This window comes from Prunus persica, chromosome G5 (genome assembly GCF_000346465.2).
Source record: "Prunus persica cultivar Lovell chromosome G5, Prunus_persica_NCBIv2, whole genome shotgun sequence".
In the NCBI taxonomy this organism is placed as follows: domain Eukaryota; kingdom Viridiplantae; phylum Streptophyta; class Magnoliopsida; order Rosales; family Rosaceae; genus Prunus; species Prunus persica.
The window spans coordinates 7,858,800-7,929,448 of NC_034013.1; the positions used below are offsets into that span (position 1 = coordinate 7,858,800).

A 70,649-nucleotide genomic window follows, 5' to 3' on the forward strand; every position below is an offset into this window, starting at 1 on the left:
AAGCGAAGTTTATGTGTCTATTGATTTATTAAGACTATATGGATCTAACAATTCGTTAGGCCAGCCTTGTCATTGGTGTGGGGTGAAATGATTTGGCTTTATTTCACATTTATAAATAAGTTTTGAACTCTGCTTGATTGCCTGAATGGAAGGTTTGGACATACATCTTTAATTCTTGATAATTTTTCATTTTCATTAGTCTAACGTTCTAATATTGGTCTCGTAGAACTTTTGAGATTGAAGAGATTGCGAATTGTAACAATGTAGTTGGTAGGAATTAAGCTATTTTTTTAGGTGAAAAACTATTGTTCCATGTTCTGAATTTTCCTCTTAGAAAAGAATTAGTCTAATTACATAGAATACTCTTTAAAGATCCCAATTACATCACTGTATGAAAATTCCTCCTTGAGAGTGCCCTCTACACTTGTGTAACGAAAATATTGAACTAATACTAAATTATTAGTTACAACATTAGGCATTATTCTTTGCTCCATCAAGCTGCTTATTTGATTTGTCATGCAATGCTATTTGATTTCTTTGGTTGCTGACTTTGCTTTGTATATGACATGTTAGGTTGGCTCCTATCATTCATCTTCGTTATTGGTGGCTTCTAGACCTCCAACCCCTGGTGTTCTTAGTCGAGGGATTGGTCTAGAAGGTCTTTCTAGTGTCTTGGCCGGTCTATGGAGTACTAGAACAGGCTCCATAAGTTTAACTGAAAATGTGCACACACTAGCTGCCACTAAGATGGGAAGCTGTAGAGCTGTTGAATTGGGCGCATGCGTTTTGATTGTCTTATCCCTTGTCGGTAAGTGTTTGTTAAGCTTGTGTTTTCAATTGCAACAATGAGTCAGTAACAACATAAATATGGTATCTTCTATCATTTTTAGTACATGCTTTGATCATTTTGTTATAGCATGCTATTCTAGTATTGATACAAGTATTTGTACGATTACTATTTCGACATTAGTTTCTTTTATGGTTGGGCATACTAGCATTTTAGTTTGAATATCTAAAATGGCAAGTTTATCCATTTGGTTCTGGTTATTTGAAGATTGCAATTGCTCAGATTATTTCTTTGTGGCTTGGGTAATATATCCTCCGCAATCTTCGTTATTCAATTTTTGGGATTACCATTTGCTTATTCTCCAGTTATTTGGCCTTCACTGGTTCTTGTGAAATTTAATTGTTTACATATGTTGTTTCTCTACTGCTAAAAAATATGCATAAGGTTTGCCTATTCATTTTAAGAAGAGTTGGAGGCATATGATGGTTGGGGATTGTGATTTCCATGAAATACTACTCTCCGAGCATTTTTTGATGAACTATTTCTCTTGTTTTTTTGTTTTATTTTTCTTCCTGAAGTATACAATAATGCACATGGGGTGGGAAAAGAATGAGGACCCTCAGTGGTTAGTTTTGCTCTTCCCTTGGCCTTCAACCTCACCAACTGCAGTGCAATTTTTTTTATAGGAAATTGCAGTGCAGTTTCTTGTTCCATATTTTGATTTGAAAATAGTTTTTCCAAGTTTATGGGAATGCTACAATTGCTCATCGACTTAAATATGTTTTAAACTTAGTTTTAGTACTTTGATCATGACTTTGCCTTTTGGTTTCTTTTCACATTTGAGCATATTTTTTTTTTTCATAAACTGCACTGCAGTTTCTGTTGTAGTTTTTGATCAGAAACTGCAGTGCAGTTTCCTGTTCCATATTTCGATTTTGCAAGTCTATGAGAATGTTACAACTACTCATCGACTTAAATGTGTTTTGAACTTAGTTTTATTGATCATGGCTTTAACTTTTGGTTTCTCTGCAAATTTGAGCATATGTTTTGTCATAAAATGCACAGCAGTTTTCGTTTGTTGCAATTTTTGATAAGAAACTGCATTGCAGTTTCCTGTTCCATATTTCGATTTTAAATAATTTTTTCAAGTCTATGTGAATGTTACAATTACTTATCTACTTGTATGTGTTTTGAACTTAGTTTTAGTACTTTGATCATGGCTTTGCCTTTTGGTTGCTTTTCACATTTGAGCTTTTTATTTATTTATATAAACTGAACTGCAATTTCCGTTAGTTGTAGTTTTTGATAAGAAACTGCATTGCAATTTCCTGTTCCATATTTCGATTTTAGAATAATTTTTTCAAGTCTATGGGAATGCTACAACTGTTCATCGACTTAAATATGTTTTAAACTTAATTTTAGTACTTTGATCATGACTTTGCCTTTTGTTTTCTTTGCAAAGTTGAGCAGACGTTTTGTCATAAACTGCACTGCAGTTTCCGTTTGTTGCAGTTTTTTTTATCAGAAATTGCAGTGCAGTTTCCTGTTCCAATTCTGTTTGTTGCATCCTGTTCTAAGATTATATAACAATCAACAATTTTTGTTTTTTTAGTTGTTTTTGTTTTTTATAACATAATTGATATCAACATTGTATTTTGTTGCAGTTTCTGTTTTTATTTGCAGTTTTTGTGTGAATAAGTGTTGAAATGATTTTTTTTTATTTTTAATTTTTTAAAACTGTTGATTGTTATATAAATATTGTATAACTGAATAAATATTGCAAAATCAAGTTTGGTGTAGTGGTTTGTGAGTCATCCTTCCTCCTTTAAGGATTAAGATTCGAGCCCTTCAATGACATAAAATCTTTTTTTTCAAAGGTGAATAAAGGGCAATGGAGTTAGTCCTCTACATGCGGTGGTGGCCGGCGACGATGACAGGCGGTGATGGCAGGCGGACGATGCCCTGCAGTAATGGCTAAATATGGACATGTGGCATAGTATGCTTGCCTTAGAAGGAGTGGCATTGTGTGTAATTTTGATATTTTTTAGTGATATTTTTGTAAAATTAGGTACTAAATTTGGCCTTTGGTATTATGCTAATTAGATGAAATTGTATTCCTATCTTCCAAATTAATAAACTACATTATGTTTTAAAACTAAAACTCCCTAATTATTATTCATTTTTGGTATACAACATTTGCAAGTGTTCATGTGAATTATAGTGACCCTTATAGTGTTGGGCTTCTTCAACACAAATACGTACAGATTGGTTTTAAGTCCAGCTCTTCCCTGGCCCAAAATCCACACATTCACCTATTGAATTTAGTCCTTCAAAGTCAAGGCCCAGATGGAACTGGAGCAGCTTGCCATGGTTGACTAGATGTTTGGTTGATGGAATGGAGTCATTCCTATGACCTCGTTCGGTGGCATGGCCTTAAACTAGATTGAAATAAAGTTGGATTGTTGTTGAATTTAATTAGTTTAGTCCAAATATTTTATAAGTTCATCAAAGTATAGTTCAATTTAATAGAAATGATCGAGGAACCAAACGAATTCAACCAAACCAAATAATAGAATTATTCCTATTCCTTCCTTCATTCTGATTACCATTTAACTCCATCCCAAATATCAAACATCACCTAAGTTCAACATCACCTAACCCAAGCCCCAATTAGAGCTGCATGATTAGGCCCTAAGTATTATTATTACGAAAATGTTATAATGAGGTGTTATAGGTGAGGGGGTTGTGGAAGGTGTTTAGGACATGTGAAAATTTAAGTTTTAAGATATTATTCAATCATTCATTCGAGTCAAAAGAGCAAAATGTCAAGGGCCTTGTCGAATTTGCCATTTTGACAGGCAGGGGAAATCAATTGCTTGTAGGCCCCGTTTTATTTATGGGAAAGTAGGCTTGGAGATGAGAAATCAATTGTTTTTCCATGTTTGGTAAGTCCAGGCACATGGGAAATGGTTGCCTAGTATATGGGAAAGTAGGAGGAAAAGTGAAGCCTTCCTCTTAGCTTGGGTTTTGTTTTCCCTCCTCATGGCAAAGTAAGGTCATCATTAAATGTACATTTTTTTATGACCAATTTTATCCTTAGTAATAATTTTTAATTACAATTTTATCCAACTATTGGTATTTTTTTATATATTCATATTTCTTAAAATCATCTTAGCATCGTTCTATTTCTCATAACTCTTATTTACACAGGGAAGGCAACACTTCAATCTTACATAAGTTTTTACGTTCTCATCCTCAGAGCAACTTCAAATAAGGTGGGTATTATATTTCTATTCATCACCCAATATGTATAGACAACTTTGGAATGTTAATGATGCTGTACTTTTTTTTTTTTTGGATCTTATAATTCAAGGTTTATACCTTAAAGTGATTTCTCAAGTGACTGATCTTAAGTAATTACAAGATTATGTGTAAGATGTGAATTGTGTGATGTGCTTACAAGCTGTGTGATGATCATGTATTTGTCATATTGATTTGCTAAAGCTCATTCTAGTTTTTTTTTTTTTTTTTTTTTTTTTGGGCCTTTTCAGTTATTGCACCCTTACCACCTTCTTTTCATCTATCTCTACTTCCAGTATACTTTTTGCTTGATAGAACAGACATGAACTAATCCAACACCAATGCCAGAAACTGAAATTTTGCATATTCCTACTATCAATAGGACGTTGGTGTAATGTTTAATAATTCAATTGGAAAGTTTAATAAAATGAACAGATTTTTCATATTTTTAACAAGGGTACAATTGGGAAAACCAAACAAACTTCGTTTTCCATTCCTACTCAAAACAAATGTAATAAAGGAAATAAAGTGATATTTCCCGGTTACTTTCCCAGCATTACCAAACATGAGAAATGAATCATCGTTTCTCATCCTTTGAGAAATGACATAAGAAATGACTTGAGAAATGATTTCCCATCAAATTCGTTCCGTGAACCAAACGGGCCGTAATGTTTGAATTGACTAAGCATTTGGCTCTCCTCCTCCATCCAGACCAGACCAGAGTGACATTGATGTACTGATTTGCTTCTTATACTAATGAACTTATTTGACTTTCAAGACCCCAAAAAAGAATAAAAGTCTTTCCTTAATAGCCATCAGCAAGCATCTCTTAACACTTGTTTTTTGAGAAAATTGGTGCCAGGGGCCCATCCTTAACACAAATTTTATATCCACCCAGATGTTTTATCTCTAAATTTTAATGCTCTTTGACTCCAAAATAGAACATATCGTTCTTAAGTTCTTTGCTTTCTTTTAGTCTTGGTTTTAAATCAAAGTGCTAATCATTAAGTTTTGCGCATTTGGTGCACATGATATGTTGCTAAAGATTAAACAGTACTCACATGACCTAAGTGCTAATTACATGGGTTAGGATTAGAATAGATGCATGGCTCGATTCCTTCTAACGTAATCCAAAAAACCAAAGATGCAACAAGCACATCAGTTGATAACATAACATTCATAACACTCAACACATCTGGTCTTTAAAAAAGACATAAACTACGAACAGAGAATTTCTGTATATGAATAATCTTGCTTTTCCAGTAGTGATCTAAATAGATCCATATGATACATATTGTGAAAATGAGAATCTTTTGTGTCCTTATTCTTTCCTTCTTTATAACCACACCGCACCTAGTTGTGGGCATCAATCCGGCCAAACCGATGAAACCGACCGACCCATACCCCATCTTCCTCGTGCTCATGAATCCCTTTTGTCCCTTTCAAGACATTTCAGCCACAGCCATTGATAAGTTTCCTTTTTCATCTATTGGGCCTAAATAAGTTGCCATGAGTGAGTCTATTCTCTTCCCATTTAAACTCGGACGAAGCAGAGTGTGGATGGCCCTACTGACCTAACAATTAAGGCATCTAAAATAAATGGCTTGACAAAATAGCAACCAGGAATTTAATGTTGTTTATGGACTTCACCATCACTAGGAACAGAAGAAACTGAAGCCATCTGCTGCCACGTGTCCAAAATTCAAAATACCAAAAGGATTCCTTCTTTTGTTTTCTTTTTTTGGGGGTAATGTCCTGAATGAGCTTTAGATTCGAAACAAGTCTGCTTCTAATCACAAGTTTACTCATGAATATACCAAAAAAAAAAAAGTCAGAACTCAGCACCAATTGGCCCTGCAATCTTCAAATGGCCTCAAGATTGGATCAAAACCAGATAGGATTATTAAGGTGACAAAAAAAATGCAGACTCTAAATTGCAGCATCAGTTTAGTTTAGTTTCTGATATCAACAAAAAATGACTTCAGTGAACCATTGCTATTTAATTTCGATCCCCAAATTAGAAAAAGAAGAAAACAGGTTATCCAAGATTGTGGGAGTTTCAAGAACTTTTGTCGTCCTTGTAGAACAAATCATGTTGTTCCAGTACAGAGTTCTAGCCAACAACTCAAACATTACGCAGCACAATGCTTAAGATTGCATAATATTGCTACCTGTTTACCTTTTCCATTTCCCTTGATCATATTACCTTCTAAATGAAGGCAAGCTTAGCTGCCACAGAAATATAAACATTTTCTTCAGCTATTGAAACAATCCACAAACACCCAGGAGGCTTCGGCCATAAAGAAAATCAGCAAAGGAAAACATTTGATTCTGAAGGTTTGATGAATTGTTATGATCTGAAACCTCTCACACTCAGACAAGTTTTTGTACCAATTTCTTGATACTTCAAGAAGCAGCTAGGCTGACTTCCATCCTGATTGTAAAGCAGAAAATACATGTCAAATGCTGAACGTATACTAATATAAGAAATATTAATACCAAGCCCTCACTAATCAGATCATTATGATCAGTAGAATGGTATATAAAATGTCCGGGAGCAACACACCTGCTTAATCAATGATGGAAAATGAAAGATTACCATTATGAGTGCCTTTACCATACTCTTTGTGACAAAAGGACCTTTAACAATGATTTGAAAACAGCATGACAAAACATACAAAGAACATAAAAGAACTTGGACTTTAACCACCAACCCGACTTTGATTATAAAGAAACAGAATCTAAAATGTCTTTAGAACTGAAAAGAACAAGGCATAAACGAAAGGCTACAGAAAACTTCTGTTTCATAACAGTATCCAGTTGAGGATAGAATTATTTTGTTGAACAAAAGAGCCAAAAGCCTATTTAAACACCAATTTCATGTGCAACCGATCAGGTTCCCTTCACATAAAACCAAATACAAAGGGAATTTGGAGGACAAAAGATGGGGAAAGAAAATAGAACAAAGGGTATCGAAAGACTTTCAGCCCTTTGCCGGTCTCCTTTAACTTGTTAGCATTGTGATACAATTAAAGGTCCGCAGGTCTTAGGTTGGATGACTGGCACCCATTGGATCAGCTTATTGTCATTACCAGGCACCAAAAAAAAAAAACAAAGAAAAAGAAAAAGAAAGACTTTCAACCCTTTGACTATTCTGACCTAGTAACAGCCAGCCAGCCAGCAAGACAGAAAACGGTATGGCCAAGAATTTAAAGACTTTTCATTTTGCTCATGGTGTCAATTTTAATAGGAGACTAAACAGAGTGACAGAAATTTTGAACACCAGAAATTACCATTAGACTAACTGATATCTTCAGAAAAAGAATAGATCAGAGAGACTGATACCTATAGGAAGCAACCACACCTGATGAGCATTAACTAATTAATCTGACGTGGAGATACTAAAAGAGACCCTAATCATGAAGCACAACAATTTAAATTCATACCATTGAAGAGGAACCACAAGAATCTAACTTCCTAATACAAGCGCAAAACCTATATGCATGCATAATAGGTACATCTATAAATTCCCACATGCCTAAATATTAGATATCAAATCATTACATGACTAAACCGTAAATGCAAACCTATATGTGTAACCTATTTGCTAATCTGTATGCAAAACTAGAAATAACTTCAAGCATCAGGGTGAAACATGAAAAGAAAGTTAAAAGATGAAACATGCAGATGCAAGGTAACACTTCACATTCAACCTCATAAGGTTTGTCGGCTCAACAGAACTGAGGAGGTCTTCCAGAACAAGGAAGCATGCAGTCAATAAACCCTGTACCGAAATAGGGTTTGCAATCTGCCCCCGCCCCCCGCCCCCACACCACCCACCCACACCCAAACAACACCCCCACCCCCCAATAATGATGTAGGGAAGTCTGTCAAACGTTGTAAATAATCAGAATTATTTATAGAAAATGAAAGAAAACAAAATGAATCTCCCAAAGGCCTAACAGGCTAATACCATTAACAAGGTCTGAAATTGACTCTATATCATGTACATATATATATATATACATATATATAAACTCCATCTTTACATATTGGAACTACATCAATGTAAAGCAACTAGATCGACCCTGCATCCTGCCCCCAATGAGCAATACAAAATGACCGAGAAAAAAAAAACTACAACTAAAAAAAGGGAAATTAGATAAATTTTCTCCTTTTTTTCCTCTTATATATTTTTGTTTTGCCTTCTATAGGGTAATTCCAATTCTTCTTTTGTAAAAATTCAGGGCATAATACCTCAGAATTGAGAGTTCCAAGCCGCAGGGGCAGCTGCCTTTTCCATTGACGAACTTTCAACAAAGTCACAATCTTCTGGGCACAATACAAATCTACCTCTGCAACAAAGACCCAATTACAATTAGCAAGAGAAATCTAAAAAAAAGTAACCGAATAAAAAACTTAGAATTTGTAGAAACAGAGAGAAAGAGAGACCTTAGAAGGAGAATCAGCAACCTTGTAAGCATCCGCAGTAACACCCACCAACCACAACCCAGGAAAAGTAATCTGCAAATTCATTCAAGCCACATATAAATGATAAAAAATAATAATTAAAAAAAAAACTTGCTAAACTCAACAACAAAACAAGCACAGCAGAAGCAGCAAACGAAGAAACGAAGAAACAAAGAAAGGGAAGGAGCAAGGTGGACGTACATCGAGCTGTTTCTGAACATTCTTCGGCCGCTTCTTGGGCCTTCTGGCAGGCCTCGACCCAGTCATCACAAATATGTCCTCTTCAATCTCCTCCTTTGACAAAGCGATCCAGAACTTCCTGTTCTCTTTCTTCTCCACATTCTGCCCCTCCGCCGCCAAACCCCTCAACCTCATCGACTTCGGCTGCTGCAGCTCGCTCTGGTTCGGGTTCGGACTCTCCAGTTCGTGCGGTTCACCGTTGGCACCTCCCTTGGAAAACGACGTCGTCGCCGGAGCTCTCCTGGGCCTCAGATTCCAGGGCTTGTGAACTACCTCGGCTTTGTCAGCTTCCTCGCCCTCCTCCTGATCGCTCTCTCTCTCCTCGCTCCTGCGACGCTTGTCGCCAGCGCACGGGATCAAGGAGTAGCGGTGGCGGGAGGCGCGGGAGGATCCGACCCGGCTGTTGTTGTAGTGGGTGCGTTCGGATTCGGAGTCGGGCTCGGAGGCGGGTTCGGCGGAGACGGGTCGGCGGTAGCGGTGGTTGTTGTTGGTGGTCGAGTTGTTCTTCGCCCCCCATTTCAAGAATGCGAGAGGGAAGTTGTGCAGCGGTGGCTTCACTGGCGCCGTCGCCATTACTGATCAACTCACAGAGCTCAAAGCCTTCAAAGTTCAAACCCAAAGCCTATGCATACACATCAAACCATATATGTATATAAATATATATAATATATGTATATCAATTTTGTATGCTTGTGCTTCAAGCTTTTAGAGAGAGAAAGTGAACAAGAAGCGAGAGAGAGAGGGGTTGTGTGTGATGTGAGGGGAGGAAGTGGCAGGGAGACGGAGGCCTTTTTATGGTTTTATATGTATACAGTAGGAAAAGAGGAGAAGCAGGACTTGTTTTTCCCTACCTCTACGTCTACGGCGTTACGGTTGTGAATTTACTGTTTTAACCTTGGCCTTTTTTTCTTTGTTTCCGTTTGTGGGACCATTTAAAATCTGCTGTTCCGTATTGTACTATTTTGACCTCTTGGGTACAATACCGGATGAGCATGATGGGTCTCTATAGTGGGCTCCACTGAATGCTGTAATCGGACGGTGGACGCGCGTAGTTGAAGAAGATGATGTACAGTATTTCTGGTGTCGCTGGGTTTTCGGTGAGGTATTTTCCTCATGTCTTTTGGTTTTGGGAAAAAAGAAAAAGAAAAAAAAGAGAGGCAATGATGGTTAGATTTTAAATGGGCAAATACGTAGAAGTTCATATCCAAAATAATTTTTTTTTTTAAAAAAAAAAAACCTATTGACACTTATGTTTTGATCAAGAAGATACTATTATCCAAAGCATAGAATATGCAAAATATGTAGGTTTAGAGAGGTGTGAAACGAATGGTACGAGCATGAAAATTAATGAGTCGGATTTGACACAGCACGAAAATTTGGGTCGTGCCGTGATGAGAAAATTAGGTCTAATGGACTGAGTCAACCCACAACCCAACATAGGCCATGCTTGGCTCGAGTCCGCTTCAAGCCTGGCACGAATCTGGCATGGCCCATATAACTTGTCCAACCCACTTATGTCTCTTTTTAACGACTTGGAAAGCACACGAGCTCACTGATATCAAACCTGCTCATCTTCTTGTTGATAAAAACAACAACGCAGAGGAAGGCATCTCTTTTCCATTTCCTCTAGAATCTCGTTTTGTAGATTAGTGGTTTCTCAATAAATTTGAGAAAGGTTAGATTATGGAAGCGGAGTTATGGGGCTTATTCTTTGGATTGCAGCTCGTTGTGAGTACCATAATTTCAAATATTTTGATTGAATTGGACTCTGCATTGGTTGTGAACTTTATTAAGAATCCTGAGACAGCTGGTGCTCATCCTCATGTTGGTCTGTTCTATGGCTATTGGGATTTAATGAAGAAGATAAGTACTAGTGTTATTCATCATGTGTATAGATGAAGAAATTATGTGGCTGAGAGGCTTGCGAATGGCAGCTATAATATGAACTTAGGCCTATAGTGGTTTGACTCCGCCCCTCCGTGAGTAGTAGAGGCCTTGGCAGATGATTTGTTAGGGATCTCCAGACTTTGTTTTGTTCGTTTGGGGTAGTTTCTCTTTGGCGTTCTTCCCCTGTGTTTCATAAATAAAACAAAGGAAAAAGAAGAAAAATAGGGAGCAGCCCCATATTTCTTTTACAAGCCAAGCCAGTCAAGCAAAACCACACCGTACAAAAGATGAATTCTTCAAGGAAGCAACGCACCCAACTTTCTTATGCTTTCTCAGCCCCCGTCTCTCCTTCAATATATCATGCATCAATACAAGCATTTGTGAATTAATTCACACAGAATATATACATACTATATATATATATATATTTATTTATAAAATAAATTCACGTCAAGTAAAAGCATGCTGTGCCAAAGGAAAATAAATTATTTTATCTACAACCCAAACATATTAGTCAAAGCAAAATATATGTTCTAATGAATAATGCCAACCAAACTCAGTGGTGTTATTGTTAATTCAAGCAAATTGACGGTAGAATTGTAAATTTAAGCAAAATCGATGGCAAAATTTTAAATCCAGGCGAAATCAATGGCGTAATCGTAAATCCAAGCAAAAGTGGTGGCAAAATTGGAAATGTAAGCAAAAGTGATGGCTGAAACGTAAATTCAATCAGAATAAGTCACATAATCATAAACTCAAAGAGCATGGGGTGATTCTTGGCGATACGAGGCTATTTTTGCAAAAATGCCAAAAATAATCTAGATTGTGAAATTTGGAAAATTAAAATCATCAACAATGATGTAGAAGCAAAGAAGTTATGTTATCATGCCAAACATTATTGCAACATATGGGATATCCCAAACAAGCATAAAACGTTACGACGATTACTTGAGGGCTTTATGAGTAAATAAAATACGACAAGGGAGCAGAAAGTTATGCATAATTACCAAACCCATACAAGCAACATACTAACTAATACCAAGCACACAAGTCAATGCAACTCGTACAAAATCACTACCATGCCAAATCAAGCCTCTCTAGTCACTCAAGCAAATCAATTAGGCAAGCTTAGCTATTTTGGGCTAAATAACAAATTTAACCAAGCATTATCTTTTCTGTCATGCCACAAAATAAGCCAACAATTGGTAACTCCAGTGAGTAACCTTCGATATTACAGTGTCTAGGAAAGTCTTTTAAGGCGACACCTTCAGTGTCTAAGAAGGATTGAGTTTTAAACGGGACCATTGCGACCCCTCCAACCTTCCCAGAAAGACTTGGCTGTAATTTCAGAGACCTTAATTGATCATCCTTGAATTGCTTATTGTTACATTTAAATATATATGACCAAGCTCACTGATCAAGCAAATCAAAACAATGCCAAGGCGAAAAGGAACGTACAAGCCAATTACAACATGTAGAGTAGATTTACTAGCCCAATTCACATGCTAAGAAAATTGCAACATGTCGAGAAAGCAATCCAAACAATCATAAACTATCAAAATTATTAAAGTTGAAGCCATTTGGACATATTCGTAAACCCATGCCAAACCATGTCATGCAATATCAAGTTCCCGCAATTACTAGTTTCTTGCAAACAAACAATCATAACATGCAAAATCCAACAGTGTAAGCAACAAAGCAAGTAACTCAAGAAAAACATGCACCAAGCAATTAAGTTTTGTTTCAACCGTAATCAAGCAAGCATGGACACTTGATGCATATTGAAAGTTGCTGAAAGATCATTATAAAGATGTCAACACTGGAAAGAGCTAGTCATGCCACTGCCACATCTTTTGGGCTAAAAATTGATTATTCGAACAATTTCAATGCTTTTTCATGGCCCCAATAATCAAGGGAGCCAATGTTAAGGCTAAAAATGTCACGATAAGTCCAATGATATTTATATCCCAATATAACATACAATAGTTGCCACATGCTAATCCAAACTATATTTTGGGAATTAATTCATTAAATAAATATAGAAATAATGTACATATCATGCAAAGAAAATAATACATTTATGTATGCTAAACCACCCGACAAACTTAAACGGGCCCAAGCCACCTACATGTCTGGGGCTTGCTAAGCAGGTTGTGATGTGGATGGGTACAAGGATCTATGAGGCCCATTAAAGGTTCAAAAGAATGGAGGTTTTGGGCTACTTGGGAGCACCAAAACCCAAGCCCATTTTTATTAAGCCCGTTGAATGGGTAAGTAGAGAGAACACGTCTTCCTCCAGTACTTATTACCTAGCTAATCTTCCAACCTTTCAGCACTTAAAACTAACTATCAATGCCAGTATTAAAGTCACTAATCCAACTCTTAATCATCCATTATTAAAAGCCACATATCAATGATGTCACTTCTCCAACGCCTATAAAAGGAGGCGTTAACTAGGAATACCACAAAACTAGGCAGAGGCAAGCTCACCCATTAGCTGCTAGAAACACTCAAAACCAAGCCTTAACCTTTCCATGCTCCTTTTCTGTCAGAATACTACTTTAAGCTTTAAACATCATCCAAATCACAACTGCATCAACAAGAGCAAGCCCATATTCTAGCTGTTATGAAGTACTAAACTCAAGCATTAACCATTCCATATATACCTTTCCAAAATCACCATTCAATCATTCCACAATACACTGCAATAATTATCCATTTCTCAAGCAAACCATTCAAAACAACTGCTGGAAGAAGAATAAAGTATTCCCTAGGACTTGCTTCTCATTCGGGATACTTTGAGCCTAGTTCTTTCTTACTCAGAAACGGGAATTGAAGGTTGTATTCACCTCTTTTCAACTATTCAGTCAAGTTAAGCATTCTAAAAAAAAAAGGCCTCCACAAGAGTGATTCATATGCATCATTGGTTAGAAATCTATAGTCATGCACCGACACACGACTAACCACATCATTTATTTATTAATTACAAGATATTGTGAATCATTACATGTTAATCACATTGACTTCACATAAAAAAAATTTATATACTACATATTGGTAATATACTACATATATGTAATATACCACACATATATACACATACAAAGGTGATCTAATAAAGTCAATCTTCTATAATTATTTAGTTAATTATTCTTGAAATTTTAATTTTCATCTCTCTTATAAATAAAGCTAGTAAAGTAAATAATAGTATACTAATAACTATTTGGCCTTGTAGCATTTAGTTCTCGCTTTGTTAGATTAAAATCTTATGAATGAGAGTTTACTTTGTTAGCCATGAGAATGCCAAATTATAATGGGAAATGTAGAGAGACTACATTTATAGACCACTTTACCATCTCCCTACTAAAGGTGAGACACATTGTATTGGTGGGCTCTACCTCTATTAAAGAGGTGGTTCTTATAGAAGATGGTTATAAATATGGTCTTCCTAGAATGACTCATTTATAATTTGATAACGTAAGTATCAAACTTTGTTACAGTGAGTTCCTACCAAAAAAAAAAAAAACAGTTGACAATAAGTTTTAAGGGATATCAATTTGTCTTTTTGTTTTTGTTTTTTGAGTTGATTGATATTCTATTCTAAGGGGAGGGGGAAATCTATTCTAAAGGGACACCCACAAGGGGATTTGAACTGGTGCCATGGGGTTTGCAAACAAAGACCTCAACCACTGAGGTAAACACCCATGTACTCAATTTGTCAGTTTGCTACCTTCAAATTCAAGTAAAATTGACTACTCGTCGAAATAATACTTATATTATTACCATTATTGTTCACGTGACAATTTGATATATCGAGTGCATATGTTATTTCATGTTTGGTAGGTGGGACTGGATTGGATTATTTCAAATAAAATGGACAAGAGTCATGTTGTTGTCTAATGAGCTCATACTGGGCCTATTAAAGTGGACAACAAACAACAATCGGTGGAACTCATAAGGATTTGCTTGGAGGCAACTCCAATGCAATCCAACCCGGATCACCAAACGATAATGAACAGGAAAAAGTTAATACTATTCTCTAGGGCTGTGGGCCGTAACAAGGTTGGGTCCAACTTATAATGTTGAGGTTGGGCCTACTTTCCCAACCAACTTGCTCTTCACAGCCTTCGACGGTTGTGTTCCAACCCTAAAATCCCAATGTTGAACTCTTTCCCGAAAACCGTCTATCTCTTTATTGTCTATCTCTATGAAGCTTTTGTGAAAGCTCCAATGGCTCATTTCACTAAACCCTAAAGCTCACCCACTCTCCCTCACTTCAATTCATAATTTCTAGTGTTTCGTGTGGAAAAACCTCTCAATGCCCCCATCAACGGCGCTCTCGGCCTTTCACCGTTCCCATTGTCTCTTGGTATTGCAACAACACCATGGTCACCACGGGTAATCAAAAGACTTCATCTTCACCGGCTGCTCTTGGCCATATACTGTCTCGATCCGTGCTCCCACGCTTCATCGCTACCCAATCTTCAGTCACTGCGATCGCTGAATTCTCTTCCATGCCCTTCTCCTCACGACGCTCTTGTTTCATTGGTGCCTCACTTGTTCATTACCGTCCTCCGCTCACGCACTTTGTTTCTTTGGCAAATTCCACTCGGTATTTTAATATTGTTTGTCATCATCCGCTGCTTATTGGAGAAGATTTCGATCTTTCCAGTTTTGGGTCCATCTTCGTTGATTTTCTCACTCGTCATCGTCTCCTACACTATATATGCTTATTTGTAACTTCTTGAATCTCACTTCCCAGCATGGAAAAGTGAGTTGGAAGGCTGCCTATCTTCTCTTCCAGCTTATGATTGATCACTCCGTTAGTGTAGAGTTCTACATCCATGACAGCATCACCATCATTGGTGCCATCAATGCTTCCATTAGTGTAGAGTTCTCACCGCTCTTGCTGCTCATATTGGTGTTCTTGTGCTTCTTACAGATGACTTCCTACGGATGACATTGGCTCTTCCGATTCTATCAAAGTAAACAATCATATCACTCTCCATCGCAGCGATGCTCATTGTACCTCTGGTGGTCTCTCTATTGAACAACAAGCACTTTTGGACTCATTCTCTGCTTCCCATTAAGTGATGCATGTGCTTCTTCGCCGCATCTAAATCGTCTTGATACTTATAGTGATCTACTGCTAACTCTTGCTGGTCATATCCAATCGTCTGATCCTCTTTCTCGTCCCTTTCAGGCTCGCAGTCTCTAAGGTCCCTCTATTTGTTTTTGGCTTATTCTTATGTTCTAATTTTGTTGACTTCTCTGTGTTCCTTTGGCTTTCCTAAACAAAAAAAAGGGAGAACACTTATGTTACATATGTTAGTTAGGGGAAGTAACTTGTCTTTTGGTAGTTAGAAGCATGTTATTTAGGGGGAGAATTTTTTATATTTTATTTTATGATATCATAACTTGTAATGTATTGCTAACCACTTATCATATGAAGAATTGTTGTTTAATTGTGCCAAGTTCTGTTTGTTGATTTTCAATTCTATTTGCTTCATTGGTGGCTTATTTGTTGGTGTGAGGAAGTTATAAGAACTGGATGTTTGTTGGGCTGTTGAGCATAGTGAATTAGGTTGTTTAGTTTTTCCTTGTAAATGTGTTTGCAATGTAATCTAATGTTTTGTCTAGGAAATGCTAAATGGGGATATTGTTAGTATGAAAATTGTATTGGCATTTCCTAGACTCTAGCATAGGTTGGGAATTAGTGTGTGAATATCTTTTACTGGAAGTTTTGGCGCAGCACATTCAAACCCGAATTTTCGAAGTATGACTTGATTGATATGAGGAAATTGATTTCAGGTAAATCATGACGTGATTATGCATTCATGATAGGATTCTTAGTTGGAGTCATTTTCACTCAAGTGCTTATGTGTTCGTCTTATTTTTAATAGTTAGATTTTATCTTTTGAGATTACTTTCATAGTTGGACCTTATTTTGATTCTCATTAAAACTTTACTTTACCTCTTATGACTTGGAGGGCACGTTGCTATATTAAAGTCATCTCCTACCTAATTGGTCTCATTGATTTATCTTGGTTGATATTATTTCCTTCTATAATAGTTAATTTTAGTGAGAGACATTCTTTCTCAGATTGTGCAAAAGATGATGTTTTTGATTATGATCCTAAAAGAATCAAATTTGATATTGACGAAAAGTCACGTGCTTTCTTGCACTTAGACTTTTCAAAGTGAGAACCTTTTTCGCATAAAAGGTTGGGTGCCTCTTTTTGGTACTCACGGCTTTCAAGATTGGTATGTGAGCATCTAAAATTCCTAAGAAAGCTACTGTGCATAACTTTGAGACAAGTCATCAAGTGTTCCATATTTACTTGGTGATTGATCAAATACATTCATATTGCATATTTGGTGACTCATATGGTTGTGGGTACCAAGACCGCATGACGGTTTTTCTCCGGCTAGCTTGAAGCAATTGTGACCAGTATTGCATTCAACATAAGGAGTGTCGAAAGATCATCCCATGACAAAAGTTGAGTTACGAAGAAGTTGGTAAATATTATCTAGAATGTGTGTAAGGTAAGTGTGTGAGCACTTTTTGTTGTTGAGCCTATTCTTAACAACTAAAATGAGTTATTAAAAACAGCAACTTTAATTCTCGCAAGTGCACGAACCGTTTATAGTATAGCTTATGTAAATACGAGGTCGATCCCACGGAGAATGGTAACTTGGTTCCAAGTTAAATTACTTAGAATGCTAGAAAAACATAGAACAAAGAAAGTGACTAACTAGCTAAAGGCAAGGTCGAATTCAACAATGCCTCTTGCTAATTACTCAAGGTCTAGGACAGAATCCTAGCACCACACACGCACTCGAAATGGGGGGTTTTGTTGTTGAAATGAAAACAAGAAAGTGAAATGAAAGTGCTCGAAAGTAAACACTGGCAGCAATCAACAAATTGTGAAACAATGATTGAGAGGTGTTAGAGCCTTGGAATCTGCCACTAGTCTTCCTATCCAAGTTATGAATGCATAGAAATTGACTCAAGCTTCATCAACAATAGATTATCGCATACAAGCCTATGGTATCTAGGTGCAGGATGCATCATTCTCCTAAGGCATGTGATTGTGCATGGTATCTACACAGCACGTGATCTCTAATATGCAACCTAAGCATGGTATCTACTTAGAATAAAGCATACAAGAGTCATTAAGCTCCTTGAGAATATGATAATCACACAAGTCCTAGAACATGGTATCTGTCCTAGTCAACCTATGGTTGTTAACCCCTTGAATGATTCTTAGGCCATTCATGTGTTGCTTGTGAAAGGAGAGTAGAATTGGTGAATCTAAACCCCTTCCCAACCTGTGCTAGATGCATAAAATCCTAGTTAGCTACTCCAAGAAAACATACATCAAGCACATAATAAACTGGAGATTAACAACTTGATAATAAAAGCAGGGAAATCAATTAACTATAAAATCATCCATAACGTTGAATATTCATGACTAGGGCTTCATCCTAAGCCCTAACTAAATGGATTAGTTAGACATAACTATGAACACAGAAAATAAGAAATACATAGATAGGATAAAGAGAGGAGAAGAACTAGATGATGGCAGCAAGGAAGTTCCCAGGACAGCTCCAAGCTCCCTTGACAGCTCCAAGCTCCCTTCTGTCTTTGTGGTGAATCTGAATGTGTGTATGAGAGTAATGGATGAAGTGAATGTGTGTGTCTGCTCTCTCTCCTTGAATGAGTGTGCAACTCTCTATTTATAGAGTGCAATTTCGTGCTCCCCTTTGGCTGGTGAAACACACCTCTCTTAGCTGCTCCCAATTGCCTAAGCTGCCCAATAAATGCCAACTTTTCCAGCTGCCCAATAAATGCTTTGGTGGACTTTTCTTGGTTTCTTTATGGAAAGCTTGACTTTTGTTCATCCTTTTGGGTTCCCATACTGATTTGTCTCCCATGTGTAGCCTACCATAATTCCTGGAAAATGGTCCTTGATTTGTGCAGACAAGATCCCCATAATTAAGCATGCCATGTTTTGCTCCTTTTTGACTTCCATAGCTGAAATGCCTCCCTAATTTGCTCAACATGTCAGGTCCAAAGTCAAACAATGATGAAGTGAGGCACATGGCTCAAGGGAGGTGTGGAGCACAAGGCTCACCAGCTGGCAGCTACATATTAAAATCCTCCTAGAGCATGGTTCAGTGTTTGACAGGCCAAGGACTCTATCTGTCATTAATTGGGCTGAAATTTGGATATGTTATACTAGACACCCATTGGAACAACTTCTGTGAAGCATGTCTCCTCATCCAAGTAGTGTAGGTTGCTGAAATGAGGCCTGCAAGATGACCCACGAATTTGGACTGACAAGGAGTGTGGCCCAAATTGGTTCTGTCATTAAGCTCATATTCCTCTTGTGCCAATCAACCCTTAACATGCATGAATTGTATCAAATGTGATCCCCTTGTTGTCCTAACCTACAAAACACACAAACATAGGTAAGAGACTCAAAATAAAGAGAAACTAAACAAAATTACTAAGCAAAGAAGACATGCAAATGTGTGAAATTATGACCTTATCAAATACCCCCAAACTTAGATTTTGCTAGTCCTCGAGCAAAACAAAATAAAATTACAACTTAGGAAACAGGAAATAAGCAACTAGCCTTCCAAACAATATCCTCAAAGAATCATCAGTGTATATGGTTCCAAAGAAACACAACAATCACAATCTAAGTTCCACACATGATTCACGAGAAAGCAAAGCTAGCATTGACACCCTTAAGTGTAGTGTGTGAATGCCAAATCCGAACAACACCTGCAACTCAAATAAGTACATGCGCACACACTTAGAGCAAAATCAAGAATTCCGAACCCCATAAGCTCATTATCCAATCTGCTCTCCACAGTAATACCATGCAACACCAAGGATCAAAAGGACTTTACAAGGGTAGTAATGAGGTTTAGGGTAGTGGTTGAATGAAAGAAGGGATATGAGATATACAATATTTTGAGCACACTTAAAGCACAGGTAAGAGCATAAGAGAGTACTTAACTTTGTAACAAGCAAGGAACACATACATGAGCAGATTTTCAACATAATTTCAGCACCTTGAAATGTGTTTATTTGGCCTAATTTTGTGGCTCTTTACCCTAGATCACCATGATGTTCTCCTTATAACACCCTAGGGCCGTGACTACATTGGTCACACTTCATTACCTCTTTTGATTAGTTACCAATACCCCCAAACTTATTTCTTTTCAACACTTGGGTTATGGCACCAATTATTCACTTTTGCTCTATAAACCTTGCATTCTTTATGACTCTCTTTTGAAGATAGCTTTAATTGCTCATACAATAAGTAAGGATAAGAAAACAGAGGCTCATTATGGTAGGATTCGTTTACACAAAGAAAGGCTTAACGTAGGCTCAAATGGGATGACTAGGGATGAATACATGTAGAGGGATGGTTAGAAAGGCTCAAACGGTTCAAACATGGCCTAAATCACTTCCTAAGCATTGTATGGCAACAAAATGTCTCAAGAAATATTCAAATAAGTTCTAGAGTATGAAACCAAGATCATGAGATAAGTAGAATTGCATAACGTCTCTAAGTAGCAAGACGTTGGACTAACTTGGCAAAGTGCTCTTAAGTGCAAGGATGGCATGCAAGACAGAGTTAACTCAGAACCACACAAAGTCCTTAAACAATGACTATCAATTTCTGAGAAACCATATTAGTATTAGATCCAAGTCTTTATCATAGGTGTTTGGAAGGATAACGAAACAACACACAAAATCCTGCGTTTTTAGACAGTAGACACACTCAAAAATTTTAAAATTTGACAATTTGAAACAACATAACTAAATCCTTCCCCCCAAACTTAAATGAAACATTGTCCTCAATGTTTAGAGTGTAAGAAAAAGCAATGCCTCATAAATGAAAGGAAAGAAGACAAGGGAAAGACATAACCAAAGGTTAGATTTCAGAAAAACTCCCCTTTGAAGCGATTAGGACGCAAGCAGGCTTCCTCGCACGTTCTATCTTCTCCTCGTCACCTTAGGTTGCCTCCCAAGAAGCGCTAAGTTTCACGTCTTCAGCCGGATGTCCAAACTTTCTATAGTGAATGGGGGGGTTTGGGCTCAATCGACACCTCATGCAATGCAAGACAGTTCACCAAGCTTGTTCTCCTTTTCCATTGCTTCCTTGCTACTTTTCTTTTCCTTTTCTGTTTATGAATGGAATCACAATGAATTGTAGGAATGATTGGAATATTCACATCTCCAAGTTTGGGCAGCCCCTTCTTGTGTGTGGGAATTGGAGCATTGAACATGTGGGCTGCCCTCTGCTCCTCCTTGTCTCCTCTTTTCAGCAAGCATGATTCTACTGAATAAGGAAGGCCATCAAATCTCTCTTTCCCTGGATTACCAAGTACTTCAATTTGAAAACAATCTTGTACAACATTTGGCTTCAGGGCATCAAACACTTTGAAGGCAACAGTTTCTCCATTAACGATCATGGTGAGAGTGCCTTGCTCTACATCAATCTTGGTCTTAGCAGTAGCCATGAAGGGTCGGCCAAAGATAAGGGGCAATTCATTGTCAGGAATTGGTGCTTCTTCCATCTCCAAGACTAAGAAATCAGCTGGCAAGATTAAACCTTCTACGTTCACCAAAACGTCTTCTAGAATGCCCTTGGGATACCGAATAGTTCTATCTGCCAATTGAATGCTCACAGTTGTGGCTTGCAACTCACCAAGGTTAAGTTTCTCATAAACATGATATGGCATAAGGTTAATGGATGCACCGAGATCAAGCAAAGCTTTTGGAATCTTGAAATCACCAACAATGCAAGGTATAGAAAACGAACCTGGATCCTTTAGCTTTGGAGGTAGCTTTCTTTGTAAAACTGCACTTACCTCTTCACTCAATGCAACTTGTTCATGCTCTTTGAATCTCCTCTTGTTAGTGCATAGATCCTTCAAAAATTTTGCATACTTTGGAATCTGAGTAATGGCATTGAGCAATGGGATGTTGATTTGCACCTTCTTGAATGTTTCCATTATCTCATCCAAGCCTTGATCTTTCTTTGACTTTGATAACCTGCTGGGAAAGGGTGCAATAGGCCTAAAAGCATTAGTTGAAATTGGAACTTGATTAGCATTAGATGATACCTTAGGGCCTGTGCTCTTTCCAGAAGGATTGAGGGACTGTTTGTTGGAAACTGTGGGCTGCCCATGTGGTGGCTGAATGATCTCCACGTTTTCTCCATCTTCTTGCTCTTCATTGGCATCTCCAACCTTATTATCAACTTGTTTACCACTTCTCAAGATGTGCACTACTTTAACTTGCTCATGATGCCTTGGATTCACCTCTGTTTGGCTCGAAAAAGTTCCGGATGCTCTATGGCTCAAGGAGGATGCAATCTGCCCAACTTGCACTTCTAGTTTATTCACTGCATTTTGAAGATTCTGATTGGTTTGCATCTGTTGCCCCATGAACTTCTTGAACATGTCTTGCAATTCTCCCATTTGATCACCCCTTTGCTCTTGCACTTGTTGGGGAGCTTGCTGGAATTGCCTTTGTTGTGTTTGGAATCCTGGGAGAGGTCCTTGAGATTGTTGCACATTCGAATTATTGCTCCACCTGAAATTAGGATGATTTCTCCACCCCGGATTGTACATGTTTGAGTAAGGATCATTATTAGGATTCCTTGCTTGAAGGGCATTTGCTTGTTCTAGCATCTGTTCTGCAAAAGATTGGTCTTGAACTTCCACTTTGTTTCCTCGAGGGCCAGTCACTGCCTGTTGGAGCAAAGAACACATAACATCAAGTTTTGTAGCAATCTCATTATTAGTACTTACCTCAGAGACCACAGCTTTCATAGGAGCTCCTCTTCCTTTATTGTGGCTCCATTGTTGAGAGTTAGCACTCAAGGATTCAAAGAGAGTAAAAGCCTCATCTGCTGTTTTGTTCATCAGTCCTTCTCCACTTGTTGCATCTACCATCATCCTTTCGGAATCAAGCAAACCTTCATAGAAGGATTGCATTTGCATCCAACTCTCTATGTTGTGGTGTGGGCAAGAACTTATCATCTCCTTGTACCTCTCCCAACATTCATGAAACGCTTCTCCTTCCTTTTGTGTGAAACCAAGAATTTCCTTTCTAATCTTGTTAGTCTTTTGAGCCGGAAAAAATTTCTGCAAAAACTTATTAGAAAGCTCTTCCCAAGTATGAATTGAAGCATTAGGCAAAGAGTATAACCAAGACTTAGCTTTATCTTTTAAACTGAATGGAAATAGCCTCATCTTAATCTGCTCATCATCAAGGTTTTGAATTTTGATCGTAGCACATATTTCAAAGAATTGCTTAATATGCATGTAAGGATCCTCAGTGGTATTACCATAATAAGTTGGAAGAAGATGAATCATACCACTTTTAAGCTCAAACCTGTCAACTGTGAGTTGAGGATAGACGATGCATGAAGGTTGATCGGTGACTTTGGGAATGGAAAACTCACGTAGGGGTTTTCTTGGTTGGACAACAAGCACACCACCTCCTTCATCATTGTTGTTGTTCGGAATCTCTGCCATGTTGCTTGAACCTTCAGATTCGTAACTTTTAGATTTAACGCTTGAAGAACTATAATTCCTCCTCAAACCAGCACGCACAGCAGCGGTTCTTGGTGAAAGTGGCTCAGGTGAACTTTGCTCCTGGTCAGATTCGGACATGCGCACACCAAGGAAGTCAATTAAGTGCTTTCAATGGAGATAACAACAAAATACAAAAACTGAATACTAAAAGAAAAACTGACGAAAAGAAACAAATGAAACAAACAAAAACAAAACAATCAAAGTAATCTAACTATAGCACCATCATTACCGGTTTCCCCGGCAACGGCGCCAAAAACTTGTTGAGCCTATTCTTAACAACTAAAATGAGTTATTAAAAACAGCAACTTTAATTCTCGCAAGTGCACGAACCGTTTATAGTATAGCTTATGTAAATACGAGGTCGATCCCACGGAGAATGGTAACTTGGTTCCAAGTTAAATTACTTAGAATGCTAGAAAAACATAGAACAAAGAAAGTGACTAACTAGCTAAAGGCAAGGTCGAATTCAACAATGCCTCTTGCTAATTACTCAAGGTCTAGGACAGAATCCTAGCACCACACACGCACTCGAAATGGGGGGTTTTGTTGTTGAAATGAAAACAAGAAAGTGAAATGAAAGTGCTCGAAAGTAAACACTGGCAGCAATCAACAAATTGTGAAACAATGATTGAGAGGTGTTAGAGCCTTGGAATCTGCCACTAGTCTTCCTATCCAAGTTATGAATGCATAGAAATTGACTCAAGCTTCATCAACAATAGATTATCGCATACAAGCCTATGGTATCTAGGTGCAGGATGCATCATTCTCCTAAGGCATGTGATTGTGCATGGTATCTACACAGCACGTGATCTCTAATATGCAACCTAAGCATGGTATCTACTTAGAATAAAGCATACAAGAGTCATTAAGCTCCTTGAGAATATGATAATCACACAAGTCCTAGAACATGGTATCTGTCCTAGTCAACCTATGGTTGTTAACCCCTTGAATGATTCTTAGGCCATTCATGTGTTGCTTGTGAAAGGAGAGTAGAATTGGTGAATCTAAACCCCTTCCCAACCTGTGCTAGATGCATAAAATCCTAGTTAGCTACTCCAAGAAAACATACATCAAGCACATAATAAACTGGAGATTAACAACTTGATAATAAAAGCAGGGAAATCAATTAACTATAAAATCATCCATAACGTTGAATATTCATGACTAGGGCTTCATCCTAAGCCCTAACTAAATGGATTAGTTAGACATAACTATGAACACAGAAAATAAGAAATACATAGATAGGATAAAGAGAGGAGAAGAACTAGATGATGGCAGCAAGGAAGTTCCCAGGACAGCTCCAAGCTCCCTTGACAGCTCCAAGCTCCCTTCTGTCTTTGTGGTGAATCTGAATGTGTGTATGAGAGTAATGGATGAAGTGAATGTGTGTGTCTGCTCTCTCTCCTTGAATGAGTGTGCAACTCTCTATTTATAGAGTGCAATTTCGTGCTCCCCTTTGGCTGGTGAAACACACCTCTCTTAGCTGCTCCCAATTGCCTAAGCTGCCCAATAAATGCCAACTTTTCCAGCTGCCCAATAAATGCTTTGGTGGACTTTTCTTGGTTTCTTTATGGAAAGCTTGACTTTTGTTCATCCTTTTGGGTTCCCATACTGATTTGTCTCCCATGTGTAGCCTACCATAATTCCTGGAAAATGGTCCTTGATTTGTGCAGACAAGATCCCCATAATTAAGCATGCCATGTTTTGCTCCTTTTTGACTTCCATAGCTGAAATGCCTCCCTAATTTGCTCAACATGTCAGGTCCAAAGTCAAACAATGATGAAGTGAGGCACATGGCTCAAGGGAGGTGTGGAGCACAAGGCTCACCAGCTGGCAGCTACATATTAAAATCCTCCTAGAGCATGGTTCAGTGTTTGACAGGCCAAGGACTCTATCTGTCATTAATTGGGCTGAAATTTGGATATGTTATACTAGACACCCATTGGAACAACTTCTGTGAAGCATGTCTCCTCATCCAAGTAGTGTAGGTTGCTGAAATGAGGCCTGCAAGATGACCCACGAATTTGGACTGACAAGGAGTGTGGCCCAAATTGGTTCTGTCATTAAGCTCATATTCCTCTTGTGCCAATCAACCCTTAACATGCATGAATTGTATCAAATGTGATCCCCTTGTTGTCCTAACCTACAAAACACACAAACATAGGTAAGAGACTCAAAATAAAGAGAAACTAAACAAAATTACTAAGCAAAGAAGGCATGCAAATGTGTGAAATTATGACCTTATCATTTGTAATCATCGTTCTATAGTGGATTTATTTTGGACTAAGAAGTCTTGTGGATTTTCCCCAGAAGTGGGGTTTTACCACGTAAAATAATTATCTGCATGTTCCTTTATTAAATACTCTGCACGTTTTAGGATTGATAAGCCATATTAATCATGCTACTGAAGTTTATTTTATTATTGATTATAATTTTAAATTGGCCTATCACACTATCTAGGCATTCTTAGTCATCCTATAGGTAATTTCAGATGTTGTCTATTCTAGTTAGCCAAGTGAAGTGGAGTGTGATGATGAGATGAATGAGCTGTTTTTCAAGACGTAACTGGCTAACATTGCTGGTATTATGAAAATCCAGAAGATGCAATGTTCTAAGACACATATCAAGATTGACCCAACTATGAAGAGAATGACTAAACCCAAGAAGAACAAGAGCAACAAGAAGTTAAAGGTTTCATTAGATTAAGTATGTTATCAGAAGCATGTTGTTAGTAAAAGTTTTGGACCTTAAATTATAAACTAATTTTGGAATGCACATATGAATAGGCTTGAATTTCTAACCCTCATATTTGGGCTAGAAAGGTTGTATATGCAAGGCCCATTATGAAATTTTATCCCAATTCAATGATGCTGGACATCTCACATCCACCTTGAATGCAGTTTAAACCTTGTTGATACCCGATAAGGTATCACTCTAGCGGGCTCCTTCGTTGCTGAGAAGGAACCCATCACAAGTGGGGTAAAAATTGCCTTCCTTAGGGAGTGAATAAACTTTGTTCACTTAGAAGACATCAAGATAGCGTTGGCTAAAAATAGGCCTATGTTATTACTATTGACTATAAGGAGGTAGCAAAGAAGTTGGTTGATAAGGGACCTTGGTTTATGCATGATGATGTCTTCTTTGTACAACCATAGCCTGATGCTTGTTCCTTAGAGGACATCAATCCTTACTTGGCTTCATTTTGGATCCAAGCTAATGGGATCCCACTTGGTCAAATGAATGTCAAAAACGAAACTATCATAGCAAAAAAATTGGGAGTGCTATTTCTGTGGAGGACCCAAATCAAATTGGTATGCGTGGTTTTCTTCATATGCTGGTCCAGCTTGATATGTCCCGTCCTCTTCAACGTGAGTTATGACTACCAAGCCATAAGAGTGCTCGGTCTTGGGTCACATTTCTATACAAAGGCCTCTGTCACTTTTGTCAGCAGTGTAATCACCCTTTGTGTCCAGTGGTTGAAAGCATGTGCAATCACCCTTTGTGTCCAGTGGTTGAAAAAGATGGACCCGAATTTAGGGCATGGATGGTAATCGATGTTGTTTGTGGTCCCACTCCTATTTCTTCTGCGCATCCTGCGAAGCAGTCTCGACCAATGGAGCCCAAGACATCCCAATGACACCGGAGAATGGACATGATGGTGATCAGATAGTTGAACAACACTCTCTTCAGGGCTGACCCATTATGTCACACCTCGACGATGCTGGAGATGGATGCCAACACACACTTGAGCACTTCTATCGTATCTACCGGCGGGATGAGACTGAAAAGAGGCGGTCATGTAAGTCTATCAGAGCCGTATAGTATTTTCGCTTCACATGTACATGTATCCTATATCTCACGCACCAATGCACCAATCTTCTTGTAGTGCCCATCCATGTCACTGTCTAGGGATAATTTTACTTATCTATTGAGCCATGCGCTGGTGGCAAGGTGTGAGAAATTCCCCCCTGACAATATGGGAGATGAAACAAATATTTAAATGGTGGATTACACTAAGTCTGACAATGATCCAATTCTTTCTTTTTCTACCCATACTCCCTACGCAAATGCTACTTGTGTTGTCGCTTCCAATAGGTGTGGTGGGCAGCGATAAAGCACTAGTCAACAATTGTACGAAATGGATAAAATCATTTTGCCTTCTCTGCCATCCATGCATGATGGACACACTTTGGCAAAGAAAAGGGGATTGTGGTGCCTACCCGTTCAGCTAAAAGATTTCTTCCTAACAATGTTATGAGAAGTTCTATCCGATTTTCTAGCAGGGGAAAAATTGGATATAGAGGTCCCCCAAAGGCCACCAAAAATCGTAAGAACCGGGTATCTGAACATAGAGGAGCTAAGCGATTTTGGAATGAAAATCAGTTATGTGAAGTGGACGTGAGTCCATTTAAGGAATTGGAGGTGGTGGAATTACGATTGAAGAAGTCTAGAAATTAACTATTTTCTCTTGTGAATGGTGGTGATGGCTGGCCAACAGCCACACAAGAACCATGATACAAATGTTATGGTACTATCAAGAGGTGAGGTTTCCCTTGAGAGTTTCGTACATCAAAAATCCCATTTTGGTGCAGTTTTTTGAATTACCTTTGCTCCACCTTTCATTGGTTGTTAGGTACCACAATACGCAGCTCGTCGACTCCTCTTGTGTCTCTGCTTCACCTCAGTGACACTTATGGAGTTGATGATGCTTTGAAAGTGCATTTGACACTTACCTCTCGAATTATGGTAGCGCTGTTTGTTGTTGTGATGACGTATCCATCACCATTTTTCATCCTTTGTTTTTGTTACAGGTTCCTTTTCTGTGGTTTGCGATTTGACGTTGGTGACTGGTCACAGGTGGTGCGGCTTTTCCCTGATCCTTATCCTTAGGCTTTTTTATATTTGTGATGTATTTTACTTCCATTGTGTTGGCTTTATGCCGTTTTTGCTTTCTTAAATTAGTTCGGGTTTAAGATCTTCATTCTATTACTGCGCTTTAGTTTTAGCTAAATTTGTTCCTGAGTTTTATTTCTGGGGGGTTTTTCTGTGGGTGGTTTTGTCCGACTCTGATATGGTGTTCCTTGTCCTTTTGTGGGTCTGCAATGAATTGCTACTTTGACGCAAAAGAAAAAAAAATTATTTGTTATATTTTAAGCCCAATATTTTATACATTTAACAATAAGCCCAATTATATTCAAATCCATTCAGCCCAATTTTACATCTAACCCAACTTCACATCTGACTAAGGCTAAGGCTAACTAATAACCGTACCTCTTTTTTTGGGCAGATTAACCCCTACCTCTCTCCCACTCAAAACCCTAGCATTTCAACGTCTTCTTCTTTTCTCCTCTCTTGTTCTTCTTCTTCTTCTCTGTTCTCTCATTTATCTCACAACTCACTCAACTACAGAATCCATCCCCACTCACCCACTCACCCACTCACCCAACCACAAACCTCATCCCTATCCCGCTGAATCGAACAAACCCAACCCTCAATATATCAATGTTACGAAACCACCCTTACCTCCCCGAAGATCTTCAGGTGCCTTTTTGCGTTTACCTCATTTCAATTCCTTTCCAAATCTGCAGCGACGACTGCAGATTGACTACTGCAATTTTAGGGTTTAGGGTTTAGGGACCTGTTAAATGTAATGCATGTACTTAATTTCAATTTTTCAGGAAGCATTGGAACATTTGGCATCTATTGATCTGATTGACTTATGCAATGAGGCTAAAGTTGAGCGCTGTCGGGCAACAAGAGACCTGAGAAGCTGTGGGCGATATGTAATGGATGTGCTTAACTCTTGTGGACATGCTTCATTATGTGCAGAGTGTAGCCAGCGGTGTGATGTCTGCCCAATTTGTAGAATTCCAATACCAAAGAATGGCAAAAAATTACGTCGTCGTCTTTACGATCAGTGTTCAGAAGCTCGCCTTATATCCAAGAAGTGTGATAAGAGATTTCAAGAGAAAGAAGATGGGGAGGAGCATATATCTGCTGACGTCCAACGCCTTTATTCTCTATTTGATGTCGCCCTGGAGAATAACTTAGTTTCTTTGATATGTCACTGTATCCTTTAGTGAACTTTTGCCTTTATTGAAACTCTACTGTCACTTGTGTTAAATGTTCATATGTTTTCTTTGACATAGATTAAACAGATGTTACAGATGTTTGTTTGGATGAAAGTGCAGTGTCCAGTGATCCTGTTATTGCTTTTTTATTGGATGAAGTGGTTGTTAAGGATTGGTGCAAACGAACATTCCAGAACCTCATCACAGAACTTCAAGGCATTTGTATCCTTATATCATTTTTCAAAATTTTTGAAATATGTTATTTTCTGCTCATGTATACTTTGCATATTTGAATTATTTGTATTTCTTAATATATTATCCTAAGATAATCTTGAAACAGAACAGATGAAATCTATGTTGAGTGCACTTCTTAAGTTCTCAGCACAATTGGCTGGCATATCTAATGTGCTTGATGTTCTGGATTCATCTTTTAAGGGGTCTCTTTCAGCTCAGCTTCAAGACTTGCACCAGCTTCAAGAGAGCATATTGAAGACAACGCAGGTCGTTGCTATGATGGTTTACCCTTTTTGTTCTTCGTGATGGTGGCACCTGATATTTATTTGTGTGAGGATACTTGCTATTATACATAATTACATAACATAATTGCCAACAAAAAATTGTTTAATTTTAGAGCTTGATGTTGATAAATCCGCAGATCTAGAAATTCAGTTCGGACAATTGAACCTTCTCAAACTGTTTCTTTTTAAGAACCAAAAAGATTTGTGATTTGTGATATCATATTATACATGCTTCAGTTTTTCCAATTTTTAATAGTTTGTAATTTAAACTATCGAGGTAGTTCTAACTTTTTAGCTATAATAATTTCGAAGCCTTTGAAAGCACAAGAAGCTACAGCATATCAGACTTTAGTTTATAGAAAGATAAACTGTTTTCTATGTTGCATATTTTACTCGTGTTCCTAAAAATTTATTGTAGCACGATTGCTACCTGTGATCTTTTGGTATTTTATAATATTAATTACTTTGTGAGTTTGGTTGAATCTTACACGTTTTCTTCTATATGCTTTTCAATTATGGATTTCCAAAGAGACCAGGTTGCCAATAAAGTTCCTGTATGTCTGCAAATATTTTGTAATTGTTGTTTGACATTTGATTTTTTATTTTCAGCATATGGAGGCCATGATATGGTGTCTACGACATGAGTTCCTTGAGAATGTGAGGCCTAGCAATGCTAATTTCACATCGTGGCGTTCTCTTGTACGGGAAAGGAAATCAGCTGCAATTAAGCGTTCTTGGCCTGATGCAGTAAATAACTCTGAAGCGCCCACGGGACAGGAAGGTACCCTGTTTATTGAAGACGCCCTGGTAAATCTGGAGATTGAGCAGGGAAATACAGTGAAACTGGTAGAGGAATTAAAACTTGCATCTTTGCAGAAGGATGGAGTCTCGTCAATTTTCAGGTCTGAGATAGAGGGGGTTGCAGGATGCTATCCATTTGAAAATGTTCGAGCTGCTGTTGATATCCTTTTTCTATGTGGTAGTTCAGATTTGGTGGTTGCAAAGCAAGCGATTGTATCCTTTCTTTTTCTTTGAGTTTTGTATGTTTCTTTTAATTGTGCATTTCCTGAATTCCTCCATCCCCCACCTCCAGGGATATCTGTATTTCCTTAATCTATAACAGTTTCTGTACTACCTATTTGATCGGCATTGGACAATGCCTGATGAGCAATGGAGACACATTGTAGAGGATTTCGGAGCTACCTTTGGCATACCCAGGCATTTATTATTGGAATCCTTAATTTTTTATCTCTTGGATGATCACACAGATGAGGCTCTGCAGGTAAGTTCTGCTTAATTTTTCCAGATGGTTATTCCTTTTGAATGCCAGTTTTTCTCTCTCAATGCCATAAGATTCGTGTTTAACCAATTGTATCAAGATTCAATGACGTTATTTAATTCAAATTTTATGCTCAATTCGTATGTCTACGGTCAGGCTGTGGCATTCTAGGGGGAAGGGTTCTTCTCCAGTCCTTGCTAATCTAGGAAAAGAGATTGCGACTTGAGATTATCAAATAAGATTTTGAGTCAAATGTAATTTACTTATTTTATTTTAAATAAGACAGATCTGACTCTATCTGTTGTGGTGCTGCTTGTTTGAGTTCAAAGTAGACCATTATTATTTTTTAAATAATTAAAATAATTGGTTTACGTATAATGTTTATCCAAGCTAATAGCATGTATATGAAAATTTTGATTGGGGTTAAAACCAGGAAATATTCTAGTGCTGTTGCAAGTTGTTATATTTGTAGAAGGCAGTTCAGATTTATGCTTTTTGTTTGATATTAGATTATTTAGTCCCGGATTCATTTTAATGCTTGATTCGACTTTATAATATATTTCTCAGGAAGCTTGTCACCTTCTTCCAGAGATCTCAGGCCCAGCAACTCATCCTAAGATTGCACAAGTACTACTAGAAAGGGGGAACCCTGATACAGCCCTTTCGGTTTTACGATGGTCCGGGCGTGATGGTACATCAAAACCAATTTCACTTAGTGAGGCTGTAACTGCAGTTCGGGTGAGGGTAGAGTGTGGACTTTTTACCGAAGCATTTATACATCAAAGAATGCTTTGCACCAAAGTCAAGGAGAATAAGTTGAAGTGTGGACAATTTGGTGATGTAACTGATGATTCAACATGCAAATATAGGGGTTGGGAAGACTGGGTGGAGATATTGGTTACTGAAATTTGTGTCCTTTGTATACGAAGGAACATGGTAGATCGAATGATAGAGTTGCCGTGGAATTCTGATGAAGAGAAACATCTCCATAAGTGCTTGTTAGATTATACTATTGATGATCCTTCCTCAATTATTGGAAGCCTTCTTGTCGTATTCTATATTCAGGTAATTATTATCTATTTTTATTGTTAACTGCGGTTCAAAATCGAGTATTGTGGTTCAGCATCTTACTAGTGCTATGCAGTTATGCATCGTAACCTTTAAGAAAAGCATTTTTCATTTATGTTGGCAGTTTCTGTAGCTCATAATGCGTTTAAAGCTTGAGAATTTATGTTCATTTGGGGCCAGTTAATGGTGTGAGAAATGCTTGCTTTAAAGTTTATGAAAGTCAACAATGTTTGATTATGCATATCATTATTGCTGCAGCTCTCTCCACAATTTTATGTGTAGTTCAGGATGGCTTGCAAATGGAAGGGATCACAGGCCCTTTGCATTTACCTTTGTGGCATTTAAGCACTTTAAGGAGTCACTATTTTTTGAACTATGTCATCTGGTTTTCTTATATTATTAGTTTGTAGACTGTTTTATCTACTTATTTATTGAAGATATTCTCAGTAGCTAGTTCTATTAAAAGAGCAAGTTCTGTGTTGAGATGTTCTGACATCAAATTGCCCATTTTCCTTCCTTATGCCATTTCAGCGCTACCGGTACTCTGAAGCTTACCATGTTGATCAAATACTTAAAAATGCGGAGCAGGAGTTCATCTCAAAGAATTCTGTCAGTGAAGAAGTTTTATCTAGAATGAGATCAATGAGCGGCTGGAGAACAGGATTAATTGTAAGTTGTTTAATTTTTTAAGAGCATATGAGGACACCTTTGCCACTTTAATAACCTAATTTGTGGAGGGTATAGTCATTGACCATGTGATTTTCTTTGCTTTATTCTTAAGTTTGATATTTAAGTCATTTGTAATGCAATATGTAACCGAACTGGTTACAAGCAGCTTATTCGACCCCAATGTTAACATTCTTATATGACAATCAGACAGTGATTGGATCCTTAGGAGAAAGCCATTGGCATAATTGTTTCCATTGATTTAAGTATATTGGAGTGAGTCTCTTTGCGGGTACATGGTGCTTTCCTTGTTTTGTAATTAGATGCATTTGATGAACAGGATAAATGCATGGAGTTGCTACCAGAAGTCCAACGACAACAAGTAAAGGCTGGAAAGTTTCCTGAGATATCTGGTGCCACCTCTAGCGAAGTTGAAATTTCAGCAACATGTCCTCTTCCTGAGGTGCAAGTGTCAAAGTCAACTAGTTTACTGATTCCTTCATCCGTTGATATTTCTCATGCTTTATGGACGGATCACATGAACCCTTCCTGGAAACCTTCAATATCTGAAACCCCCAAAAAAAGAGTGGCGTTAGTTGACAGTTATCGCTCTGACCTAGGTAACCATGGTTCTTCAGTTCTGCATGAAAGGTTATTTACCAATTCTGAAATGCAATGGAAGCCTGATAATAGCATAAACAAGTCCTTCAATTTTGAGGATGCATCAACTCCTGAAATTCATTGGGCTACTCCCCCCTCAGCAGTTAAGGGTGGGAACAGGAGTTCATTTAAATTACTTTCAAATAGCCATCTCCAGGACAATCAATATGATAAGATGTCACCAGAAACCGAAAAGAACAGGAGCTTCAACCCTTTCAGAAGTACAAGTCCTTTACACTACTACAGCGCTAATTCTAATCCAGTAACTACACCCAGCAGCAACCATGTCCAGTTTAAAGATTCTGCAATGAACCCGCATCGCGTGTCCAGTAAGGCATATTATCCAGATAGGGATGATAGACCTTGGGATATGGTTTCCAAGGATGACTCAATGGACATTTCGTTGAGGTGAGTGTTCTAATTTTTTATTTTTCCCTTCATCTCGGCTGCCCCATTAGAATCTCGTTTACTTTGTTACTTGTGTGGTATAACTGTTTGAGAAGGTTTACATTGACATTCATTTCAGTGTTTTATTTCTTTTAATACAAATTTTTTTCTTAATATTCAGCTATGGAGAAAAGAGTTTTGGAATTGAGGACAGAAATTTGAATCATGGACCAAGATGGAGGTCTGATGAAACCAGTGATGAGGAAGAGGAGCAGAGTCCACAGAAAGCCATTGACATCACTCATCATACCCCTACTAGTACTACAAGGGGAGTCAGAAGAAGCAGATTTTCCAAGAGATGAAGATCTTCCAGCTGCTCGTTTTAAACTTCAAATGGAATCCATATCCCGCTGTGGTCTTTCCTTAGTACGGTTTGGGGAGAAGGAGGCCTTCAAGGGCTATAGAGAACAAAGCTGGTTTATTGTACATGGGGTTCATGCTGATTGAGTTCAAGGGTTCCCTTTGGAGGGCAAGTAATTATAGTATACATAGTACTGTTTAATAGTTGTGAAGTGAAGCTAAGATCAGATGCCTAATTTGATGGGGTATCTCCATTTCTTCCTGCAATTGCTTCCAAGTTGATCAGAGATGAATTTCTAGTTTTCTACCTGCTACAAAGTGTGAAAACCCGGTGAGAATTTTCAACCATTGAACTAATCTCAATGCTGAGAGAGCCTGAGGCAAAAGGCTTCTGGTAGTTTCAACATTTTGCTAAGCTGTATTTTAACGTACTGCACGTTTGTGGATGAGAATGATAATGTCCAATTAACCAAAGAAATACTGATTGCACTCTGTCGTTCAGAATTTGCACACATCTTTTGTATGCATTTAACAATGGTCTAGGTAATGATCAATGTCCTTGATGGAAATGGTTGATTAGTATCTTGAGAATTTGTAATCAAGGGTGTGTGTTTTCTTGGTACCAACATGCTTTCAAATAAATAAAAAGAACTTTTGTAGCGTTTATGTTGAAATAGAGAAAAGTAATTGTTGGGTTGCAAAGCTCATTTGTTTGTTGTTTTTTTTGGGTGTTTCTAAATCTTGTATGTACAAGAGCTATCTATCCTTACCATTGGGTTCTACTAACAAAGTAACAAAAGTAAGTCTAACAATATTAACACTCAATTTAGCTTATAGCGATATTAACTCTCATTTTAACTTTGAACGATATATAGACACTCTCGATTTAGCTTTTAACGATATAGGCACTCTCGTTTTAGCTTTTAGCAATACAACGTTCTCTTATTTTCTTGGTCAACGATATTCTCATTTAACTTTTAGCGATATTGACACTCTTTTAATATTGGCACTCTACATTCTCATTTTAGCTTTTAGTGATATTGACACTCTCAGTTTAAAGTAGTGATACAAACACCCTCAAATTTAGCTTCTAAAGATATTGAAACTCTCATTAAACTTTTATATATATTGACACTCTAAAAATATTCAAAGAAGTCCTAAATTCGAACTCTCTTGCTAGATAACAAGATCTAGCCCAGTGGAAAATGGCCTTAATTTGTAGGGGTTTTACGTACGAACTCCCATAACATATTGGTTGTGTGTGTGAGAAACCCCCCTCCCCTCTAGTTTAGACTATCGCTTATACTAAAAAAAAATAAAAAATTCGAGCTCTCCCCATACTCGTTAATGAAAAAAAAAAAAACCTCCCCAAGAAAAAAAAAATTAATTTTACTTCTCGAACCAAAATGTTTATACTATTGTGGAAGGAGTCAGCGACGGTCCGTGAGTTTTCGCCACCAGTGGCTGTTTTCTTTCTCCTCTCCCCAAACTCCAAAGTCCCACCAAAACTGAGTTTCAAAAGCAGAGGAGAAGAAGATGACAGCGGCTCTAAACCTGCCTATCATAGACTTGTCCTCACCAGATTCCCTCTCCTCCGCCACTTCCATCCGTCAGGTTCTTACTGAGAAATTGTTTTCCTTTAAATTTTAAATTTTTATTTTTTATGTCGAATTGAATCGCACTATATTTATAGGAAGATAATTAATTTATAAATATGCAGGCGTGCATAGAGTGTGGTTTCTTCTACTTAGTGAATCATGGTGTTGAGGAAGAGTTGCTCGGGCATGTGTTCGAGGAGAGCAGCAAGCTGTTTTCGCTGCCATTGGAGGACAAGTTGAAATTGGCTCGCAAGCAACACAGAGGTTACACCCCACTCTTTTCCGAGAACCTCGATCCCACTTCCACCTCCAAAGGTTCGTTCTTTCTTATCATCCAATCTCTCATGGTATTTTTTCTTTTTTTCTTTTAAAGAATTTTTGTTTTTGTTTTGGCTGAGCCTATGGTAGGTGATTGAGCGAGACAATAAAAGTAAATTCAGTATAATTTACAAATATGTTGGTTGAATCTACACTTTGTAACAATGGGATGGAAGTAAAAATGATTTCTTTTTTCTGAAATATATCATGGGGTTATGCTTGTGTGTACTATCTATCTAACTTGTTGTGCTGAATGGAAAAGAAGAAAGGATGTTGATTTTAGTTATTTTGGGTCGAATGTGAAACAGGTGACTCGAAAGAGAGTTTTTATATCGGACCGTTAGATACTCGCAGTAATTTGAATCAATGGCCTTCAGAAGGTATGGAAGCATTTTCTTTAATGTTAATTATGGTAGCATGACAATGAATTTTCTTATGCAGAGTCTTACATTCCTTTAAGTAAATAGGTTTTTTTTGGTAACCTAAAAAAGTTGAATAGTTTTGTGATTGAGCATTGTTTTCATCTTGTTCCCTTTAAGGAAATATACAGATATCCTACCATCTTGGAGACCGACAATGGAATCCTACTATAGAAAAGTCCTGTAAGTGTCTCCTTGTAACAATTTTTACTTCCCAGCATTGTACATCTAGTAAGAATTGTTGTTCACTGGTCACAATTCTTTTCATTATATATTTAGTATGCTTATTGGTTTCTTCATACTAATTTTATTGCAAACGTCTTATATAAATGTCTATGAATGCCTGGTGCTCGATTTGCTGCCTCAGCTCTGCTGGAAAAAGATTAATCTCACTGATTGCCCTGGCTTTGAACCTGGATGAGGAATTTTTTGAGAAAGTGGGGGCGCTGAATAAGCCAACAGCAGTTCTTCGCCTTTTGCACTATCCAGGTGTAGTATATCACCCTAAAGCTTCAATACAGGTGTCTCTCTTTTTGTAATTTACTGATTACTAGTGTCGCTTAAATTTCTTTTATTTCTTTTATTGTAATTTTTTCTTATGTGTTTTACTTCAGGGTAGTTTTCTTTTTCCATTTTCTATCTTTCATGCCTTGGTATACATTATTTAGGTCAACTGGGATCAACTGATGAAGAAATATACGGTGCTTCTGCTCATTCAGATTATGGGATGGTCACTCTCCTTGCATCAAATGGAGTTCCTGGACTTCAGGCATGCTTTTTTTTTTTTTTTTTAGTCAATTGTTGTCGTCACCGGACACCTGATGATTCCTTGTGAAACTCAATTATGATATTCTTAGCTGGGTTTTCATTTTTAACACTTTGACAGGTTTGTAGGGAAAAATCTAAACAACCACGGATCTGGGAAGATGTTCTTCACATAGATGGGTAAGTTCAAGATCATGAATTTTTATGTGAATGGATGTATGATTGGTGTAACAATTTTGAGCCCACTGTATATGTTCTTCAATCATGTATGTGCTGTGTCCCACATAACATATTTGATAAGATATATGGAGTCGCATTGACTTTGTTAAATGGATTTTTTAGACCACACTGTTAAAAGTTAAGCACTGGCTATAGCTTTGTTATTTTTAGACCATTAATAAGGAAGGGTATTTGTTTTGGGTTATCTTACAAGCATCCTACATGTTTACGGAAGTGCATCTGTGACTGAGGGTAACTTTGTCTGATGATGTTCAAATTTTGAATCTGTAGGGCATTCATTGTTAACATTGGGGACATGTTGGAGAGGTGGACTAATTGTTTGTTCAGGTAATTTGTTATTTTATTAAATTGAAGGGCTATATTTTCTTCTGACCAAGCTTATGCATGTTTTAAAATTTCGAACCCTGAGGCCTGCATAAATTTTCTCTTCTGTGATTTATTTGTAGGTCAACACTGCATAGAGTGATGCCAGCAGGACAAGAGCGCTACTCTGTAATCATTTACCTTTTGGTCCAATTTTTACTTGCTTATTAAGAACATTTCGTATGACTACACTCCAGAATGAAATGGTATTATTAATTCCCATTCTATTGAAGAAGACAAACCTCCAAGTCAAATGAATTTTTTCAGTGTGCTACGTTTTGACATCCTTGAAGGAAAAAAAAAAACTTATGAAAATGGTCGGGCTGAACTTTTTTTGTGTGCTATCTGCAATAGCACCTGCTCTGAAAGTGTCGAACAAAATTTCTTGGACATGAGACAATGTGGTAGCATTGCCTGTTAAAGAAACATAAAGTTGTAGTGTCTTTTGATTTTTAATTTCTAAACAAAATGCTAGTGAGAAGTTGGCTAGTTGCAAGCTGAAAATGATAATGACAAAGTTAATTTACATAAGAGGCCACAAAACTGAATTGTCTTATAATGCCACGAAATATGCAATGTAATGGCCTTATGTTTTTATTTTTTGAGTCATTAAGTTCTGCTCTTTGCTCTCTTCCATCAAGGGAACTATCTTGTCATAATTGATAGTGTCGAATTAAAATGCCTCAATATTTTCAGGTGGCATTCTTCTTAGACCCCAATGAAGACTTTGTAGTGGAATGTCTGAAAAGTTGTTGCAGTGAAGCATCACCCCCAAGGTATAAACCCCCCATTTTACTGTCCTCCTTGGTGTCAATTTTCACTTCCGTTTATGCCAACAATTCTTTAGCTTTTCTCTGTTTTAGTTTCGTTTTGCTTAATGTCTAGAACTTGTCCTTACAAAATCGAAAATTCTCTTGCAAGGGAAAGGTATCTAAGAGGTCATATACTACTTGTAAGTTGTCCATTATTTCAATATGCCACATTGGAGACATGACAATCCACCATGCTTTCATGCCTAACATACTTGTCAGTCCATTCTATCAATACTGGTTTTGATAGCTGGATGGTAGTCATTTCCCTATTACATAGATGCCTTTCACTTTCCTACCACGTACCAACGTTCAAGGAGGACATCATACTAATGCATTTTAATCCAACTTATTGGTTACTCCTTTAGTGGTTTCTAGTCCAGTTGCTTAGTAGAACCCTGTTTCTGATACCAAATGTTATGCCTCACGTGTACTACTTGCGCTTACAAAGTCGGCTTGCAAGGGGAGGGTACCCTAGAGCTCATATACTACTTCAAGATGTTTTACTTTTTCCAAAATGGGATATTTGAGACATACCACTTAGTAGTGTGCATCAAGAGCATGACCATTAAATAGTTCTTGCCTTAGTTTCTTATTCTAAATTGCTGTTGCAATGGTACTGTTAAAAGCTACTTATAGGATGGTTTGAAAGGCCTGCTGTTATTTTCTTGTGGCATGTCCTCCATCTTTATTCAAGTAAATCCTCCTTAAAACAGAACAATGATCTGGAGAGCACAATCAAGAAATATTAATACGAATGTTATTTTGGATATCAGAATTGAAAGTTTTATTAGAACATGAGTAAAGCATTCCTCAAATTTCATGTTTGGCTTGTCACATTTCCTTGTTAAAGGAGAACATATTTTCCTTCTCCTGTTTGGCTTTAATCAAGATACACTGGAGATAATATTTATGAATCATCGTTGCAGATTTCCTCCCATCCGTAGCGGGGACTACCTGAAAGAGCGATTCAGGCTTACATATGGCTCATAGGACTGAATTTAAAAGCACTGGCTTAGCTCTTCAGATCCTAGGCTGCATCTGGTGGTATATGCAAACTAAAAGGTGTCATGAGCCCTCACTATCTGTCTTTTGTAGTTGCAAGTACATGATGATGATATTATGTGATTATGAACGGCTTTTAGAACCATATAAGTTATAACTCAATACAAGTTGTTCCATAATTCTGTTTTCCATGGAAATAAATTACTTGGTATTCAGATTCTTACCCCAAAAAAAGAAACAAAGAAAAGAAAGAGGCTATAATTTGTCTTTTAGATTTGACCATTTAGTTTAAATTTTGTTTGCATCCATGTTAAAAAAAAGTATATATAAAGGGGAGTTCATAAACTTTTTGGTGTGGGTTGAGAAGAGGGTTGTAAATTGAAGAGATGCAGCGACTGAATTTTGGTTGAACATGCTAAAGAGATTTCATGCAATGCAACTGATACATGAATTCCATTGAAATCATGAATAAAATGTTTTTTAAGTTTTGTTACACAATTAATAGTAAAAATCCAAATTGATTGACAATCCAATTGTTACTCTAGTGGTTCATTAAGAACAAAATTGTTACCACTGTCTGTCTTAGATTGAGAACCAAGAGACGAGTTACTAGTTATTCTTGGCGATGAATGTGGATACTCAAGCCCTCTCTTTAAGAGTGATTTTCTTCAGATTATTTCAGCTATTCAAGATTCGATCAAAATAGGTATCCTATTAAGCACATTCTTCATATTTTTTGCAAGATCTCCTAATTTTATACGAAATGTTAGTATTGAATATTGTAACCCTTCGTGAGTTTTTCCAATAAAATATCGCCAAATTTCAAACCCCAAAAAAAAAGTCAGTTGGGATGTTGAATTTTTGTCATTGGATTTTATCATGGTCTTCGTTTTGTTATTGACAAGAAAGCAACGCACAACAGCATGACATGCGATGTCGCGGGAATTAAAATTCTGTTGTTGGATGATACATTCCGGCAGATAGATATGAGCCGTCAACTTTTTATATATTATTTTCAACAAAATAAATATAAAAAAATGAAAAAAATCTAAGGGCTTGGAGATAATTGTCAATGATGGCCTTTGGATAAGGTCGACAAGCTTTTATAATCCTCCTTTTCTCTTTGTACGATAAGATACACGCAAGAATATTCCGTACCCTCCTCCCTACCAAAAATGACCTCCTCCTCGCCTTCCACGTGTACTGCGGATCTTCTTCTTCTATCTCCTGCTCCAAATAGTTGAGATTTAGATGCTAAATTAAATGCTAAAGTATTCTTGCATAAGCTTAAAATTAGAGTAATGTGTTGATAGGTTCATACATTCTTTCTAGCATTGCTGTCTTTTAATTTTTTTTTAGGGTTTTTAATTACCACTACTTTCTCAACTATGAGTTTAACTTCCTCTCACACTTAGGGGTGGACACGGTTCGGTTTGGACCGATTTTTACCTCAAATTAGAACCGATCCGGTACTATTCAACCGGTTTGGTTTGGTTCGGTTTTAATTAAAAAAAATTCAAAAACTATCCGGTTCGGTTTGAACCGGTTTCGGTCCGGTTCCGATTCCGATTCCGGTTTAGTTTTGAACCGGATTATAAAAATTATTTTTTAAAATTATTTTTTAATACAATTCTCAACTGAAATATTATTTTTTTACTTGAAAATTAACAAATTATTCAATTTCATATAAAAAATAAATATTAAAGTGTGAAAAAAGAGATATTTTGACATTGAACTTGGATAAATATTAATTTTTTTTAGTGAAATTAAAAATATAGCATTAAATATAAATATATATTGAAATTATATATTTTTTTAGTTTCACCGGTTCGGTTCGGCCCAGTTCGGTTTTTGAAGACATGGAACTGGATCCGGAATCGGTCCAAATTGGTCATGTTCGATTTTTGACCAATTTTTGACTTTTTGGTCAACTTGGTTTTTTTCCGGTTTAATTCGGTGTGGTTCGGCTCGGATTTCCGGTTCGCCGGTTTGAGTGCCCACCTCTACTCACACTAGTCTTTGGACTACTGGTATTTATCTTCACGTGGTTAAAAGAGGTATCAGGTTCAACTCACATAGATGACGATGACGATATATGTTCACAATAAGTTCGATATCTAGTTAGTTCCCGTTTGACATTACTTATTTAGGGTGATAAGTGATTTTTAAAAAAAATTGGGAAGCCCAACCCGTTTGATAATCTATGAGAAAATAACTTATTATTAAAAATTGATGTGAGAGAAAGCTATAAGGAAAAACATCTAATAAGGTGTTTTCATTTTCTGATTATGCGGGAATCAGTTCAAAAAGAGGCGCTGGATTTAATGAAATTTACAAACTTCCAAAAATACCCCAATTTATTTTCACGCAATCTCTTCTCTTCGTGTGTATTCTCCTTCGCATCCCTTGGCTTCTTCACGCCATCTCTTTCACAGAGTTTTCCTTCTCTTGAATCTCTTCTATTCTTCCTATTATTTTTTCTTGTTGAATCAATTGAAGCACACTAATGAGAAGCCACAAGACTCATGTAAGAGGCATATTATGTTTATTTCTTCTCAATTTCATTCTCCCCTCTCTTTTTAATTTCTAGGGTTTTAACTATAAATTTCATTTTTCACTCTCTCTTTAATTTCTAGGGTTTTTACTTCAATATAAAACAGTATCTCAACCATATACTTCTCCAGCTCTTGAGCAATGCAAACCATTAGATCATAGGCCCAGCTATCATATAAGTGGACAAACTCAGTTACAAATAGCACATGATAGTTGCGACTAATTAAGCTTGGATTAGCTTAATTAGTTAGGCTTGTTAGAAGGAATCTTTTTAGTTATTGTTTATGCTTATGATCATTGGCTATATAAAAGCCTTTCATGTAATGATTAATTCATAATGAGAAAACTTAGTTTTACAATCTGCTTTATGGTATCATGAGCCACACACCTCACAGCTCTCTGATTTTTTTTTTTTTGGAATCTTCTTCTCCTTTTTCCTTGATATCTCTGAGTTATTCTCTGCTACTCTTCCATGGCGACTGAGTTCCCTCATTCTTCTACTCTGCTTATGGCTTATGATTTCACTCATTCTTTCTCGACTCCACCTTTTGTTACTTAAGTCATTGTGCAAAATATTTGCACCATGGTCCCTGTGAAGCTCACACGTGACAACTACCTTCTCTGGCGCTCTCTCTTTGAGCTTGTTCTTCGTCGCTATCATGCTCTTGGCCTTGTTGATGGCACTGAGATTTGTCCAAGTCATTTAGATCTGACGTTTGAAGGGTGGTACGATCGTGACTAGAGTGTCTTGATCTGGCACAATTCCACAATCTCTGAAAGTATTTTACCATATGATGTAGGGGTGGGTGCGGTTCGGTTTGGTTCTCATCTCAAACCGAAACCAAAACCGGTACTATTTAACGGGTCCGATTCGGTCCGATTTAGGCAAAAACAAATTTAAAAACCGGCCGGTTCGATTTTGACCGGTTCCGACCAATTCCAGTTTTGAACCGGATTATTAATTTATTAATTTATAAATTTTTTCCCAAAAAAAAATTTTAATTTTTTTTATAAATTTTTATAAATTGTTTTATAAAAAAAATTATAATAAATAACTGATTTTTTTGGCTTAAAAATTAACAAATAATCCAATTCATACATTTAGAAATTTTTTGAAGTTGAACTTGGAAAAATAGTGATTATAAAATTTAAAATATGGCATTAGATTTTAAAAATTTGTAAAAATTAAAAAATATATATATATATATATAAACGGTCCGGTGTGGTGGGGTGTAAAACCGAAACTAGAATCGAAACCGGTTCGGTCTGATTCCGATCCAGTTTGTTGACTTTTTGGTCAATCGATTTTTTTCTGGTTTTTTTTCACCGGTTCGGTTCGGTGTTCTAGTTTTCCTGTCCCGATGCCCACCCCTAATATGTTGTTGGATTTCCATCTTCTCGCTCTCTTTGGTTGAATTTGGAGAAGCATTTTGCTGGCATCTCCAATTCGCATGTTAATCAGCTGTGATCTCAGCTTCAGACCATTTCCAAAGGCTCATTGTCTATGTCTGAGTATCTCTAACGTATCAAGGAACTTGGTGATGCTCTTGTTGCGTATGGTACTAAGTGGTCTTCCTCATGCTTTAGAACCTTTCATCGACTCGATTGAGGTTCAAACCGATCCAGTCCTTCCTGATGAATTGCGTAGTCTTCTTTTGAGTAAGGAGATCTCTCTTCTTCAAAGGCATAAACAACCTCAGATTGAATCAATTTCTATTTTTCACAACACTGCACCTTAAGGCTTTGTTGTGTCGTCTTCTTCCTCTGGTCATCGTGGTGGTGCTTTCTCTGGTTATCGTGGTGGACATCATGGTCGTGGCGGTGGCATTCAGTTCTATACCAATTCTGGTCGTAGTGGTGGTTCATGTCCTTCTCCTGGTTGTTGTAGTTTCTCGGCTCCACTACTTCCCACACCGTCGCCTTCTGAATGCCTTGTCCCTCTTCATCGTGTTTCTTGTCAAATCTGCAATAAACTTGGTCATCAAGCCCTTGACTGTTATCAATGCATGAACAACAAGGTCGCATTTTGCCATCACAACTTCAAGCCATGCATGCCTATTCTGGTTCTTCTTATATTCCAACTTCTTAGATTGCTGATACTGGTGCCAATAACCATGTCACTTATGATCTCTATGCTCTGAAAAATCTTGTGCCTTACTTTGGCTCCGACAATCTCTATGTTGGTGATGGTACAAGTTTGCCTATCTTTAATACTGGCTCTATTACGTTGTCTAATGTTATAGCTTGTGCTTCGAAATGTTCTCCATGTGCCTGTTATTTCTCATAATCTTATCTCTATATATCGGTTTGTCTGTGACAATAACTGTGTTCTGATTTTTACTTCAACTGGTTTTCTAGTTAAGGATTCTACTATGAAGAGGACACTCTATCAAGATCTAGTTAAAAATGGCCTTTATTTGTTTAAGGCTTGTTCCACTACTACCCCTATTGTTTGTTTGGCTGCTAAGGCTCATCTTGCCTTATGACACTCTACACCTCATGTCATCCCTTTCTTCATATCATGACTAAACTAGTTTCTACTCAGCAAGTACAATTTTCCGATTCTGTATCTACTTTTCAATGTACTACTTGTCCTCTAGGCAAGAGTTCTAGGCTCCCATTTAGTTTTTCCTCTCACACTACACCTCATGCCCTGTATTTGATACACACAAATGTGTGGAGGCCCTGTCCTACATCTTTTGTTCTAGGATATCGTTACTATGTTCTCTTTCTGGATGATTGTACTAAGTTTAGCTGGTTGTATCCCATGAAATCAAAGGCCAAAATGTTTGGAGTGTTTTGCACCTTTAAGGCTCGTATCGAAAAGTTACTTTCTCACAACATTAAAGTTATACGATCTGATTCTAGTGGTGAATATTAAGTACTGCTTTTCAATATTTTCTTGCTAAAGAAGGCATTTCCCATCACCTGTCTTGCCCCTGCACCCCTCATCAAAATGGCACTGCTGAGAAGAAACATTGACATCTTGGGGAGGTTTCTCGCACATTATTAGCTCTGTCTAGTATTCTCCATTGTTTTTGGACTGAAGTGTTTACAACCGGAGTGTACTTGATCAATATACTTCCCTCTGTTAATGCCTCTAAATTCCCTTGGGAACCTGTTTTCCAATCTTTTCCTCATTACACCTTTTAAAAACCTTTTGGTTGTCTTTGTTTTCCCTGGCTTAAACCCTATACTGCCTCTAAGCTTGATCCTAGGAGTGTTCCTTGTATTTTCCTTGGTTACAGTCCCTCACACAAGGGCTATAATTGCTTTGATACCACTACCCACAAAATCCACATTTCTCGCCAGGGTAAGTTTCATGAGACTACCTATCCCTTTCTTGACCACCCTAATTTATTGTCTTCTTCCTTCCCTTATTCCTTGGTTCCATCCCCTACCTTTTCCCTTCCACTTCCAGCTTTGTCTTCCTCAATTCATTTGCCTTTCTAACCCCAACTATCTCATTCCTCAACCCCTTTCCTGCCTTCTCCTCCACTAAACTTCGCTTCGGTTTCATCCTAGCCTTTACAGGCTCTTCCTTCTCATCCTGTGGTCACACGTTCCAAATATGGTATTTCTAAACCTATGGTTCTCATTGCCACTAAACACCCTCTTCCTTCTACATTAGATCTTATTTCTACTATATCTTCCTTACCTACTACTTACAAACAAGCCAGCAAATTGCCTTATTGGCAGCAAGCCATGCAATCTGAAAATGGATGCTCTTATCAAAATTAATACTTAGACTTTAGTTCCTTTTCAACCTGAGTACAATATAGTAGGGTGCAAGTGGGTGTTTCTTGTTAAGCACAATCATGATGGCTCTGTTGATCAATATAAAGCAAGGCTTGTTACAAAAAGGTTTCATCTTTAAGCGGGGTTGAATTATTTTGATACGTTAAGTCCAGTGGCTAAGCCAGTCACTATTCGTCTTGTTTTGGGTTTAATGCATTTCTTCATGGTTATCTTAAGGAATCTGTGTACATGCAACAACCCCCTGGGTTTATTGATTCTTCCTCTCCTACTCATGTCTCCAAGCTAAATCGCTCTCTCTATGGTTTAAAACAAACTCTAAGGGCTTGGTATGAGGAGTTATTTCATACCTTGCTTGGCTTGGGTTTTGTCTCTTCTGCATTTGATTCCTCTATATTTGTCAAGGCTTCATCATCTCTTACTGTGGTTTTTGTTTACGTTGATGACATCATTGTCACCGGCAGCTCTGCCTTTGATTGTTATGCACTTATTTCTCATATTGACAAATTATTTGCTGTTAAGGATCTTGGTCCTTTGCACTATTTTTTGAGATAGGAAGTTCACCGTTCCGCTATTTCTCTGCTTCTTTCTCATACCAAATACATTTATGATCTTTTGCTCAAGCATGATATGGTTGGTGCCAAGCCGTGTTCTACAATTGTTGGTTTTGTTAAATTGGATCACAGTGAAGACCTTCTTCCTGATCCTACCTCTTATTGGTCTATTGTAGGTGCATTACAATGTATTGCTTGGACTCGGACATACATTTCTTTCATTGTGGGGCAACTTTGTCAGTTTATGCATTCTACTCACCTCCCTCATTTTCAAGCTACCAAGCGCTTGTTACAATATCTTAAAGGCACCATTGATCAAAGGTTGCTTTTTCAACTTGGCACACCTACTGTTCAAGTATTTTGTGATGCTGACTGGGCTAATGGCCCATTTGATCGTCTCTCTACCAGTGGCTTTTGCATTTTCTTTGGTTCTAACTTGATCTTCTGGTCCTCTAAGAAGCATCCTACTGTTGCCCGTAACTCTACCGAAGCCGAATATTGTTCTCTTGCTCACACGTCTGCTGAACTCATCTAGCTTTGCCAGTTATTTCGTGACTTGCACTTTTATCTTCATATGAAACCGTTAATGTAGTGTGATAATCAAAGTGCTCTTGCCTTGGCTTTGAATCCTATGTTTCATCCTTGCACCAAGCATGTCGAACTGGATTATCACTTCTTTCGCGAGTTAGTTACTAGTAATGCTATTGTGGTTCGTCATATTTCCACTCATGCTCAGATTGCTGATCTTCTCACAAAAGCTCTTTCTGCTGATCGTTTTCATTTGCTCAAATCCAAGCTTCAGGTTTGCGCAGCTCCCTTCAACTCAACCTTATACTCCTCCAGCTCTTGAGCGATCCAAACCATTGGATCATAGGCCCAGTTGTCATACACGTGGACAAACTCAGTTACAATAGCATGTGATAGTTGCGACTAATTAGGCTTGGATTAGCTTAATTAGTTAGGCTTGTTAGAATGAATCTTTTTAGTTATTGTTTATGCTTCTGATCATTGGCTATATAAAAGCCTTTCATGTAATGATTAATTCATAATGAGAAAACTCAATTTTACAATATGCATTCCAATTGAACTAACTTAGGCATCGGAGGGCCTTTGGCCAACACGGGTGTGGTCTTTTACTCTTATTTGTTTCGCAAGAACCGAGGAATAGAGAGAAGGAAACTCGAAAGGTGAAGGATCTACATGCGAATATTTTCCTGTGAGAAATTTGCACAAACAGTTGTCATGGTAAAATAAAAAGTCTCACAATTAAAAACTGAATTCTATTGTTAAAATTATTATCTTTCTTTGTTCAAACACATATTTTGAATGAGGATGAACATTACCCTAATTTTGTTTTATAAACGTCTAAACACTATATTTTATGAACTTGGATATTCCAATTTATGGTCTCTCATACTACACAAGAATCAAGTGCCAAGTGCTGCCAAAATATGAACTACCGAACACCTAGAATAAGGACAAATGTAAAATAAATTGTAGGTCATCAATAGATAAAGAGATGACTTCAAAACTTTTCATGTTGATAAGTCAAACAAGTGACAAGAAACTTATCTACAATTTTAGCTTCATATACAATCTCAAGTTGGGTGAGGCACCAAAATTTTCAACTCACTCAAAATCCGTAAACAATGACACATAAAACTGAAATTTTTTCTTTAAGTTGTTCTTGTGTAGAGGTCTGGATAAAGTTAGGATAAGTTAGGATCAGAGCCGGCCCTTGGGGAGGGCAACTGGGGCCTAGGCCCGGGGCCCATAATTGAAAGGGGCACCAAAAAAATAAAGTTAAGCCATATATTATATACGTATAGAACAAAACAAATAAAAAACCAAGCGTGCATTTTTGTTTAATCCTCCCTTCCCAAAAGCGTGTGCTCACCCATATATGCTAGCAAATATATTATTTTTTAATCCTATTCAAAAAACAAAACAAAACAAAACAAAACAAAACCAGACCACACTAGGGTTTAGATTCTTGTTGTCTCAAATTTCTTATATATGTACCTATCATCCCTCACTCACAATCACACCGCGGCCTCTCTCCTCTCCATTGCCTCTCTCTTTCGTCTTTCCTATCATTTCCCCTCCATGACAGAAGAGACGAAGCCAACAGAGCTGTAAGTCCTTTCTCTTTGTCTATTTATTTCCTATGTTGCTGCTATTTTCCAAATAATCACTTTATATAGGCATTCTTGCAGATTCAAGATCGCCAATTGAGAACTTATTCATTGAGAGAATTGAGATGGGTTTCAGGTGCAGACCCAGATAAACAACAAAGATGATTTTTCTTGGGTCTTAATCAGTTTTGCAGGGAGAACGTGAGTTTTGTAATGAATTACTTGGTTTAAACATGAAAATTTATCTGAAGATTTACCAAATGAATTGTTCATATTCATTTGGAAGAATAAGCAGAAAATGAAAATGAATTGAAAGTTTATGATGCAAAAATGGCAGATTTACTTTTAGAAAAGTTTCATGTGGGAGAAACTAACTGCAAATTCCCTATGGATGAACACGATGACATTTTTCCTCAAATTATTATCATCAAAAAATAACAAACGGGAAGGCTTATGTTGTAAAAACAATGAATGCTATAATTTTAATAAAATTAATTATTTGATAAAAAAATTATAATTTTAATGTTTACATTATTTTGGGCACACTTTAAATTTTTGCCCTGGGCCTCAGATTACCCAAGACCGGCTCTGGTTAGGATCTTGTCCTGGGGATTGAGCCTCAATCAGACCATTCAAACCTTCTACTCATAGAAAAATTCAAATCACTGGAAAAGTACTTACTTCTTAGATTCAAACAAGACAGAGTGACTTGTGACCATCGAGTCATGATGTATCATGCCTATTTTCTTATTTTTGTCGAAATTCTAGTCATGCTATTAAGTTGTATCAAATTTGCCACCCTACTTGAGTGAAAATGTTAAAAGGAAAAAAAAAAAAAAAAAACTCCAATTTGATATTATCCCGAAAGAAATAAAAAATGAAAGTGAAATATCCCACACATAGTCATCCAAAAAATGTTTGACTAAACAAAGGACCGGGCAATAAAAAATCAAACAATTTTCTTCCAAAACCATCCTGCGAAACACCGAATAGTCTCTTCTCTTTATCCACGCCACGATATATGGATAGTGTTCTACTCATAAATCTCCTACTTGTTCTTTGTCTTTCTCTTCTCTCTCTCTTCCGCTCTACGAAACTCGAGGGTGCGAAAGAGAAGACGTAGAAGCAACAAAGAATTTCGAAGCCAAACCACAAATCAACAACAAACCCAACTCCCAATTCTCACGCACACCCAAACCCAAACCCAACACACCTTTTTCCTTGTCTCGGATCATGTGATTCGGATCCTCCGGTCCGACCAACCCAACTCGCCCGATCCGATTCATTTTCGTGTTATCAATGACTCGGAGGTGCTCGCATTGCAGCCACAATGGCCACAACTCTCGGACGTGCCCCAACCGAGGGGTCAAGCTCTTCGGCGTTCGCTTGACCGATGGCTCCATCAGGAAGAGCGCTAGTATGGGCAATCTCTCCCACTATGCCGGGTCGAGTTCGGGTCCCCACCCGAACAATCCGGGTTCTCCCGGCGACACCACCAACGATCACGCCGGCGCTGCCGACGGGTATGCCTCTGAGGACTTCGTGCCCGGATCGTCTTCGAGCCGTGAACGGAAAAAAGGTTCAGCCTTTTCTTTTTCCCCTTTCCTAATCTTAAATCTTTCAATTGTTTTGCTTTTTTTTCGTTGTCTAATTTTGAAGTTTTTCATTTTGGGTATGTGCGTTTGTGTGTTGATTCTTACTTGATATGTCCGATTTATAATTATTTGAAGTTGAGTGATTAGCTAAATTGAATTTTTTTGGGGTGCTATTTGGAGTGTTTGCATAATTAGCATATCTGAATTTCGATTTTCAATTGATGGTATTTTGGTAGTTAATAACGAAATGGAAAAATGGATCAGATTCCAAATGAAGTGTAAACTGTAAAGGAAGAAAATGAACAAACATCTGCAACAAAATGCTTTCTGCAAAGAAGAATTAGGCTGCAGAGGTTTAATAAAAAACGATGCTTTGCATAAATAAAAGGTTTAAAAGAGTAAATTTGTCCCAACTACAAGGGTGCTACCATAAAAGATAGGCCCAGGAGTTTAGTGGTTAAATTTAAGGTGATGAAGCTTAAGGGATGTAAGCAATGGACCTCATTGTATTAGGTATTTTAGATTTCATTTAGTAGGATGCCTGGTTTAGACCATCCCATAGGCAACCCTCATCGGTATGAGAGGTCACTTGAAATGCAAATATAAGCGTTGTCAGTTTTCAGATGTACTGCAATAACTTTTCCAGGGATTTTGGGATCTTATGGTTGTATATTTACTATTTATTTTTTATTTGGTGTATATGATCTATTTATCACACTGGATTTGTTGATTAGTAGTTACATTGATCTCATTATCAACAATAGAATTCTCGAAGAGGACCTAATGATCATGATACAAGGAGTTCTACTAAGTTTTTCTTTTTGTATTAACAGATTCTAGTTTCTCATTTTTTCCATGTAGGCACTCCATGGACTGAAGATGAACATAGGATGTTTTTACTCGGACTGCAGAAGCTTGGCAAAGGTGACTGGCGTGGGATTGCTCGCAATTACGTCATATCAAGAACACCTACTCAAGTAGCTAGCCATGCTCAGAAATATTTCATTAGGCAGACTAATGTGTCGAGGAGAAAACGGCGTTCCAGCCTGTTTGATATTGTAGCAGATGATGTAAGTATCTTTTCCGCCTTGCATAACCAGTATGCACATTTTTTTACATACAGGCACGCAACATGAAAATTTCACCACATTGAGTTTCTTTGCATCCTACGGTACACTGTATGATGTGCTCTCAAGTTTGTGTTGACTATTTAATCTTGTTGGTTAAAAATTCATGTCCTCTGCATGTGTAAAAGTTTAACATACCCGGTCCTTCTCTCTCATTTTCTTTCATTTTATAACTTTCACTTCTGTCTTGAATCTCGTGGTCTTGAATGCAGTATTTGTCTGGTGATAAACTAGGGCCATATTTAATCTTGACTGCATGGTTCCTACTTGAGATCTCCAATTAGATTCTGATTTTATCTTTCTTGACTTATGTATGGTTTATTGATAATTTTTCTACAGTCAGTTGAGGCTCCAATGGAACCACTAGACTTCTTACCTGGCAACCATCTACAAGCTGAAAGTCAAAGCAACAACCCATTGCCCGCTCCTCCAGCTTTGGATGAAGAATGTGAATCAATGGATTCTACCAACTCAGATGGAGAACCTCTCCCTCCACAGCCTGATAGCTCACAGTCATTTTACCCAATGATATATCCTGCATATTTCTCACCTTTCCCAGTTCCTTTTCCATTGTGGCCTGGATACAGTACTGAGCCCACTAAGCAGGATAAACACGAGGTTCTCAAGCCAACAGCAGTACATTCAAAGAGCCCGATTAATGTTGATGAGCTAGTAGGAATGTCAAAACTGAGCTTAGGAGAGCCTATAGGTCATTCCGGCCCCTCCTCGCTTACGCTAAAGCTGGTTGAAGGGTCTTCTAGGCAGTCGGCTTTTCATGCAAATCCAGGCTCTGGAAGTTCTGGCATGAATTCAGGTGGTAGTCCCATCCATGCTGTTTAGTGGTTAGACGTGCCTTGGAATTTTACAGGTTAATGTTAATACAAGGCTAGAAATGTGCAGTCTGGTTTGGGTTTGAGTTGCATCTCATTATGGAATAACCTTAATAATGTTTTTTTTAAAATAATAGTTATAATCTATAATTTGGTCTTAGGTTTTAGACTGTACCATCTCTTGTCCAAATTATTTAAATCTTTGACATCTTGTGTTGGTGTCTAGAATTGGTTGGTTTTTGTCCTCCCAGTGTTGATCATGTAGACATTCTAAAGTCGAGCAACCGCCGTACTTGTAGAATAGCTATTCACCGTAATATGAATAAATTTGAATATCTGCATTTTCAGAAAGGCAAAAGATTTTTTGGGGTTGCATTGCATTGAAATGAAGGTCTCCTTCGTTTATTTTTATTTTTATTTCCTTCTTTCCATTTTTTAGAAAAGAAAATTGGTAACTCAAAAAGTTATTACAACTATCCCGGACATAAAACCATTGATTCTACTACTAGACCTACAAAACAGGAAATCACTTCAATTATTATACATGCCTCATCTTACTTTGATCTGATTAGTTCTAATCAATATATTTCATTTTGTTAATGGGTTGTCGGATCCTGATTACGGTGGTAATTTTTTTTTTTAAATGACAGGATAACATGACTCAACCGGACACGAATGTAGCGGATTTAAGTTGACCGGTATTAGAAACGAACGTGCTGTGCTGGCAGGGCAAATATAAAACGGTTGGTTTTTTTTTTTTTTTTATTTGGACGAAAAACGGTTGGGTTAGTGTAGGTTTTGTTTGGGGTTTTTTGTCCCCTGTGTCATCAAAAAAAATTACCACCCCTAATTTGGATTATAATTTATAATCATAAAAAAGATTACATCCGATTCACCACAACCAAGACAACCCGGCGCAAGAACAAGAGAGATTACAATTCAACCCAGACGGGCCAAAGCCGCCAGATCCCTTTCCTCCTACCGGAAGTCCCAAAACTTCAAATCTCCAGATTCATAGTAGCAGTAGCGAAGACACAGAGAGGCAGCTATGAACCTCCTCACCAGAAACAGACCCACAGCGAGACCATGGCCCACCAGAAAACAACCCTCGTACAGGTCCCCACTCATCTACCTCACTCTCCTCTTTTCCCTTCTCTTCTTCTTCTCCTACTTCTTCTCTCTCACTCCCAATTCTCTCCTCTCCAACAAGACCTCAATTTCCGATTCCCCAAAATGCCCCTCCCTTGGAGGAGGAAAGTTCCTCTGGTACGCTCCCCACAGTGGCTTCAGCAACCAGCTTTCCGAGTTCAAGAACGCCGTTTTGATGGCCGCCATTTTGAACCGGACCTTGGTTGTCCCTCCGGTTCTCGATCACCATGCTGTTGCTCTCGGTAGTTGCCCCAAGTTTCGGGTTTTGAGTGCCAATGAGATCCGAATTTCGGTCTGGGATCATATCGTTGAGCTCATTCGGAGTGGGAGGTATATCGGTTTCCTCCGTTTCTCATTTTGTTGGTCTATTTGGGGTAAAGGTGTTGAATTCTGGTGGAATTGGAATGTGGGTTTGATTGGTTTGTTTTAGTTTTCATGTTAATGGCCCCAACTTGTTTTTGCTTGACCCATTGTTCGGTTTGTAAAATGATGCTGGGAAGGTATTGGATTTTTCTTTTTTGGTAGGATTGGCATGTTGGTTTATTGGGTTTGTTTTGATTTCCATGTTAATGGTACCAAATGTGTCTTATCAAACTCACTTGATGTACACTTATGATATTTATTCATTGGTTCCAAATTTGTTTCGATATTTTTTATATTTACAATACAACTATCTTTCTCTCTTGTTGCAGGTATGTTTCCATGGCTGACATTGTTGACGTATCATCATTAGTTTCTTCTTCTTTAGTTCGAGTCATAGATTTCAGGGTTTTTATATCCTTATGGTGCAATGTGAACGAAGATTTTGCTTGCTACAATGAGTTGGATAAGCATGCCTCTTTGCTTGAAAGACTTAAGCAATGTGGATCTCTACTATCTGGGCTCAATGGTGATGTAAAGTGTTTATATGCTGTTAATGAAGACTGCAGAACTACTGTTTGGACATACCAAAGTGGTAATTTGGATGGGGCATTGGATTCTTTCCAACCTGATGAACAACTCAAGAAGAAAAAGAAAATTTCATATGTTAGGAAACGCCGAGATGTATATAATACTCTCGGACCTGGTTCTGAAGCTGAATCAGCTACTGTACTGGCATTTGGGAGCCTTTTCACTCTTCCTTACAAACGTTCGGAGCTATACATTGATATTCATGATGCTCCAAGAGATCAAGGGATAAAAACTCTGATTGAGAAGATTGAGTTTCTTCCATTTGCCCCTGAAATTCTGAGCGCTGGGAAGAAGTTTGCTTATGGTACCATAAAGACTCCTTTTCTTTGTGCACAGCTCAGATTGCTAGATGGGCAGTTCAAGAACCATTGGAAGGCTACTTTTCTGAAGTTCAAACAAACAGTGGATGCTTTGATGCAAGGCCCTCTTCCTATTCATATTTTCGTGATGACCGATCTTCCTAAAAATAATTGGACAGGAAGTTACTTGGGGGAATTGGTTAGAGATTCACGTCAGTTTAAACTGTTTTTCCTGAAAGAAAGAGATGAGCTGATAATACAAACTGCTAAAAGAATCGTGGATGCAGGTCATGGCTTGAAGTTTGGGACTGTTCCAAAGAAACATGATGGCACTGGTCAGATTGAGAAGGATTGTCCTCCAGGACTACCTGATGTTCTTCTATACATAGAGCAAACTGTTTGCAGTTGTGCTTCCCTTGGATTTGTTGGGACAGCAGGGTCAACTATTGCAGACATTATAGAGTCGATGAGGAAGTTTGGTGCATGTTCTAGCTAGTTTTCTGATTACATGGTCAAATGCCTAATGACATGAGAAATTATAATTCAATGAAGCTGTACAAATTATGGTTCAGAAGCATGCCTGAGCTATGCAAGCTTGAAATTGTGAGCCTGCTTCATGGCTCGTAACTTAATGGCACCAGCGGGTGTAGGCTGCAGAGGAAGTGCTTCGTGAAGAACGGAGTTGAATTCGAAAAAGGTTGGAGTCTTATGAAGGAAATACATTTCACATGCTCTAACAAGAAAAAGGGTGGTTTGGTTTCTCATCAAAATTCTTATAATGCCACTGATTATAGACAGACTGTTTAATGTACAATTTTTCTGGAACATCATTGTAAATTAATTCCAAAGTGCCAATTTCTCACCTTGTCTGGAACAATGGTTCTTGTTTAAAATTTATTTATTTAATTTTTTTGGGTTTACACTTAATGCTTGGTAATTAAGGGTTAAAAGCTTTCTGGAAGCTTGAGCCTTCAATGGGCTCTTGTGCCCAAGTGGCTTTTCTTAGGATCTTATTAGTAGTTTCAACACCTAACCATACTAATCAATTTTGAAGGCTCCGTCAAGAATAACCAAGCTGCGGTTGGCTTTGTGATTAGAGATGAGAATGCTTGAGTTCTTCTGGCTGGGGCAAAGAAGATTGGTGATGTCTCAATTACAGTGGCGGAATGTATGGACATTAGAGATGGTTTGGCCTATGTCGTTCCTAAGGGTTGGCGTAAGATCATGGTTGAGGGGGACTCCAAACTATTTTTAGAGAAGTTGACTCAGTTGCTGACGCTTTAGCTTTGCTTGGGCACACCCTTTCGCCTTTGAAATTATAGGAGTGTAGCCTCCCATTTCCGGTTGTAAACTCTTTCTATTTGGAACTAGCTAGTGAGAATGTCCAAAAAAGAAAATTAATGAGAAGATTACTAGCATTATGTGGCATTAAGGTCATCTTAACACCCCAACCCCAACGGGGCTTCCCTTCCAATTACGTCATCTTTGGCCTATTTGGCCTGTTTGGCTGGTCCACTTCTAGACAAATTTTGTTTGAGTCATATTTTGCTTCCTCGCTTTTGCGTCAGCGAAACAGATACAGACCAAAAATAGAAAAAACAAAAAGAAGCAAACCGAGTCACGGAACAAGGTTTCATATGTGAACGTTTACGTACTGACGACCAAGACAAGGTTCAAACTTAAAAAGGGCACATTTGGTCAATTTTATTATTATTTGGTAAAAACTTTCTACACTTCTCAGTCGTAACCGTATACATTTTGTCTTCTGTATTTAAAATAAGATGTCGTAACTTTTGTTTTATATTTTTCTGTTGAGGAAATAACAAGTCGTACAATTGACCTTAGACATATCTCATGATTTTGATAAACTAAAACAATTGTTTTAATTTGACGAAGTAAAGAGTGCCATATTCATCAAGATAAAAAACAAGGCCATAGAGTATGTTGTCAAAGCATTTCATCAGCATAATAATAATTTGGACCAAATTTCTGTCAATCCCTTAGATTTGATTGAGAAGTTTTGGCAAGCTTTTCACACCTATAACCAACTCCACTTCATTTTAAGTTTTTTTCATAAATTTTTTTCAATCAACACAGTGCAAATTCATTAGAATATTTCAATTAGTTTAAGGGGCTTTGTAGTTCAAGTGATTAAAAGCATTTACCTTCGATTTCCCTCTTCCCAATATTGCATGTATCACAAAATAAATATATTATATTAGTAATGAAATGTATTGCCTTAAGTGATACCCCCAGTTCTAAATAATTGAAATTCTTTTGGTAGCAGCAACAATTTCATTAATGCAATACAATAACATAGCCCCACAAAGGTATCTTGCAAACAATAGAAAGATACACGCAATAAACACAACTATTGCAAAGATAATGAGCAGAAACAATTATACATCTTGAAGACCCAATTCACTAGGAACTGAAAGTCATAAGAGGAATCCATAAAACCACTGCATTTGGTTTTGCAAGAAGATTATATGACATATGAGAGTTCTCTACTAGTTTGGGTGTTGGGGATATGAAACACCTATAAGTGGAATATCAAATCTCATGGTCAATTTTATATAAACTTCTACCAAGACATATGATCCCGACGTCTATCAAACACCCCTAAACTTAAAACACTCATTGATAGTAGATCCATAAAATTAACGGCTCCACCCTCGACACATAGATCTGATGGAGATCCACCTTATTAACTCCAAAATTGCGAGGACCACACAACATAGGTTAAAAAGGATAGATCTATAAAGATCCAACCAAAAAGGTTGGTAGGAAGACCCTCAAACAACTAAGGGTGAGATAAATCTTGCAAAACACAAGGGAGACAAAAGCCTAGTATGAAATAGTAGGGGGGGAGATAACCCGGTTTATTCGTATGATGGGATGATTCCACTAGGGAGAAAAATAGAAGGGAAGAGGGAAGAAGAGAGGAGGAGTGTTCCTCCAATGATTGATTTATCATTATCATTATGATTGTCTACTTCAATGTGTTAAAAAAATATTTATAAAAAAAAAAAAAAATCCTTTTTGTGGTTTTTCTATTTTTATTGAGAAGAAAAAGAAAAAGAAATCCGAAAAGTCATGTAATCTATTGGCACGTATCCGAAAAGGAAGTAGTCAAAATTTCGAACATGAACATTGGGATGCACAACGCCAAATGTTAAGCTTATCAAGAGACCCTCCTTTTCCGCTTCTTTATTAAAAATAAAATAATAAATTATATATATTTAGATACCATATATAAAACCCAGGGAGATATATATTAATCCCAGAATCCCAACCACTTCTTACAAAACCAGAGACAGCACGAAGCTGACTGTTCGTAGCTTCTCAAGTTTTCAATTTCCCATCGTGTTTGTTTACTGGGGCTTTTGCTTTCTCTGAAAATGGAGGGCGTTGATCATTTAGCGCACGAGCGGAGCAAGGCGCAGTTCGATGTGGATCAGATGAAGGTCGTCTGGGTCGGTTCTCGCCATGCCTTGCAAGTCTCCGATCGAATTGCTCGCCTCGTAGCTAGCGATCCGGTAATTAGTTCTCATTTGATCTGTTTGGTTTCCGAAAAAATGTTTGAAAGGCTCAGAATTTTGGTTTCACATTTTAGTAGTTAATTTTTAGTTAGCGAGCTGAATTTTTGTTTTACTGAATTAACCATTCAAAATTATCTACTTACCTGTACTTTTTCGTTAACAATGTTCATAGTTGTATATGAATGATCCTATGAACAGATGAGTGATTGCTTTGCAGATGATCAGTTGTGGAAAAGTTGTTTGAAAATTTCTTTCTTTAAAACTTAGGCATGGAAAGAAATTGGATTTATTGTTCTCTTTATCTATATTCTTACTTTTCGCTTTTTCTGTGTATTTTTTTTAAAATTTTTATTTTTTAAATTTGAGTGTAATTATATTTTGTGTGTTACTGTTTAGGTATTAAGAAAGGATGATAGAACTATGATGACTAGAAAGGAGTTGTTCAAAAACACATTGAGAAAAGCAGCTCATGGATGGAAACGGATCAATGAGCTTCGACTTTCTGGTGTGTCTCCATCTGGGAGATCTTGTTTCGTAGATTTTGTTATTTTTGTTGTTATTATTATCATTACTGTTACTATTTTTATATTTTTCTATATCATTTTTCATTTGCTTTAATAATGCAAATTATGCTACCATTGTTACAGAAGAAGAAGCATCCTGGTTTAGGCATTATGTTGATCAACCAGCATATACGGATCTTCACTGGGTAAGCTCCAATTCTCCCTTTTTGTGCCATTCTAATTTGTCTATATATCAATATCCTGTTTGATAGTATTTTTTTTACTACAATTTTCCCGCTTCCTTCTATGATAAGTATTCTGCATGTTTTTGTAGCCTTCAAATATTTGAATTGTTTGTATTTTTTAGTTAATATGTTAATTTTCTCTTCAGGGAATGTTTGTGCCTTTTATTAAAGGATCTGGTACTGAGGAACAGCAAAAGAAATGGTTGCCGTTGGCATATAAGATGCAAATTATTGGTTGCTATGCACAGACTGAACTTGGTCATGGCTCCAATGTTCAAGGGCTTGAGACCACTGCAACTTTTGATCCAAAGACTGACGAGTTTGTTCTTAATAGTCCTACACTCACTTCAAGCAAAGTGAGTAATTTTAATAATGTTGCTTTTTTGTTTTCTTCTGATTTTTTTTCTTTTGAGTGAAATTTTAGTATCTATGATAACAAGCTTGTGATGGGAATTGTGCTTAGTGTCATTTTGATCTAGATATTTTCAACCATAATGTGGTGGTTATATTTTTCGTTGATTGAAATATCTAGTTTAGGCACTTATTTTCCTTCCTTATTGGTTGTGAATAGTGGTGGCCTGGTGGTTTGGGAAAAGCTGCTACACATGCTGTTGCTTTTGCCCGTCTTATTACTGATGGAAAAGACCATGGAGTAAATGGTAACGACCAAGTGTAACATTGTTTGGAACTTCTATCGTGGAGTGAATGGTCTATTGATTTTAATTATAGAACCAATTATCTTGTTTTAGGTTTCATTGTCCAACTTCGGAACTTGGATGATCACTTACCTCTTCCAGGCATAACAGTTGGTGATATCGGCATGAAATTTGGAAATGGAGCATACAACTCCATGGACAATGGTGTCCTGAGATTTGATAATGTCCGCATACCAAGGGATCAAATGTTGATGAGGTATCCACTTTGTATGCATTGTACTTGATGATAGATAGGATCGTTGTGCTTGAGTGCCCATATTTCTTATTCAAAGAGGTAGAAAGGATGGCTATTCTCATGTTCTTCTCAAATGTGCCAGGGTCGCACAAGTTACAAGAGAAGGAAAATATGTCCAATCCAATGTTCCCCGACAGCTACTTTATGGAACAATGGTTTTTGTGCGGCAAACAATTGTAGCTGATGCTTCCACTGCTCTATCACGGGCAGTATGTATTGCCACTAGGTATAGTGCTGTTCGTCGACAATTTGGTTCAGAAAATGGTGGTGTTGAGACACAGGTATCTGATGGAACATTGCCTCATTAAGTTTGTTATCCTCTGCATGATTTTGTTCTGAAGATGTGTTATATTTTGGTTCGTGTTTTGTTCCAGGTGATCGATTACAAGACTCAGCAAAGTAGGCTCTTCCCTTTGCTGGCTTCCGCATATGCTTTCAGATTTGTTGGTGAGTGGTTGAAATGGCTATATACGGATGTAACACAAAAGTTGCAAGCAAATGATTTCTCCACGTTGCCTGAAGCTCATGCATGCACTGCGGGTCTGAAGTCACTGACTACTTCTGCAACTGCTGTAGGATATTATTGCTGCTCTTTAGTCTTCTATGTTTTAGCTTTCTTTTTGAGGCCCATGAAGCTTTTGGGTGACAGCAAGCATATACTTCCCGTCCCATTGACAGAAACTCTCTCTCTCTCTCTCTCTCTCTCTCTCTCTCTCTCTCTCTCTCTCTCTCTCTCATAATTTCTTTTTTTGACAGGATGCCATTGAAGAATGTCGGAAATTATGTGGTGGGCATGGTTATTTATCTAACAGTGGGCTTCCTGAGTTATTTGCTGTTTATGTCCCGGCATGTACATATGAAGGAGACAATATTGTTCTACTACTACAGGTCAATGGATTATGAAGCCTTGTTTTACTTGCTTTTGACTGGACCTTTACCTTGCCTTCTGGCTTATTCCATGCCTGTACTACTATACTCTAAGAGCTGCTTTTGACTTTACTCAATAACTTGTCTCTGACTTTTGCCATGCGTGTTATACTGTGGCCTAAGAGTGTAGGAAAATGTGCTCGCAAATTGTGTATATTTGTTTGTTTTACATCTTGAATTTGTGGGCAGTAGGTTTTAACGAACCATATTTCCTATGTTGCATGTTCATGGTTGGAGCCTACATACTACCTTCAGTATTTATATTTTGTGTGCTGACTTATTTCTCAAATTTTTTTTAGGTTGCAAGGTTTCTCATGAAGACTGTTTCTCAGCTGCCGTCTGGTAAAAAGCCTGTCGGAACCACATCTTATATGGGCCGTGCGGAACATTTGATCCAATGTCGTTGTAATGTTCAGAAAGGTTGAGTATAAGTATTCTTAATCTACATGCCTTTGTTACCTCTTTCACATCATGAAGCACAGGGATAAATTTTAACCCTAAACCCTAAATTTTACACTTACGTGGGTTGGTCTTTCATGCCTTAGTTCTTTAGTCTGTATTTTCAATGTCATGCAGTTGAAGATTGGTTGAAACCCAGTGTGATACTTGAGGCATTTGAAGCAAGGGCGATTAGGATGTCAATTGCCTGTGCCCAAGACCTTAGCAAGTTTTCAAATCAAGAAGAAGGTCTGTATTTTTTTTCATTTCTGAATTTTCTATTTTTGTCTTTCTTTTAATGAGGAACAGAAGAACTTGTCGCCTATAATCTTAAGGGAATACTTGAGACATTGTAGAATCATTTTTTTTTATCTGTTTGACACCTCAGTTAGATTTTTTTAGTTAATTTAGTTCATGTAACATTTACTATTCAGTTATATGAAGCTGCTCGGTTATTTTATTCATGCATCATGCTGTGCGATTCTGATGATTCTGATGCATTTCCAATTCTTCAGGCTTTGCAGAACTCTCGTCTAATTTAGCTGAGGCAGCAGTTGCTCATTGCCAATTGATTGTCGTCTCCAAGTAGGTTTCTTCCTTTTTATAATGTCATTTGAATAAAGTTTTGGACTTAAAAACCCTGCTTTGGGTTTGACCTCCTCTCTGCGGTACCTTTGTTGAAGATTATTTCTGTACCTCCTATTTCTAATTTAGATAGCTGTTATTAAGTTCTCCACTTTGTTAATCATGTAATGAAGCTTTTATTTCATGATAGGTTCATTGAGAAACTCCAACAAGACATTCCAGGGAAGGGAGTGAAAGAACAGCTTCAGAACCTCTGCAACATATATGCTTTGTATATTATTCATAAACATTTGGGTGATTTCCTCTCCACTGGCAGCATCACAGCCAAGCAAGCTTCGCTCGCCAATGATCAACTTAGATCTCTATATTCCAAGGTTTGCCCCATCAAACTTTTCTTGAAGGTCTACTTGTTCATTCATTAAAGTAGCTGTCGTCTGATAACTGTATCTTGACTTATTGCAGCTCCGCCCCAATGCCATTGCCCTTGTTGATGCATTTAATTATACTGATCACTATCTTGGCTCAGTTCTTGGCCGCTATGACGGTGATGTTTACCCGAATCTTTATGCGGAGGCATGGAAGGATCCTCTTAATGAATCAGTTGTGCCCGATGGCTATCGCGAATATATCCAGCCTTTGCTGAAAAACCAACTCCGAAATGCTAGACTATGATTTTTACTGTGGTGTCAGAGGATTCAATCCATGCTAATAAAGCTACCAGTTACTTGCTGTTCACATTGTATTGTCATATTTATGCAACTACAATGACTAGTTCCAGGATATGGGAAACAAAAGGTTTTATATTGTTCTTGATAAATGTCGCCAGCAGTATTAATAAAAAACATTTTAATAAGTTTTGGTTTATACTTTAATTTGACGGCAGTTCTCATATTCCACCTCTTATACCACACCCCGGGTAGTGCTGCTATTTGAACCACATTTGCTTCCACTATTATGCTAACCACTAAAGTAGGCACGGAAATACCGAGCGAATTACATTGTGTAGTGATCACTACAGCTTATACCTATTAACAGAGTTCATGTGAGCTGCATCACCCCCACAATCCTAGCCCCTACGAATTGTGACTTCTCAGCCAACCCCCCATGATATTACCCGTTCATTCTGAAATTTCCATGCCAAACATGGTTTTATCCAGTAGCCCGAAACCCAAAACCCAAAACCTCTTGCTCTTTTACACTCTTAATGGGCACATATTCAATAAAATGGTGGTTTCAATGGGAATTGGAGGTCAGGAAAGCAATGGCAGTGCTGACACCACAAACAACCTTAAAACATCTGAGTTACACTTTTTATTAGTATATATGTTACTTCAACAAAAGCTCCACAGTTCTACATCAAAACAAAGAGAACGAAAATTTATGATATAAAACATTTTACTTTGTTCCACACTTGCGACTGACAGGTCCAGACCTTTAGCCACCTTTACAAGGCTTGCCCCAAGGTGTTACAGAAGGCCTCCCCTTGTTCTTGCCCTCACCCTCCACCATGTGGATGCTCAATAGGGTTCATTGCCACTCCCCGAACCTTGGGCCGGCGGCCCAACCACCGGCCTTGTGGAGCTTCTGCTGCTGATTTCCTGAATTTGGCCCACTTGGAACCGACCCGAGTGTGGCCCGGCACTTAGAATCTACCCACTTCTCAACATAGGAAGGCAGCTTCACCAAACATCCTGCTGATGAGGGTTCTTTCAAAATGGTTGAGTTCCTGGTGCTCGAACCAACTTGCCACCTTGACCCGGCCTCATCTCGATGTTGTGTATCTTGGCCCCAATGTGCATAGCACCAAGAGGCATGCAACGTCCCAATTGTGAATTGATGTCAAAGTTAAACTGATTTGTGCTAGCGCACCAGGACACATTGGTGGAGAGAGTGCCACGGGCAGTGGTGCCACTGATTGCGGCGGAGGACCCTATTGAAGAGGGTTGAGGAAGCTGCTTGAGCTCTCCACCAAGTCATTGGATCCACTTCTAGGGTTTTCTTCCTTCTCTTTTCTTCTCATGCAAGCTACAACTTGACCAAAGTGCAGTTGAGCCAAATAAATAAGGGAAACACACACATGTTGAGCTATTTCATGAGACCATTGCCTATTAAAAGATATCTCTGATTGAGGCTTTTCCAATGGGTCAGGTCAGACAATGGGCTAGTTTTAGGCTTACGATTTTGGGTTGAGCTTCACGTTGGTTCTTTTTTTGTTTTTGGTGTGTGAAAATCTTAGGCTTTGGGCTTAATGTAATCATAGCAAGTGCGTTGTATGGGATGGCTTAAACTCCAAACTAAGGCCCCATTGAATTTGTTGGCCTACAAATTTCCTTTTTTGGAACATACACGATTCACGACCAAAGGAGAGGAACAAGCTGGAAAGGTAAGTAGCCAGTGTGAGAGTAAATACTCTCTACTAGAGCTAAGGCCCCGTTAGTCATGAACATTTTCCTGATACCTCCTGAATTTCCGAAGAAAACTTCCATGTATCGAAGATACATCTTCTCTATAAGGATATGAAGATAGAGGTACTTATCATGAATTCGAAATAGAGAAATTGGGTTTGATATGCGGAGAAAGAAAATTGTACAATTATGTGTCAATCACTCTCCTAATAAAGGGAATAGTGTCTCAAGATAGGGAATTTTTTCTCGATGTTACCATCTCGTACTGTGCCAAGTGATGTGCCCTTCCACTGCCCTGTCTCTTAGAGCACTTTAGGCAAGGGCAAGGCAAGTGCAAGGTGAGTAGTGACAGCCCTTGCAATTTTGTTTCCACCCCTATGGGCTAAGGCAATGATAATTACTATTCACATGAGATATGAGGAGATGAATTTGTATAGAGTTTTTGGTGTGGGAAGTAAAAAATATGGTTAGGTATTTATAAAAAATAAAAAATAAAAAGAAATCTGAAATTTTTGGTATTCTTTTTTTTTTTTTTATTTTTTAGTTTTTGACGTCAGCATTGTGTCATTTCCCCATGCAGCAGCTTGGGCTGAACTTGCCTAGGCCCACTATTTGCCTGGGTTGGAACTCTTGCACTGGAGCTGCCCTTGGTTGCTTGGGTCCCCTCTTGCCAGGGCTCCTCCTCAGCGGTGGAAGTGCTCTTAATTATAATGCGAATGGTCTAGCCCTAAAAATCCTGGATCAACCTATATAGCTAATAATGTCTGAAATGAGATATGAGGAAATGAATTTGTATAGAGTTTTTGGTGTGGGAAGTAAAGAATATGGCTACTTATTTATTTTTATTTTTTTTTTAAATCAGAAAAAAAAAAAAAAAAAAACTTCAATTTTTTTTGGTATTGTGTCATTTAAGCAGCAGCTCGTGCTGAACTTGCTCGTGGGCTTACCCAGGTTGCTAGGGCCCACTGTTTGCTCGGGCTGGAACTATTGCGCTGGAGCTGCCTTTGGTTGCTTGGGCCCCCTCTTGCCAGAGCTCCTCCTCAGTGGTGGAAGTGCTCTTAATTATAATGCGAATGGTCTAGCCCCAAAAACCATAATCCAACCTATATAGTTAATAATGTTTGAAATAAGATATGAGGAGATGAATTTGTATAGAGTTTTTGGTGTGGGAAGTAAAGAATATGGCTAGTTATTTATAAATAAATAAATAAATCTAAAAATTTTGGTATTCTTTTCAATTTTTTTTGTTTGCTGACGTCATTATGACGTTAGTATTGTGTCATTTTATTCAGGCAGCAACTCGGGCTGAACTTGCCCGTGGGCTTTCCCAAGTCCACTGTTTGCCCGGACTGGAACTCTTGCGCTGGAGTTGCCTTTGGTTACTTAAGCCCCCTCTTGCCAGAGCTCCTCAGCGGTGAAAGTGCTCTTAATTATAATGCGAATGGTCCAGCCCTAAAAACTCTGGTCCAACCTATATAGCTAATAATGTCATAAATGACAAGGCAGGTAATTTCATGACCCATGTAGAGTCTGGACCATTTCAACAACTCCTTCTACACTAACTTGAAAAGGTCCCACAATGCCACAAATTCTGCAACCGTAGCACTCTAGCCACACACTCCATTCTCATAGACCAACCTGCCATAAAATCACCATTATTGTTTCTGTTTTCCAAATGTAATCCCAAAAGCTAGCTCATATGCTAATTTTGAAACTTACATCAGTTGCCTGAGGATTCACATCATGGACATTCAAAACTTGGCAATTAATCAGAACTGACATCAGTTGCTTGAGGTTTTTTTTTTTTTTTTTTGGTTTTTGTTGTTGGTTTTTGTTTTGTATTTTTTTGCATTATATTAGTTCAAATTTCACAGCCTGTGGAGGAGATGTAGAGAAATGCTCTTTTGGTCACACAATATATTTTTATTTTTTGGTCGAAGTTCCAATTCATTGCAATCCCCCAAAAGGACAGAGAACAGTACAAATAAAGCTGGGTAAAAACACCGGCCAGAAAACCAACAAGAAACAAACATGAACAAATCTAGCTAAAACCAGTACAGTATAGCATGAAGATCATGTTCCTGAGTCAAAAACTAAAACATCAAAAGCCAACAAAATCATATAACCCAAAGAGGCATTACGCCCACAATCTTAACATGTTCTATTTATTGTTAAATTATCAATCAAAATTATTTAGATAGACTTACATATGAATCATGAATGTTTCAATTGATAATTTAACTTTGTCTCACCCAACAAAAAAAAAAAAAAAAAAAAACTTCTGCCCTAGAAATTATATATGAGTGTAGGGTTTCTTATTTAGATAAGAAAAATGATAAGAATCGTACTCCAATTACGGGATACATTGTTGTATAACTTCGGCTAAAAATCACTAGTTATTTCGACTTTGGGAAAGATGCATATATTGGTACACCTACGAGGACACCTTATTTGATTCAACTTTCGAGTAATTTTTTTACCACAAACACACAAATGAATGAAAAAGACGGTTTTCATGTGCTGCCTTTGAATAAGGTCGTCCACTACTGCGGACTTAAAAGGAGGAGTTGCAGGATATCGATTCCAGTTGTCGGAGGTCGTCGTCCTCGTTCTTTGAAGTTTCTAAAGTTAAAAATGCGGTGTCATTGTCAGTAGTGTTGAATTTGTTTTTGGAGAGCAAAATTATTGTAGGCACAAATAATTTACAACAATGACAGTCCTCTAATCAAATCAATGCTTGCACACTAAATTATTGGAGGCACGTAGAAATGACAAAATATTGAAGGATCGGTTTCAATGTACGGGGGGGTAAGAGAAGATAAAAAAGATCGAAAATGAAAGAAACTTGCCTATCAAAATAGTTAGAAACTTGTGCTTTTGTGCACATAGGCTTTTGATTTTATGAACTATGATATTTAGGAAAATATGTTTTATTAAGAAGAGATGTACTAGGGTCACCTAAGGACCATTGGAACTGTTTTGATAAGAGGTATTATGTTCATAAGTACTTTTTTTATAGACGCTTTTATTAGAAGAACGTAAAATTTTTATTAAAAAATCAAAAAGAGGTTTTATGTCCCAAAAACACTTGTAAATTTATTTGCCAATGTAGTCAAAAGTGTTTTTAGCCCTTCTGAAGTAATTCCCAAATATGCCCTTAATTGATAGTCATACATGTAGGGGTGGGCATCAATTTGGCCGAAACCAAACTGTAATTACTAGTTTGGTTTGGTTTTGACCAAGAAAAAGTCAAACGGTTTAAAAACCAAATCGGACCGTATATAATTCGGTTTGGTTTGGTTTTGAGCTTTTGTAAACCGGTTTAAACTAAACCGGACCGTTTATGTGTATATTTATTTATTTATATTTTATTTTACATGTGTAATACTCTAATTAATTAATAACTGTATACGAATATTTGAATTGAGCTATATTAGTTAGTGAAATATGAAGTTTTATGACATTTTTAGCTTTAGGATGGTTTCATACTCTAGAAAATGATTTATGTATAAAGCAAGTTGTGAATTTTTTGGTTATAATTAGGTTAACAATGTTGAAAAAAAATCCAAAAAAGAAAGGGAATTGGGCTTAGGCCCAAACCAACCAAACCAAACCAAACCAATCCGTCTTAAATTGGTTTGGTTTGGTTCGGTTTTCTTTATAACTTTTATCCAAACCAAACCAAACCAAACCTTCATATTGTAATTGGTTCGGCCGTGGTTTTGAGGTGAAACCGATCCAATCCGGACCGTACCCACCCCTACATACATGCACTGGCAGAACTAAAAATTTATGTTACAAGGTGTCCTTTTGCAAAATATAAAAATAAAAGGAATGAGAGCATAAACATTGCAAGTTCTCATAGAGCTTCTTGTGCACCATTTTCAGACCCCTAGACCAATCCCCTAAAATAAAAAATCAAGAAATAAGAGTTTAAATTGAGTGCTGTTAAATGAACCCTAAAATTAATTGAGTAGACCCTCCTACCAAACTATTTATTGAATTACTAATTCATCCTAATATAAAATAATATATTAAATTGTGAAAAAAAATATAATTTTAATAAATACACCTTACTCACTATATTCAACCCTAATTAAATCAATCCCTCATATCAATTAGCAATTCACATGGCAAAAACAAAATAAAGTTAAATTCATCTCAAGGACAACATATGCGACGTTAATATATTAACCTTAGGCTCCTGGCTTTGGTACTCCTCATTGAATGAGGAAATACATCAACTAAATCGGCATTTGTTAGCTTGGCAACATCTTTGGGATCAACTAAATCGGCATTTGTTAGCTTGACAACATCTGTGGGATCAACTAAATCGGCATTTGTTAGCTTGACAACATCTTTGGGATCAACTAAATCGGCATTTGTTAGCTTGACAACATCTTTAGGACAGCTACAGTGTAATGCATCATGGCAACCACCAATGGACGAATCATAAATGTTGTTTCTGCAGGGTAAGCCCAGCAATTCATTGGCATATACCAAGGTAAAAATTAGGAAATAATGTCGCATGTAAGTCTATCATTTATCATTCCCCAAAGACAAGAAAATAAAATGCCCCATAAAGAAAATCAATTATTCTACGAAGACCACTGATACATATTAATGGCCTATAGAACTGACGACTTTTAGAACCATGTTCTCCAAATCACATTAAAGCCGGCAAGTTTGCCAAACTTATCTATATAATGAAGCATAAACCTTTTGATCAGCAGCCAATTTTGAATGAGTTTGGTGTTTAGGGTGTATTAGGGGTATTTTTGGTAGTTAAAAAGAATGTACTTAGTTAATTTTACATTTTGATTTAAATATTAGGGTGTACTCAGTTAATATAGATCATAAGATGTACTTAGTTAATTTTAAGGTTCGTTTAACAACACTCTTTAAATTACATATTTTACACATCAAGTTATGATTGTTATATATATATATATATTTGAAATCCTTGTATCCTCTTTCAATATTCAATTCAATTCATACACACGACATTAAATTATTTACAGAGAGAGAGAAAGAAAAGGAGAGTGAAACTGGGAAGAAGAAAAAAAAAAGGAAAAAGAGAAAATGAAGAGAATAAAGAGTTGAGAAGGGGCTTGGGACCCCTCTCGTCCCTACGTGGCTCCATCACTGCATGCATGTTCTCTATATTAAGGATTTGTCGAGTCTTCACATCAAACCTAAATTTGTCGATTCTTCACATCAAACGTCATATAACATGTTGCACCTGAATCATTTATCCACATACTATTGCGAGTAGGTGCATAATATTCAAGGCATAGCCTGTGGTCACTGAGACATGTACAATTTTACCTCAATTTCTTTTTTGATGCTTTGGACAGATTCAACCATTCTGGATATCCAACCAATTCCTAACACCATTCACGACTATGTTTTGTACGACCACAGGGGTTACACCATTCACTGACCTGCAAGAAAAATATGAAGTGCGCAGAGACATACTTTCCATTATGCTTCATGGCGAAACCTTATTGCTCAATTCATAAATTTGAGATTCATTAGATCCATCATGTAAGGTTTTTTTAACGGCAGCCGAAACTTACATTTGACCTTAAAATTCTTAGGATGCCATTTGTTGTAAGCGAGATCTGTAGAGGCTGGTTGAGGTGAATCAATGGTCAAGTATCCATATCTTTCTACTTTCTTTCTCCTGGAAATTTGTGTCTCCATGACTGGAGACCAAAGAGTATAATCGGTCTCATTCAATACATTCCAATTATGGATTGTAACGATCTGTGATGTAAGTTGACAACGGTTACGACGAAGATCGTTACAATAGGGTATATGATTTGGGGAAGGGTTCAGATAGAGGCTATAGTTTTGGGATTCAATTTGGGTTTCACTATAAATGAAGGAAAAATTAGGGTTTCTATATGGATGAAGGAAAACTAGGGTTTCTATATGGATGAAGGAAAAACTAGGGTTTAGAGCGGATCTAAGATTGACGGCTCTAATATCATGCTAAATTGCAATTCAAAGAAATTTTCTGAATGATTTATTCTTTTTTTTTTTTTTTTTCTAAAGGTACCCAAAGAGGTGCACCCTTGCCCGAAAAAGTTGTGTAAGCACGTGCTGCAAGCACTGGTGAACCTGTGCAGGCACAAGAAGGTACACCTGCATCTCCGGTGGCCGGAAAATTCCATTATAGCTGTTGGAGTTGCACCTCTACTGGACGCACACAACCTGTTCGACGAAAAAGTTGTGTACGTAGGTGCTGCAAGGTTGGTG

At 37.6% G+C, this 70,649-nt stretch overlaps 7 protein-coding genes across 9 annotated transcripts; 5 read left to right on the top strand and 2 right to left on the bottom strand.

Annotated features, from left to right (window-relative positions):
* On the bottom strand, positions 5,728-9,637 carry LOC18776819. Of its 2 annotated transcripts, XR_002271885.1 has the most exons (4): positions 8,759-9,637; positions 8,540-8,611; positions 8,345-8,442; positions 5,728-6,521 (listed from the first exon to the last, which is right to left on the bottom strand). XR_002271885.1 is itself a non-coding variant. In XM_007209474.2 (3 exons), exons 1-3 carry the CDS (start codon positions 9,368-9,370, stop codon positions 8,437-8,439), a joined length of 690 nt encoding a protein of 229 aa, XP_007209536.2. In that variant the 5' UTR covers positions 9,371-9,637; the 3' UTR covers positions 8,007-8,436. The 2 variants fall into 2 exon arrangements, 1 of the variants encoding a protein (XP_007209536.2); XM_007209474.2 differs by lacking the exon at positions 5,728-6,521 and having other exon boundaries at positions 8,007-8,442.
* LOC109949326 lies at positions 20,780-23,392 on the bottom strand. The gene has a single exon (XM_020564728.1). The coding sequence runs from the start codon at positions 23,390-23,392 to the stop codon at positions 20,780-20,782; it is 2,613 nt and encodes an 870-aa protein (XP_020420317.1).
* LOC18776389 (E3 ubiquitin-protein ligase HOS1) lies at positions 28,479-34,987 on the top strand. Its single transcript, XM_020563721.1, has 10 exons — positions 28,479-28,855; positions 28,993-29,383; positions 29,473-29,607; positions 29,711-29,886; positions 30,513-30,917; positions 31,027-31,185; positions 31,750-32,247; positions 32,782-32,919; positions 33,257-33,984; positions 34,145-34,987. The coding sequence occupies exons 1-10, from the start codon at positions 28,817-28,819 to the stop codon at positions 34,323-34,325; spliced, it is 2,850 nt and encodes a 949-aa protein (XP_020419310.1). The 5' UTR covers positions 28,479-28,816; the 3' UTR covers positions 34,326-34,987.
* On the top strand, positions 35,373-40,063 carry LOC18777210 (2-oxoglutarate-Fe(II) type oxidoreductase). The gene is made up of 11 exons (XM_007209322.2): positions 35,373-35,937; positions 36,044-36,236; positions 36,548-36,619; positions 36,790-36,841; positions 37,026-37,147; positions 37,327-37,427; positions 37,545-37,603; positions 37,934-37,990; positions 38,110-38,155; positions 38,723-38,802; positions 39,765-40,063. Exons 1-11 carry the CDS (start codon positions 35,860-35,862, stop codon positions 39,826-39,828), a joined length of 924 nt encoding a protein of 307 aa, XP_007209384.1. The 5' UTR covers positions 35,373-35,859; the 3' UTR covers positions 39,829-40,063.
* LOC18776248 (transcription factor MYB1R1) lies at positions 49,532-53,126 on the top strand. 2 transcript variants are annotated; one of them, XM_020563583.1, is made up of 4 exons: positions 49,532-50,417; positions 51,295-51,503; positions 51,900-52,374; positions 53,041-53,126. In XM_020563583.1, exons 1-4 carry the CDS (start codon positions 50,138-50,140, stop codon positions 53,043-53,045), a joined length of 969 nt encoding a protein of 322 aa, XP_020419172.1. In that variant the 5' UTR covers positions 49,532-50,137; the 3' UTR covers positions 53,046-53,126. The 2 variants fall into 2 exon arrangements, with proteins under 2 accessions (XP_020419172.1, XP_007209344.1); XM_007209282.2 differs by lacking the exon at positions 53,041-53,126 and having other exon boundaries at positions 49,535-50,417; positions 51,900-52,743.
* Positions 53,058-55,709, top strand: LOC18776208. Its single transcript, XM_020563581.1, has 2 exons — positions 53,058-53,869; positions 54,232-55,709. Exons 1-2 carry the CDS (start codon positions 53,439-53,441, stop codon positions 55,283-55,285), a joined length of 1,485 nt encoding a protein of 494 aa, XP_020419170.1. The 5' UTR covers positions 53,058-53,438; the 3' UTR covers positions 55,286-55,709.
* LOC18776752 (peroxisomal acyl-coenzyme A oxidase 1) lies at positions 57,839-62,852 on the top strand. The gene is made up of 14 exons (XM_007210240.2): positions 57,839-58,328; positions 58,728-58,836; positions 58,979-59,040; positions 59,226-59,435; positions 59,651-59,738; positions 59,829-59,991; positions 60,113-60,311; positions 60,405-60,602; positions 60,787-60,918; positions 61,257-61,377; positions 61,534-61,644; positions 61,911-61,980; positions 62,171-62,354; positions 62,443-62,852. The coding sequence occupies exons 1-14, from the start codon at positions 58,191-58,193 to the stop codon at positions 62,650-62,652; spliced, it is 1,995 nt and encodes a 664-aa protein (XP_007210302.1). The 5' UTR covers positions 57,839-58,190; the 3' UTR covers positions 62,653-62,852.

Excerpts from the sequence above, each read along its gene's own strand:
- LOC18776819 (XM_007209474.2), bottom strand. The coding sequence starts at position 9,370 with ATGGCGACGGCGCCAGTGAAGCCACCGCTGCACAACTTCCCTCTCGCA. Across the intron at positions 8,612-8,758 it reads ATGTTCAGAAACAGCTCGAT|ATTACTTTTCCTGGGTTGTG; the intron begins GTACGTCCACCT and ends ATGAATTTGCAG.
- LOC109949326 (XM_020564728.1), bottom strand. The coding sequence starts at position 23,392 with ATGTCCGAATCTGACCAGGAGCAAAGTTCACCTGAGCCACTTTCACCA.
- LOC18776389 (XM_020563721.1), top strand. The coding sequence starts at position 28,817 with ATGTTACGAAACCACCCTTACCTCCCCGAAGATCTTCAG. Across the intron at positions 28,856-28,992 it reads ACCTCCCCGAAGATCTTCAG|GAAGCATTGGAACATTTGGC; the intron begins GTGCCTTTTTGC and ends TCAATTTTTCAG. Across the intron at positions 32,248-32,781 it reads TTGTCGTATTCTATATTCAG|CGCTACCGGTACTCTGAAGC; the intron begins GTAATTATTATC and ends ATGCCATTTCAG.
- LOC18777210 (XM_007209322.2), top strand. The coding sequence starts at position 35,860 with ATGACAGCGGCTCTAAACCTGCCTATCATAGACTTGTCCTCACCAGAT. Across the intron at positions 36,620-36,789 it reads GAATCAATGGCCTTCAGAAG|ATATCCTACCATCTTGGAGA; the intron begins GTATGGAAGCAT and ends GGAAATATACAG. Across the intron at positions 36,842-37,025 it reads TCCTACTATAGAAAAGTCCT|CTCTGCTGGAAAAAGATTAA; the intron begins GTAAGTGTCTCC and ends TTGCTGCCTCAG.
- LOC18776248 (XM_007209282.2), top strand. The coding sequence starts at position 50,138 with ATGACTCGGAGGTGCTCGCATTGCAGCCACAATGGCCACAACTCTCGG. Across the intron at positions 50,418-51,294 it reads GAGCCGTGAACGGAAAAAAG|GCACTCCATGGACTGAAGAT; the intron begins GTTCAGCCTTTT and ends TTTTCCATGTAG. Across the intron at positions 51,504-51,899 it reads TTGATATTGTAGCAGATGAT|TCAGTTGAGGCTCCAATGGA; the intron begins GTAAGTATCTTT and ends ATTTTTCTACAG.
- LOC18776208 (XM_020563581.1), top strand. The coding sequence starts at position 53,439 with ATGAACCTCCTCACCAGAAACAGACCCACAGCGAGACCATGGCCCACC. Across the intron at positions 53,870-54,231 it reads GAGCTCATTCGGAGTGGGAG|GTATGTTTCCATGGCTGACA; the intron begins GTATATCGGTTT and ends CTCTTGTTGCAG.
- LOC18776752 (XM_007210240.2), top strand. The coding sequence starts at position 58,191 with ATGGAGGGCGTTGATCATTTAGCGCACGAGCGGAGCAAGGCGCAGTTC. Across the intron at positions 59,041-59,225 it reads CATATACGGATCTTCACTGG|GGAATGTTTGTGCCTTTTAT; the intron begins GTAAGCTCCAAT and ends TTTTCTCTTCAG. Across the intron at positions 59,992-60,112 it reads AGGGATCAAATGTTGATGAG|GGTCGCACAAGTTACAAGAG; the intron begins GTATCCACTTTG and ends CAAATGTGCCAG.